Below are 71,655 nucleotides of genomic sequence, written 5' to 3'. Positions count from 1 at the left end.
ACTGCATTGGAACACATGAAGGAAAGACTTGTTTCAAAGGAATATATGATTCAAAATTATTTGTATAGCAGAGTGAACTGGGGGAGGGGTGGGTGGGAAAGGAAGGAAATTATGCAACAAAAAATAAATGAAATGAAACAAAGAGTGAATTATTTTTTAAAATTTATTTTATTTTAAAGTAAACTGGGGAGGGTAGGGAGGAAAATGTGTAACAGTGAATGAAGGAAAATCCAACTTTTCTGTAAACTTTTATTAAAAACACAATTTTTTAAAATGCCATACTGTTTTCTGTGTTCATAGCACTATAAATATCCCCATTCCACAGACGAAGAAAGCAAGGCTGAGAGAAACTGCATAGTTTACCCAAGGTCTCAGAGCTGCAAAGGCACAGAGCAAGTCGAAGCCTCATGGAGCCACAGAGCCACAGTTTAGGGCTGGGATATGATTTGAATGTTCCAACCTCTCCGCAGGACAAAACCCACTGGAGGGTCAGCTATGATGAGTTTGTTCTGAAACCACGCCAACGAGTTTGAGAATTTAGTCATAGAAGGAGGATTTTGTCCCTTCTTCTTCAAGAAATTACTTTATTGACATATAATTGGCATACAACAGAATTCTAATAGCTGTATACATCCCTGGAACCACTAGAACCATTAAAGATAATGAATATGTCCATCACTCCCTAAAAATTGCCTTGTGCTGCTTTGCAATCCACTCCTCACCCTCCCACACCCTGTTCCTAGGCAACTGAGTATCTCCTTTCTTTCTGTTGCTATAAATTTATTTGCATTTTCTGGCATTTTATATATGGAATCAGACAGTATGTGATACCCCTCCCCCAGCCCCTGGCTTCTTTCATTCAGTTTCATTATTCTAAAATTCGTCCATGTTGTATATCTCAGTTTATTGAGGCTGCTGTTTCATTAGGGAGCTCTGGTGGCGAAGTGGGCAAGGAGTGGCACTGTCAGCCCAAAGGCAGACAGTTCAAATTCACCAGCTCCTCCTTGAAGAAAGATGGGCAGCCTCTTCCTGTGTGATTTACATCTTCTGAAAACCCACTGGATGATCAGCTATGAGTCGATTTCCACTTGACGGCAATCATTCTGAGTATTTATTAAGGAGCTCTGGTGGCATAGTGCGTAAAGTGTTGGCCTTCTAACAAAAAAGGTCCTGTGATTATCTGACTTTAGTGGTTTGAATCTACCAGAGGCGCTGCGGGAGAAAGATGGGCAGTCACTTTCTGTGTCGATAGAGGTCTCTAGGCATTGTAACCTAACGTGAATGCGTATCTCGCCATCCATTCACCTTTGATGGTGGTGGTTATGTGCCGTCGTGTCGCCTGTGACTCATAGCAACCCTGTGCACATTGACTCTGAATCTTGTCCTAGCCTGAGCCAACCTCACTGTCTCTGACACACCTTGTACCATTACCCCCAGCTATGGTGTCAATTCATCTCCTCCAGGGTCTTCTTCTCCTGTGCCGTCCCTCCACCCTTCCAAGCATGATGTCCTCCAAGGAATGGTCCCTCCTGACATGCCCAAAGTATGTGAGAAAGAGCTTCAGAATTCTTGCCTCCAAGGAGCAATTAGGTTTCACTCTCTCCAGGACAGACCTGTTTGTTCTCTTGGTAGATGGACATTTGAAGTCTTTCTGGTTTTTGTCAGTTACAAAAAAAAATCCACAATAATTATTCAAGGACAAGTGTTTCTTTTCCCCAAAGTGAGTAAAGAGCGAAAGGACCAGGTAGTTGTTGTGTATCGTCGAACTGGAACCGACCCATAGCTGATCCTCTAGTGTATTCAGAGACAGTAAATAGCACAAGAGGAGATTGCCCGCCTTTCTCCCACAGAAGAGTTGATGGACATGAACCACAAGGCTTAGGTTTTGTAATCAGGTATTTGTTTCCTTTGGGTCATTCTGGAAGGTATGTTAAGGAGCTTTGATAGTACTGTAGGTAAGCATTGGACAGCTAACCAAAAGATCAATGGTTCAAATCCACCAGCCACTCCTCAAGAGAAAGATGAGATCGTCTACGCCCATAAAGGTTTATAGCTTCGGAAACCCTACAGAGAAACCCTCCAGGGCAGTTCTCCTCAGTCCCATGGGGTCACCGTGAGTCAGAATGGACGCATGGTGGTGAGTTAGCTTTGGGGGTTTAGTAGGTCTTAGACGTTTCTCATTGTGCCTTAATTTGGATTTTCCTTATGACTAATTTCCCGAAGACTTCTCGTGTGTTTATTTGCAATTTACCTATCCTCTCCAGTAAAATGTCTGCTCAGACATTTTCCTTTTTAAAATTTGCTTGTATTTTTATTATTGCATCATAAGAGCAACGGTGTCTCTCTGGAGACTAAGGTGCACCTGATACAGGCCATGGTCTTTGCAATCACTTGTTATGCATCAGAGAGTTGGACAATGACCAGGGAGGATAGAAGGAGAATTGATGCCTTTGAGCTGTGGTGCTGGAGAAGAGTATTGAATGTACCATGGACTGCCAAGAAAACAAACAGATTCATCCTAGAGAGGGTTAAACCAGGCTACTACTTGGAGGCAAGGATTCTGGGGCTTCGTCTGACATACTTTGGACATGTTGTAAGGAGAGACAGGTCTTTGGAGAGGGACATCATGCTGGGTAGAGTAGAGGGACAGCGCAGGAGGGGAAGACCCTCTATGAGGTGCATTGATTCAGTGACTGGGGTAATTGGGATGGGTGTGTCAGAGGCAATGAGATTGTCACAGGATAGAGCAGGGTTTAGGGCTGTTGTACATAGGGTCGCTATGAGTCGCAAACAACTCGACGGCACATAACAACAAAGAGTTAGTTACTCTAGAACAAGTCTTTTATCAGATACCGGTTTTGAAATGGTTGTGTTTTGTCTTTTAATTTTTTTATGCCTTTTTATGTTTTGATGAAAAGAAGCTTCAAAATGTTGGTGAATGTTAACACTTCACCTCACATGCTTTGAGTGTGTTGTCAGGAGGAGAAAAAAAAAAGACATCCTACTGGGAAAGGTAGAGGGTCAGAGAAAGAGAGGAAGACCCTGGACAAGGTGGAGTGAGTGGCACAATAACTGCGACACTGGACTTGAACATGCGAGGATGGTGAGGATGAAGCAGGGCCAGGTATAGGTCTGTTGTTCTGAGGGTCGCTATGAGCGGTAGTTGATTAGACAGCAGCACCTCAGAACAAGTAAAGAGCCTATAGGAATTCTCTGTATTAAATTTGTAATTCATGTGTGTTCTGGAATTATTTCAAAATTTAAAAAAAATCTGTTGAAGTGATACATGCTTGTAGAGAAAGAATAAAACTGAGAAGGGGATTATAAAATGGAAGGAAGGCATTGAAATTGAGGACCAGATGCCTTGAGAAGGCCTCACTTGGAAAAAACGAAAGGCCAACCCCTCCCTGGGGGTGCAGCATGGACAAAGCCCTGACACGGGAGCTCGCCTGGCATTTGGAAGGGACATCAAGCACATCTGCGTGGACAGAGCAGGACAGAAGGTCAGAGCTGTAATAGGACCAGACCACATGGGCAAAGAGGGGCATGGTCACTGGGTGACGTGGGCTAACCCCCATCATAACAGAGTCCCCCTGTCTCCTCTGCCAAGAATCAGCTTCAGAGAATGTCGGAAAATGTAGGTGGTCCCACAATGAGGAGGCTACTGCACTGGTCTGGGCCACAGCCAAGGTCAGGATGGGAGAGTGGGGGCGATGAGACATGCTGCTTGAAGTTTGGGTGCATTTTGAAGGTCACACTCCTAGCTCTGCTGATAGTTGGAATGTGGGAAGCTAACATTCCTGACGTGGTGTGACTGCTTTCATTTAACGGCCAATACTGGTCTTCCAGGGTGCTATATTTTTGTTTATTCTTTGTTTTTGAATAGTAACCATCAAGCCTTGCTTTTGCGTGGGAAATGGAGATTTTTCTGGAAAGATGTGACCTACATCACAGACCAGCAGGAAACACTGTAGGGTGGGTCTGGGGACTTAGTGTCAGAACCTATTCTTCAGAGAAGGCTCTACTTCCTGGAACTAAAAGTAAATTCTGGAAGTTTTGGCCCAGGATTCAAATTCTGTCCAAAGAGCAGTGAACAGTGAACCAGCCTAACCGAGAACAAATGATCACCAGTGGGCGAAGCCACTCAGGTGGATGGATTATGGGGGAAGACGCTTCACCAAAGTCACATTGAATGCGTAGGTCTAATAGAGAGAGGACATATGGGTGCTGGGCAAGTAAGACCCACTGATGCTACTTTCAGACTCTCTTCAGGTATGGAATTTCTGAGATGAGAGAAATCGAGGCTCAGATTTGGACAGACCCGGAAGTAGCAGAGAAGGACATGAGCCAGTTTTCTGAAGCACTCTGACTTTTTGTGGAGGTAAGTGTTCTGGCCTGGGGCCTCGCCTGGTCTCAGTTCTTTCACTCACAGGCTGAGTTATCTCAGTCCAGCTGCTTCACCTCTCTGACCTCAGGCTCATCTCAGCTACAGCAAATGCTTCTCACCTTCTCTTTACCAAGCACCTTATTTCTCTTTACCACACTTGGTCCCCTACTCAACTCCTGGTAAGAAAACCCACATGGCCTTATTTTTGTGGGAGCAGACGGTGTGCATTCAGTTTTGAGAAATGTGGAAACCGGCTGAAAGAGAGTGTGGGGGTCATGCCTAAGGAGAGCCAGCACTGGGGCGTGACAGAGACAGTCAAGGATAAGGAGGGACAGTCGAAATCACAGAGCACCAGGCGAACACACAGATACGTCCTGGAGAAGGTGCAACAAAGTGCCCTTTGGAGACAAAAATGATAAAGCTTCATCTCACATACTTGGGGCATGTTGCTAGAAGAAGCTGTTACTTGGAAGGGTCGTCATGCTTGGAAAGGGGAGGGTCAGCAAAAGAGAGGAAGACCCTCAACCGGGTGGATTGATACAGTGACCGCAGCAGAGGGCTCACGTGTGCCGGAGACAGTGGGGATGGCACAGGACAGGATAGGGGTCAGATCTGTTGTTCACTATGAGTTGTACTCAACTCGACAGCACCTGACAACAACAGCAAGTCTTCTGAAGACAAGATCAGAAGATTCTTCATATTATCTGCCACTGTTCACTCTCCACCTTTACTGAGACCAAAGAAGACAGCAAGCTCCAGGAGGCTTGACGTGGTGTTGGAGGCTGCAGTATGCCTTTTGCTATGCTGTCACCTTGAATTCCCCCTGGGCATGTCACCCAGGCTGCAGATGAGATATCACCGCGCGGCAAAGTGCACTCCACTTCTCCCCAGTCCCAGCCGGGCACCCCATCCTCCAACCCCACCCCACCCCTGACACCGGTGCCCACTTACATTTCAGCCTGTCCTATTTAGAAGTCGATTACATATTGCTCTGAATTGTTCTTCAGCCCCCTCTGATCGGAACCTCCCACCCCCCAGCTCGCCCACTCCTAACTCCCAGGATGCCGGCTTTCCTGCCTCCTCAGAACCCACGGTCTCTTTCTCCTGCCATTTTCTGTCATTGCATCAGAATCCACTCCCCCTTCTTCATTTCCTTCCCTATTTAGCCTAGACTTCAAGGGCATCTTGCCACCCCTCCTTTGCCTAAGTCCTTGGCTCCTCTCCACCCTCGCCAACCGCAGCTCCTGTTGGCCAGACCCCGGGCTGCAGCAAGCAAGTTTGTCCCCAACCCCAGCCTCTGAGACCCAGGGCTCCCAAGTCCTGCGGGAGAAAATCACATCCCACGCACATTGGCGCCAACACCAAGTTCTCATCTACAGCCTCATCTGAGCAGCCTGGAAGCCCTTACTGGAGTCAACCCCACCCCACCCCCCACCCCACCCCCATCAGCAAACGTCCTTTCCCAGCTCTGGCTCCGCTGTGCATTCCCCACCCCCAGAGTTCTGCTAGGAAAACAACCATCAGACAGGAATTCCCTCTCCTTGTGCGCCTGCTGCACCCCTCCATCCGCCCTGCCTCCCCTCCAAAGGCTGCAGCCTCAGCACCTTCTCTGCCTCGCCACTGCTTCTCCATCTCTGTGTTATCTCCCCCCTGAGCATGTGAGCGTGGTCCACCAGGCTGGGAAATTGCCCAGACACATTTCACAGTAAAGTGTCCTTGGTCATGGCGCACCATGACCCCAGAAATGCACAGAGGGCACGAATGAATGAGCCTCTCCCTGCCAAGTCTAGGGCCACTTTACTCTTCAACATTATCCATCCTGTGCTCTCCCGTCCCTTCTTATCCTCTCGCCCCCATTCTAATCCCCTCTCCTTCCCTCCCTTCCCCCCCCTCCTTTCCTCTTCCCTCTCCTCCCTTCACCTGCCCTCTCAAAGACATATATGATTAGACATTATATGTATGGCAACAATTTGGAACAAGGGCTGTATTTTGTGGTGTTCTGGGTTGAGGGAAGATGGGAAAGAAAATGTGAATGAATTAAAAAAAAGGATAATTTAAAAATTTTTAAAGCTCTTTACTTCATTACCATCAAGAAGGGAGCACCTCATAGCTGACCCTCCAGTGCATTTACAGAGGTGGTAAATTGCCTGTAGAGAGTGCTCCTCTTTCTCCTATGGAGCACATGTTGGGTTTTTGTTTTTTGTTTTTTGATTTTTTTTTTAAAATTTATTTTTATTTCATTATTTTGTGTGTGTACCGTCAAATCAGATCTGACTGGTACAGGAGGAGATTGTCCCTCCTTCTCCGGCAGAGCATCTGGTAGATTTGAACCGTGCACCTCTGAGACTGTAGTTGCAGCTTCTTGCCACTAGGCCACCAGAGCTCACCCACATGTTGGGTTTGAACTGCCAGAGAAGATCCCAACTGGACGCGCCACCAGAGCGCCTTTGAGATCATGGCAACAGAGCTCCATCTCCACTGCAGATGAGCCATGGCTGTGCTCGAGGTGCAGTGGCCGAGGTGCAGTGGCCGGGAGTCAAGTTTGGCTTCCGATTATGGAGGGTGAGATGCCCCAGGGATGAGATGCTGGCCTCGTTCTCTACCCCCTGTCACCCCATGTTCTGTTCTTCTTAACCTCTGTTGGTGTTGCCTGCAGAGAGTTGTTCAGGCCTTGGCTGAGGCTTTGGGATGGATGAAATCCAGATTCCTTTGTACTAGGTACTTCCGCACCCCTCACTTTGACCCTAACTTTCCCTCTTTCTCCCTTATCCAGCCGATGTACCACCTTCCTGCCCTCGCAATATTCTCGTTCTTCTCCATGGCTTTGAGCTTTTCTTTCCCTCCCCACCAACTCAAGGGAGAACTCAGGTTCATCTTTGAGAAGTCACCTCAGATGTCGCCTCATCTTGTCAGTCAGCCATTCATGTTCGCACTTCTAACTGGTTTCCCGAAACATCCTGAGTATGTTCTCTTAGCACATACAGCTTTCCATTGCAGTCGGCTATTACACGTGTCTCTCCTAATCTACCAGCCCCGTCAAGCTGGGAACTGGGCCGCGTGGCTCAGGCTTCCGTGTAACGCTGGTACAGTTTGGTAGCAAATGCCCAACTCGGGTGTGTTGAAGGAATGAACGAGTCACTGCATCGGTTATTAGGCCCAACACGATCCTGCCACCTGGACAAGGAATGGATTCCCTTCTCTAAGTGTTTGCATTTTAGAGAAAGGAGAAAGAGAGCCAGGGGAGAAAAATCAAGCTAGTACCTATGTCCAAAATGTGCGATGGGGAACCAGGAGTGCCTCTCTTTAACCACCAATTCCCCTATCCCCCCCCAAGGACAGGGTAGCAAAGGGAACACCCCCAAAATAAACACCAATATTCTGAGAAAAACAGAAATAAAATTGCAGAGGATCCATGGCTTCTGAGTTTCTGGTAGTTTACAGATCCCCAGTTCTCGTCTTTCCTTTGAGAACTTTGAATGCCCGGTGAGTGGGTAGAGAGCTGTACGGCTAGCTTCAAAGGTGATGCCTCTCTGGGGATTCAAATCCGTCAGTGGGAGAAAGAGGGCCAGTCTCCTCCTGTGAGATTTACAGCCTCTGAAAACCCACTGGAGGGTCAGCTGTGTTGCAGCTCAATGACGGGGGTTCTGAAGCCCTTCCTGAAACTTAGCTGCATTCCTGCCGGTAGGCCGTACCAGTTCTTCTTACAGTGGTTAAACCTACAGTGGTTTCTCTTTCTTAGAAGTAATAGAATTCAGGACAGCAACTCATCACCGCTCTCACAATCTGTGTGACTTCAGAGGGCCCCTCGAGCTGTAGGTGTAAGGATACTTGCACTCTTTTCCCTCTTAAGGAAATATTTCTTGTGACTTGACTCCACCTTGCCTCTGCCCACCGACCCAATGTCAGTTTGAAGGCAAATTCCGTGTCTTGTCTTCGTTGAGTATTCATGAGGCATCCTCCAGGGCAAGGAGTCCAGCACTTGCCTCTCACCTTGATGCGTCTCTTGGCATCTGTTCTGGATTCCCCACCCTCCACCCCTGTCAATAGCAGAACGCTCTCATTCAGCTCACCAAGCTGTTTTCTTGGTGATCACTGTAACTTTCCCCACTGTCGCCGCCGCACTCTTCAAGGGCAGAAAGGCAAGCCGGGGTGGGAGGCAGCTAGGATTCCTCAAGACGCAGCTCTAATCTCGGCCTGCTCCTAGCTGTGCTGTGCAACGCCGAGCAAGTCATGAGACTCTCTGCCTGTTATCCCATCTGTGGAAAGTGGGAGAGAAAAAGAATACTTTCTCCTGCCTACTTCCCAGAGATGCAAGTTAAAATTAGGTCATGGATATGAACATCCTATGAAGGGGCGGGGGGGGGTGTGTGTGTGAAGATTTAAATCAGTACATCCACAATGGTAGTGAATTCCCTTCTTCTCTACCTCACTGTCCCCTTCACTCCACACCACCAAGTTCAAGGTCCCCAGGCAGTAATTACTCACTGAACTTAGCTCGGTTTTGCTTTTGTTTTTTAGTGTAACACGTGCCTTTGCACCCATCTCGCCTGAACACTAAAAAGCATTTTTAAAATAAGGATGAAAACCAGAGAGTACATCCTGTTCTGTTTTAAGGGCCATCATGCTCAGGAAAGGAGAGAATCGGGAGAAGAGAGGAAGACCCTCAATGAGAGCGGTTGACACAGTGACTGCCTCAGTGGGGTTACACACAGCAGACAGTGTGAGGATCACAAGACCAGGCAGGTCTCGTTTGCCATCAGCAGCACTGACAACAACAGTAGCATTAGTGTACTTTCAGTCGGCCTCTGTCATCTATATTGCCCATTAAACAGTGGATCCTAGACATTGAAATCAATGGGGAGCTTCAACGCTGCCTCTCACGCTTAGTTAGAGATTGTGATGTCATTGATCTTGGATACGGTTTGTGCCTTGGAAGTTTTAAAAGCTCTCTAATGTGCAGACAGGTTCAGGAGCTGCTGCCTTTGCCCAGGAGAAAGGTGAGGCAGTCTGCTTCTGTAAAGATCTGTAGCCTTGGGAACCCTATGAGATAGAGTCAGCTCTGTTGGCAAAGGTAGCTGTAGGTTTTGAGTTGACAGCTTCAAGGGAGAAAGATGGGCAGTCTCCTCCTTCGTGATTTACAGCTCCCGAAATCCAACTCAGGGTCAGCTATGAGGTGGTTCTGACTGAATGACAGCGAACTTTCTTTTTATTTTAATGGAGATTATAGAGACTTTAGATTTCCATGCATTCATTGTTGCACATCTCCCTCCCTGCCCCCCCAGTTCACTTTTCTCTTTGAAAAGAAAAAAAAATTCTTTCATTGTTATACAATCTCCCCACCCACCCCAGTTCACTTTACTATGCAGCTCTTATTCTGGACTCTTGTCATGAAAATAATACCTAATCATATATTCCTTTTAAACAGTTCTCTCCCTCAGCTGTTTCAATGCAGTGTACATTATTTATTCCCTTTTCTTAGTTTCCACCCCAACCCCAACGTCAGTCCTGTTTTACAACATTGGCATTATGCAGTATTTTGTCATTTTGTGACTGAGATAATTCACTCAGCGTAATGTCCTCCAGGGTCACTAATTTTGTATAATATTTCATCAATTTATTGTTTTTCAGTGCTGCATGATATTCCATTGTGTGAATATACTATGGCTTCTCTATCCATTTGTTTGTTGATGGGCACTTGGGTTGTTTTCAAGTCTTTGCTATTGTGAACAAAGCAGCAACCAACATAAGTGTGCATATATCTGCTTGGGTGGCTGTTGCTTTAGGGTATATTCCCAGTAGTGGAATTGTTGGGTTAAATGGTATTTCTGTTCCCAACTTTTTGAGAAGACAATGAACCTTCTTGTCTTTTTAAATCCATTTTAGTCATCTGATCCTAATTGTCAGCTAGGCTTTGACCTGAAGCATTTCTCTTTTAAGTTGCTGTCAGAAACACTAGAAGATAAATCGAAAGCCATCCCCTCACCTACTGTGATTGCCTTGTTCTTCATCAGATTAATTGAAATTTTAAAGAAGACTTCACTTATCTGTGCTCACATTTCCTGTTTGGCCTAATCTTCCCTCTAATAATTTAGTTATCATTTGCATAATACCTTCCCCACCCCCACTCCAATTCAAATGGCCTCTTGTAGGACCTGACCTGTGGCCAGCTGGCTTCCATTCACTTCTGAATGGGCAAAATTTCCCTGTCTACTTACATAATTTGGAAGGAGGAGTGGCATCCACTTCCATAATAGCTTGCCTCCGGAAACCCTATGAACCTGGAGAGAGGATGAAAGGCACCCAAGTGTCCAGGACTCTCCTTCATAGGGTCGCTATGAGTTGCCTGTGACTCAACTGCACTTGACAACAACAACAACTTACATCATCTCCATCTTCCAGAGCCAGTTAGCTGGCCCAGCAAGCTTGTTCCCTGGGTTACTTGGTCTCTTTCTCAGACTTGGAAATCCCACGGTTTGGAGCTTGACTTGGTAAAGCAATTCTAAACTTCTGTGTTTATCCATTCAGGCTTGACTGGGGCCGGATGGAATCGGCTAATGACTCAGCAATATGTCAACCTTTTAGGTCAGGAGTCGTTGTTGTTGTTAGAAGCCATCTGGTTCTGAGCCCTCCCCCATCCTACACCATCCTCAAGACTTCAGATATGCTTGTACCCATTGGTACAGTCACTGTGACAGTCCATCTCATTGAGTGTCTTCTTCCCTTTCTCTGTCTGACCCTCCACTTTTTCCAGCACGATGTCTTTTTCCAAGGACTGGTTTTGTCCTGACAACATTCCCAGAGTATGTGACACCAATTTTCACCATCCTCGCCTCTTAGGAGCACCCTGGCTGCACTTTCTCCAGGACAGATGTGTTTGCTGTTTTGGCAGTTCATGGAAGATTCAGTTCTCTTCCCCAGTGCAACACCACAGTTCAAAGGCATTGATTATTCTTCTTTCATCCTTGTTCGTTGTCTGTCAAACCTCAACATAGATTCTCTCTTGTTTGTTGTCCAACTGTCAAACCTCAGCATAGATTCTCTTGGGGTATTTTTGAGCTACTGTCTTCCCAAGGGAGAATGTGAACATCCTCTCACAGCATGAATCTGAACACGTAAAGCCTGCTGTTAGCAGGGGCATCTCCCCATTCAGGATGGTCATGGCCTTCCATCTCCCTTGGCCTTCTTGATGACCAGGACAGGAACGTGGTATTAAGTGGTAGCAAGCTAAGCACTCCACTGCTTACCCAACAGAAGGTTAGTGGTTTGAAACTACTGGCTACTCTACAGGAGAAAGAGGAGGCTGTCCACATTGTTAAAGATCACGGACTTGGAGCAGTTCTGTCCTCTAACACATTGTGTCTGCACAAGTTGGAATCCACTTACTGGTAAGGGGATTAGTTTTGGCTTATCTTATTATCATCTCCATTTTAGATAATGAGGATATGAAAACTCCTAACTGAAGGCTTACCCAGCTGGTAAATGCCAGCATGGGAACCAATTTTGGATTACTCCAACATCTATGCTCTTAATCTCTGTAGGGCTCTAAGATTAATTCTTTTTTGTGAAAATGTCATCCTTACAATTTTAAATCCTTAAAATTCCATTTTCCTGATTTTTAAAAACTAAGGTCTGTACGATCAGGGATTAAAAATATACATTACCAGTAATTTTATGTACCTACAACTATTGAAAAATAGTTATTGATGGGTTGATTTGAAAATGTCTTGTTCACGCAGGTATTGGATAGGCTTCTGGGCGTTGGGGGAGGATGGATGGGGAGATGATTTGGCTTCTGAGGGGTGAGGAAAGACTCTTTCTCATCCTGCCTGTCCCCTGGCACCGCTGGTGTTCTCAGCCTGCTCTCAAAGGAGACCTTATTTCAGTGAGATCTAATACAAAAGCGATGGGCTTGACTGACAAGCTTAAGGCCTGCTGAGGCTTTGGAGGAAAAAGCAGCAATTTCAGAAAAGGAATGCTGTCATTTAGAAAGAAGTTGGCTGAATTTATCATTTCAGGCCCACTTTTTGCCCCTAAATATTCTTTTGTTTGTTGGTCTTCTTGTTAAAAATATACCCAGCAAGATGCATACCCCCATGCACCATTTAAAGGGCTTGATTACATTCTTGCAACTCTTCTCACCCTCTTTTTCTGAGTTGCTTCTCCCTCATTAACATAAACCCCTACCCCCTAATGTTCCTATGTGATCTTTAGAGTTGTTATTGTTACTTAGATCCCATATGGATGGTTCTTAAAATAGCATAATGCTCAAGGCAGACCTTTTCCACTAAGCCAAACTGCTGTTTAATACTTTCATTATTCAGAATTACCTAAGTTTCAACAATTTCATTTTACTTGGATCCAGAATCAATGCCCATGGTAGCAGCAGCCAAGAAACCAAAAAGATGTGTTATAATGGAGAAATCTGCCTGCGAAAGATCTCTTTAACGTGCTAAACAGCAAGGTTGTCAGTGTAAGGACTAAGGTGCACTTGATCCAAGTCACTTTTCAATTGCTTCATGTGCCTCTGAAAATTGGATCATGAATAACGAAGACAGGAGAAGAATCGATGCTTTTCAATTGTGGTGTTGGAGAAGAATACCAAATATCTCCCACACTGACAAAAGAACAGACAAATCTGTCTTGAAGGGAGTGCAAACAGAGTGCTCCTTAGAAGAAAGAAGGATGGCATTTCATGTCACATACATTGAGGGTGTTATGAGCCAGTTCTTGGGAAAAGACATCATGCTGGGAAACGTGGAGGGTCAGAAAAAGAGATGAAGATCTTTAAAGAGCTAGAAAGACACAGCAACTATACAGTGGGCTCATTCATGAGATTGCTGCAAGATAGGGCAAAGTTCAGATCAGTTATTACTCACTGGGTCAACCTTATAGCACCTAACAACATAATGCTGTTTTGTTGAGGGTTTTGGTTGTTTAGTGTTTTGGTGTTTTTTGTGGTTTGGGTTTTTTTTAAATCTTTTAAAAATTATTTGTGTGTGTGTGTACTGTCAAATGGGATCTGACTGGTACAGGAGGAGATTGTCCCTCCTTCTCCAGTAGAACATGTCCCTTTAGTTTTAAGATAACTTCAGGGCATATTTTTTATTGAAGATGTAAAGATTATTTCAGGGGTTTCAATAGTTTATGTACCCTCTATGGCTTCAGAAACTCCAGAGTCCAGGAGAATTTGAAATTCTGTTCTCTCTTTCTCCCCTTTTGATCAGCATTCTTCTGATGTCAGCTCACTTTATCCTATTTTATTTAAAAAGAAACTGAAATCCCTGGTTATGGGCAGAGAGATACCTGATTGGTGGTAATGCTTTTACATCAATCAGGGGCAAAGCAGCCTGATTCTTTTGTTCATCCTCGCTTGATGCTTGGGTTGTGACCAAAGCTGTTTCATGCCTAGGATGCATAAATCTTAAAATAAAATAAAATAAAAGATATATTCCCACTGAACTCCACAGGCAGAGTGTAGGTGGGCATTATATGTCCCATATAAATAAACACTATGGCTTTTGGTAGCATTTGTCTGACACTTGCCTAGCAGATGTCCACCTGGCCTCATTGAAACTAAAAATATAGAAAATATTGAACACAGAAAGGAAACAAAGAAAGAGGGAAAAATTACTTTCATCTTGAAGAAGAGATTTTCCTTAGATCTAGAAAATTGCAGCTCGTCTATGAAGCATCCGACTTTCTACGATAACTAAAGTCTTAGCCTCAAAGAGCCCTTTTTAAAGATAGGTTTTAAAAAAAAAAATAAAGATAGGTTTTTAATTTGAGCCCTGATTTCACAGAATGGAAACAGATTCCAGAGAGTCTGAGGCCATATAGCTACCACAGGGAGTGGAAGCTGACTCCTACATGACTTATCTTTTCTATCCCACTTTTCTTGATACTTTTTTGCTTTCTGAATGACATGGTGTTCGTAGGTGACTGGGAGGAAAAAACAGGAAAGATCAGGAAGAGCTCCACAACTTTCAGAAATAGGAGAGCCAAATTATTTCATTTCACGAGCGGCCTTGATCTTGTTAGCTGAAGGACTGAAGAAGGAGGCAGAAGGCCCTCCCAAAGCAAGATTTATTACTGCTTTCCATGAAAGCAGAGAGAGATGAATATTGGCTTAATGGGGATTTAGGCCTATAATTTAATTCTTCATCTCGGCTTAGAGAAACAACCCAGGGACAAAAGGTTAATGGATCCGAGTTATGATCTAGTGCTAGGCTGAGCCAGTGGGCGGGCGAGGGGGTGTCACTTGCCATTTCTCTAGCAACTCTTAGGATCAGAAGTCATCTCTGCCATCTGAAAGCCTGGAGGAAGCAGAAGAAATTCATTGGCATCTCATTGGCCCTGAAATATGTATTGAAAGTCTTATAGGCACATCAGACCAGATAACCAATTTTGAGGAAAATCCCTAAGAAGACATGTTCCCAGTGATGCTAATACCAGTTCCTAGTGGCAGAATTTGGAGGTAAAAATGAAAAATAGGAAGAAAGGATTGTGCCATCTTCAATTCAGTAATACTTTTCTTGAGTGCCATTTATGTCGTCACCAAATCCATGGCCGTTGAACTGCAACTGGTAGCAGCCCTGCAGGACAATGGAACTGCTTGATGGGACCCCGAGGCTGTGATCCTTGTGGAAGTAGATCATCACAGCTTTCTTCCATGGAACAGTTCTTGGGTTCAAACCACTAATCTTTTTGGTTAGAAGCCAAGATCTTTAACCACAGTACCACCAAGGTTGCTACCATGTATTACACCAAGACCATTGCCGTCGAGTTGATTCAGACCTACAGGACAGAGTATACAAGGCTATGAATATTGATGGGTTGTATATTATCTCATCTTCTAAGGACTGGCTAGTCGTTAGGGAAAACACATCATGCTGGGAAAGAGTGAAGATGCGTCAACGAGAGGAAGGCCCTCAACAAGATGAATTGACAGAGTGACTGACAACAACAGACAGGCGGTGAGGCTGCCACGGCATCGGGCAGGGTTCAGATCTGTTGTTCATAGAGTTGCTGTGAGTCATAGCTCAGCGGCTAACAACAGCACACTCATCATTCTCCCGTGGAGTGGCTGTTGTTGCTGCTCAGTGCTGTCAGGGTAACTATGACGCATGGCGATCCTGTGAACAACAGATCTGAACCTTGCCCTGTCCTGCTCTGTCCTCACTGTCTCTGCTGTGCTCGAGTCCATTGTTGCAGTCACTGTGTCAGTCTGTCTTGTTGAGGGTCTTTTCTTTCTCTGGCCATTGGAGTCCAACTGTTGACTTCTGGGTTCATTTAATCGCATGTACCACCAGAGCTCCTTTTAGCTGTCAGTTAGACCTCAGGTGACAAAGTCTGCTTCTGCCCTGGAAGTGCTTGATGATGGCAGGAACGAGCAACCGCAGAGAAACTTGCTCCCAGGACTCGGACAGCACGATGCAAATCGGCCCAGCATCCCCGCAGCACACGTCTGTCATGACACTCGTGCTGTCTTAACGTTCACTAGGCAGCCTGGCTCACCTCTGTGGGCTGCAAAACTCCCCACCTCATTAGCCGCTCACAGATGGTGACCTAGCTGCTGGCTCCTGGCTGAGTTGCACACATCTAGTCAAAATCTGGGGGCTGTTTAGAAGAAGAAATTCGGACTCAATCCACGTGCCCACTGCTTTTCCCCAGGGGTCATGAGTGCAGACGGGCAGCTGGCCCTGTCCTGGCCAGGTTCAGGAGGTCAGCTCTCCAAGGCCACCACAGTCTGTCAAGAGTTCAGTTTTTGAAGAAAGTGATTGTTTCTTTGTATTAAAAAACCAAAACCAAATTACCATATCCATCCAGGCCAGTGCCAGTTGGATCAATTGACCTTTTAAAACTCTCATTAGGATAGACGTCCAGCGACTATCATGAATTAAAGATGTTGAGAAGGAGAAAAACAGCACATATTTAACAAAACCAAAGTGTGACACTGCATTAATCTTCTTGTTAAAGCCGAAGGATTGAGTGGGAATTTGCTGGAACCATTTCTGCCCTAATAAACAAGATAGGTACTTGAGTTCTGGGGATGTAAGAAAGAAAATGGCTTGTGAGGAAAGCAGGATTTTTCACCAGTGCTCCGTATCAGATTGCCAAATACTAAATGTCCGTTTGCCAGATTAGCTCATTCCCCAACATGTATTTCTGAGTCCCTGTCTAACATACAAAGGAGTCCTGGTAGTGCAGCAATTAAGCACTGGGCTCCTCCATTGTACGTGAGTCAAGATTCTGCCTCTCATATTGACCCTGTATGGAAACAGACTGTCACATCTACAGTGGGGCCGGTGTTGGGTTTGAATGATTGGCCTTTCATTTAGCAGCCAAGCACTTAACCACTGTACCACCGGGGCTCCTTCGCATAAAGCTTGTAGTCTTGGAAACCCTATTTACAGTTCCCCTGTGTCCCAAAAGGTCACTGTGAAACGGAATCAGAGAGCAATGGATGTACACACAGGATGGTAGGTGGTATAAGTGGTGTCCATTCAGTGTGGTTTTGGTGAAGATTTTACACAGCCCTGTAGGCTCCCATTCAGCAATTTCTTTGCATATTGTTCAGTGATGTGAACATCTTTTTATCGGTGACAATATTCTTCACAATATGTGAACGTTCTCATTCTTTCTTTTCTGGTTGTTCCATTTCCATTAATCTAGCTTCCCTACCCTTGTACCTTTGCATCTTTGATTTGAAGCAGTTGTTGACAGTTCTCCTTAGTGATTTTTTTTTTAAGGAGTACAGTGATGTTTATTAGGTCGTCAGTCTGTTATTTCGCTTCAGGTGACCTCAGGGGCTAGTTTTACTACCTCATTTAATGAGTATCTCAGGACAGTAGCCTGGGGGAGTTCTCCAGTCTCAACCTGTCCCATAAGTCTGGTTCGCTTTCTTTTTTTAGTAGTTACTGAAATCTGAGATTTCTGTTTCATATTTTTCTACCAGTCTATCAGTGTCCATCACTTGTGGTCCTGATTGGAACTGCTGGTGGAAGTGAGCAGGCATCACCTAGTTTTTCTGGTCTCAGGGTGGATGAGCTTGTGGTTCATGTAGACTATTTGCCCTGTAGACTAGTTTCTTCTCTGAGTCTTTGGTTTTATTTTCTTCCTCTTTAATTCTGAACAAGCAGACATAATAGTTGTACCTTAGATGACTGTTCCAAAGCTCTTAAGAACCCAGACACTTTTCCAAGCCAGGATGTAGACCAAAAATTTGTGAATTATGTTATGCCAGTTGATCAAGATGTTTCAAGAAGGAATGACTCTACTCCTTCAACCTCAGAAGAGCAATCTCAAGAGGAGCTATGTGTAATACCTAATGTCTTGGACTACAAACTAAAAGGTCATTGGTTCAAATCCACCAGCCAATCCATAGGGAGAAGATAGGTACTATGCTGTCATAGAGATTTACAGCCCAGAACTGACCAATGACAGTGGGCTGGTTGGTTTGCTTTTAATAATAAGGAAGTATGGCCAGGAACTAAGACCTATGATAGATTTCTACTCTAACAATGTCATCCATTAAGATTGAGTGTGTTTTGCCAAAGAATCGCTGTTGTGGTGAGTGTCCAGTGTGGGAAGAAGCAAGCAACTCTCTACTCTTTGTAGATGTTCCAGCAAAAATGGTTTGCCGATGGGATTCGCTTAGCCCTCTTTCCTGACCACCATGTGGAAAAGTACTTTGACCAGGTGGACATCTCCAATGGTTTGGACTGGTCCCTAGACCACAAAATATTATATTACATTGACAGCCTATCCTACTCTGTGGATGCCTTTGATTATGACCTGCAGACAGGACAGATATCCAACCGCCGCAATGTTTATAAATTGGAGAAAGAAGAGCAAATCCTAGATGGAATGTGTATTGACGTTGAGGGGAAGCTTTGGGTGGCCTGCTACAACGGAGGAAGAGTGATTCGTTTAGATCCTCAGACAGGGAAAAGACTCCAAACTGTGAAGTTGCCTGTTGATAAGACAACTTCATGCTGCTTCGGAGGAAGGGATTATTCTGAAATGTATGTGACCTCTGCTCGGGATGGAATGAATCCTGAGAGTCTTTTGAAACAGCCTGAAGCGGGTGGGATTTTCAAAATAACTGGCCTGGGGGTCAAAGGAATTTGCCCTTGTCGTTATGCAGGATAAGTAATGGGATTTCTTTCCTGCTGAAGGAAACTTTGAAGTCAGCTAGAATCCTGGGGGTGAGATCTCAAAAAAACGAAGCAATGCTATTATTGTTTAAAAGCATTATTACTATTTAAAAGGTAGAATTTTTTTTTTTTTTTTGCAATATCCAGAAGCACTTTATTACACATCTGGGAGCAAGCAGTGAGATCTTTTACAAAGATTGCCTCCCTGTCTGCAAGTGGTCATTAGCTTTTTTGTTTTGTTTTTTTTTTTGTTTGTTTTTATTTATTTATTTGTTTGTTTGTTTTAATGAAAGTTTACAGAGACTTAGGGTTTCCAGTCATTCATTGTTGCACTTTTCTCCCTGCCCACTCTCCCCCCCCCCAATTCACTCTTCTCCTTGAAAAGAAAAAGAAAAACTCTTTCATTGTTATGCAATCCTCAAATCCACTCCACAATGCAGCCTTCACTCTGGACTTCCCATTCTTACATCCCTTTTAAACATATCTCTCCCTCTTCTGTTTCAATGCAGTATAGCTCATTCTTCCCCTCTTTTTCTGTCTCCTCTCAACCCTGATGTCAGTCCTGTTTTACAGCAGTGGCCCTATGCAATATTTGTCTTATTGTGACTGAGATAGTTCACTCAGCATAATGTCCTCCAGGGTCACCCATCTTGCATAATATTTCATGAGTTCTTTGATTTTCAATGCAGCGTAGTATTCCACTGTGCGGATATGCCTGAGCTTCTCTATCCATTCGTTTGGTGATGGGCACATAGGTGGTTTCCAGCTCTTTGCTATTGTGAACAAAGCCACAATAAACATGGGTGTGCATAAAAGGTAGAATATTTTAAACAAGAGATGATGAGTGAATTTGAGGACACATTGTAATGTTTTCTGAAAAAGAAATGCAAGTAATTATTCAACTGTAATTCAGCCACTTGACCACTTGAATCTGAAAATTGCTTAGAGGAAAAGACTGTTCTTTAATCTGAATTTCATATATGATATACCTACCCACAGCTTAAAAAAAATACCAATAAACTATAAGCTGTTAAAAAAAAGAAGTATCTGAAACTGCCTCTCATATCCTTTATTATTTATAGGAATATGTTGTTGTTGTTGTTGTTGTTGTTGTTGTTGTTGTTGCAGTTATGTGCTGTTGAGTTTCCTGTGACCCATAGTAAGCCTATGTACAACATCTCTGAAACCTGCCCCGTCCTGCCTGAGCCAGTCTCACTGACTCCAACATCCCTACCCCCGTTGCCCCAGTTACTGAATCAATACATCTCATCCAGGGTCTTCTTTTCATGAGCTGTCCCTCCACCCTTCCAAGCATGATGTCCTTCTCCAAGGACCTCCGTGCCACTTGCCCAAAGTATGTGAGACAGAGCTTCAAAATCCTAGCCTCCAAGGATAAACTGTTTCACCCTCTCCAAGACAGACCTGTTTGTTTTCTTGGCTGTCCATAGTATGTCCAAAACTCTTCTCCAGCATCACAACTCAAGGGCATCAATAATTCTTCTGTATCCTTAGTCATTGTCCGGTTCTCTGATGCATAGCAAGTAATTGTGAGGACTGTGGCTTGGATCAGGTGCACCTTAGTCTCTAGACTGACATCATTGCTTCTCAGTACTCTTCAGAGGTCCTTGATAGCAGGTTTTCCCAGTGCAGTTTGTCTTTTGTTTTCCTAATGGCTGGCACCAAGAGTATTGATTGTGGAGTCGAGCAAGCTGTAATTGTTAACAGCCTCAATCTTTTCTTCTCCATCTATCATGGTGCTGTCAATGTGCACATTTATGCACTTGTTACCTGCTATCAAGTTGGAATAGACTCATAGCTGGCCCTCCAGTAGCTTTTCAGAGACTAAATCACAAGGGAAAAGATTGTTCATCTTTTTTTCGTGGACCAGCTGGGAGATTCGAATTGCATGCCTTTGGGTTGGCAGCATAACTTCTTACTTCTAGGCTCCCAGAGCTCCTACACACACACACACACACACACACACACACACACACACACACACACACACACACACACACACAGAGTCTCCAGCATAAAACATTTTCAAGTTACAGTGAACTGAATTTAGGACTTTTCACTTTTTTGTACATCATAAGTAGTTTGTGCCATAAACAGTACTGCAATGTGTAATTTGCTAATGATATAATTCTCAGATGTTCACTCACAGATGTTCAGTGTTATAATGTAGTGTTGAAAACACTCCGATTTCTGAAAGAATTATAAAATACTCCTCTATGTATCAGGGATATTGTATCTTTCTGGGAGGAAGTTACCGGAAAATGCATGCAAAAGATTTGGGGGAAACTGCGAAGTCATGTGAACATGCTCCAAGCGTTTGATCAAGATAACATAATGGAAGAGATCGTTGGAAAAATTGTCCATATGGCAAGAGCACTAAATTTAGAACATGATATCCCTGTTGTGGAGAACTCATAGATCATGAGGAGGAGGAATAGACAGATCAGGACTTAATGAATTGTGAGGAGGAAAGAAATGCTGAAGAAGACAGAAATGCTGAGGAAGAAGCTGTCAGAAATTTCTAGAATGGAAAGATGAACTGGTTTTTTTCTAAACTAAATCAGGGTCTTTAAAACAAACCAACCAGCCACCCAAGCCTATGACTTTTTTAGGTCATTTTCTATAGATCAGAGAAACGCCTTGTGGGGTTTCCAGGACGGTCTCTCTCTCATTAAATCCCTGACCTTTCAGTCAGCAGCCAAGGCATTAACCACTCACTCTGGGGCTCTGGTAGACTGGCAGGTGGTTTAAATCCACCAACTGCTTGAGAAAGATGGACCATCTCCTCCCATGCAGTTTAAAACCTTTGAAAATGCCTCGGACGGTTAGCTAGGAGTTGGTTCTGATTTGATTGCATTGAGCTTTTGTTCCCAACATTGAGTTTTGTTCCCAGCATTGAGTTTTGTAACCGTTTTCAAGGGTTTCAGTTGTTTGAAAACATGTATCCGTATACTGATCTCTGCTCAAGCCCATAGGCAGATTCAGGAAGCAGTGAAATGTTACCAGGAAGTATATGAAGAAGAATGGGGGAAAAAGGACCATCGAGTTGTTACCCCAGCTGACAAAATTGTCAATATCATCTAATTTTCCTCATTGGGCAGATTTCATATTTATGTCGTGTGTGTTTTTAAGCGTCTTTCTCCTCCCCTTTCCCTGTCATTGCTATGGAGTCGGGACTAGCTCCTGGCTGGCCCTCCTGTTTGCAAAGGTTGTAAATCACATGGGAGGACATTGTCTGTCATTCTCCTAAAGAGCAGCTGGTGGATTTGAACCACCTGCCTTTGGGTTGGCAGTGCAACTCCTTCCCCATTAGGCTACCAGAGCTCCCTAATGTATGAAAATACTTATTACAATGTCTATAAGCTTATGTGAAATGTTTTAACCCCCAAAGACAAATCAAAATAATATTTATAAATTACTGATAGTAATCAGATGGGAACCCTGCCACTGTTGGGAGGGAATCCAGTTTGCCTCGTTGTAAAAAGCAGCACTGCAATCCCAAAGGCACACAGATCAAATCCACCAGCTGCTTCACAGAAGAACGATGAGAAATCTCCTCCTGTACAAATAACTGCCTCTGAAAACCCACTGGAGGGTCAGCAGTGGGTCAGTTCCAACTTGATGGCACACAGCAACCACCATCTGTGTATAGTCACATAGACAGACCTACATATGTACTTATATGACTCATATATTTTGAGGTTGTTATTCTTCCAAAATTATGTGGGTCGTAGCCATCACCACCAGGCCTCTTGTTCTGGTGTACATTTTAGTGACATTATTACCTTCATCCTGGAGAGAGTTAAGCCAGGCTACTCCTTGGAGGCAAGGATTCTGGGGCTTCATCCAACATACTTTGGACATGTTGTAAGGAGGGACCGACCGGTCCTTGGAGAGGGACATCATGCTTGGGAGGGTGGAGGGACAGCACAGGAGGGGAAGATCCTCTATGAGGTGGATTGATTCAGTGACTGGGGTAATCGGGATGGGTGTGTCAGAGACAGTGCGATTGGCACAGGATAGAGCAGGGTTTAGGGCTGTTGTACATAGGGTCGCTATGAGTCACAAATGACTCGATGGCACATAACAACAACAACAACATTACCATCCACAAACTGAATTTCCACCGCATCCAGTGTTAGTATGTCTCTTGCCTGAAATAACAAGTATCTCTCTATTACCTGGGCAGTGAAGCTCCCTTCCTTCAGCATGCCTCAAATTCCTAGTAATTTTATCTTGGATTTTGTGTGAGCCTTGCTCCGTAGTCCTCCGTGTGTGAGCCCATTATGACAGTGACTGTGTCAGTCCATCTTCCTGCAGGTCCAGCCCTCCTCCTTTCCCAGCGTGATGTCTTTTGTCCAACGACTGGCCCTTCCTGACAACGTGTCCAAGGTCTGTGAGATGAAGTTTCTCTAAGCCTACCCCTACAGAGCGCCCTCGTTACACTTCCTCCAGGACAGATTTCTTTGTTCTTTTCATATAGGCGATATCCAATATTCTTTGCCAACACCGCAATTCAAAGGCATCGGCTCTTCTTCGATCATCCTTATTCATTGTCCAACTTTGAATGGGATCAATTTTAAAAACTAAGGAGGAAAAGCTTACTTTTACTATTTTGTGTGTGTCAAATTGGATCTGACAGGTACAGGAGGAGATTGCCCCTCCTTCTCCAGCAGAGCATCTGGTGGATTTGAACCATGCACCTCTGGGATTGCAGTGCAACTTCTTGCCACTAAGCCACCAGAGCGCCAAAAAAGCTTACTTTTAAACACAATTTTTAGACCACGCTTAGCTTGATATAAAAGGTGTTGCTCAATCCATTAGAAGAGAAAATAAGCTTGTGCCCTCAAGTTTATAATTTTGTTGGAAATAAACTAACTTGAAATGGGTTTTAAAAAACAAAAGCACAGTGAGAGGATTTCCGTACGGAGCTGGAATTGAGAGGGGTCCTGAAGGTAAGCTTGAAGTATGGATGGGCGAGAGGAGGAAGGCATCTGGTAAATGAACGAGTTCCGCATGTGGAGGGCTGGAGATGGAGGTGGCTGCAGCATTGCCGAGCAGCGGTCAGCGTTCCCTTCCAGCCTGCACTGGCCGATCCTCTTGTGGTCTGTCACAGCCACTCAGAGCACCCAGAGAGTGATCCTGGTGAGAGGCGTGCGATTGATCATGACCGCTCGCCGCAGTGGCTTCTTAGAACCTTGGACATGGAGGTCAAAATGGGAGATAGACAGTGTGGAACTGACTTATAGGAGACAGGGAAAAAAGAGTGGCGTTAGGATCTCTGGGGGGGGACAGCTTGTGGCCACTGTCTAACACGACAGCCCACGTGTGGGTTCTTTCCCTCTGAGCAATGAAGAGAGAACGAAGGCAGCTGACCTTGTACTTGAGCAAACCACAGAGCCAAGCGAGGTTTCACAGCAAGCTCCGTGATGAGGGGGAGCAAAAGCAAATATTCTCTTGTGAAGGTTGACTTAATTAGCCATTTTAATAATTCATGAGTCTTTAAAATGTTTGCCAGAAGATTCAGGGCTCAGATTCCACTTCTGGCATTGGGCTTTAGGCTTTCTCCACCGCTCACTGTGCTGTGGCCGGGGCAGGCCAGCTGATGCACAGTTCTTAACCCTTCGGAGGTTAGTGAGCCTCCTTGAGAACTGGGAGAAAGTGCCAGCAACTTGCCCTGGGAAAATACTTGTATGTACAAAGTCGATGGCTTCTCAGATTCCCCCAAGTCCACACGTGAACCTCAGTTTAAGAATTCCAAATTGAGATGATCGCTAAGGCTTCAGCACCATTCTTGTTGTTATTGTTGTTGTTAGGGGCCGTCGAGTTGGCTATAACACGCAGCGACCCTATGAACAGTAGATCTGAGCCTTGTCCTGTTCTGCACTGTCCTCATGATCTCTGTCATTCAAGTTCAAGCCCATTGTGATTGTCACCGTGTAAGTACATCTTAATGTGCTTCTTCTCCTTCTCTGGCCCTCCACCTTTCCCAGCATTGTGTCTCTCTTCAAGGGCTGGTTCCTCCTGGCAACATACCTGAAGTGAGATCAATTTTCACCATCTTTGCCCCTAAGGAGTGGCCTGGTTTCACTTCCTGTGAGACAGATTTGTTTGTTCTTTTGGTAGTCCATGTTGTTAAGTGCCGTGGAGTGGCAGGCGACTCATAGCGACCCTATGAAGGAGAGTCCTCAACGCTTGGGTGTCTCTCATCCTCTCTAGTCCATAGCGTAGTCAGTCCTCTTCACCAACACCACAGTACGAAGGCATCGATTTGTCTTTGGTCTTTCTTATTCATTGTCCATCTTTCAGATGCAGACAAAGGAATTGAAAATTCTAAAGCTTTAATGAGTTTCACCTTAGTCTTGAAACTGATATCCTTGCTCTTTAGAACTTTGGAGATGTCCTTGAAAGCACATTTCTCCCATGTCATCTGTAACTGTCAGTGTGTCCCTGAAAATATTAAGATGCTTTGGGATTACAGGCAGGTAGCCTCATAGGCACATTTGCCTTCTTAGTTACTTGGTGCTGCTGTCATGAAGACTCCCTCTGCCCACCCAAAGGCCGTGCCTCTCTGCCGGTTCGAATCCACCAAGGGAGGAAGATGCCAATCTCTCATGACTTTAGAGCCTCAGAAACCTGCCAGAATGTCAGCTGTGAATTGATGCTCATTCAGTGGCAATGAGCTTTGAGTGGGTTACAAAGATACCACAAGTGGTTTTAACAAACTGTTTTCTCACACAGGAGGCTGGCAGTCCAAATTCAGGACAGTGGCTCTAGGGAAAGAATCGTTTTCATCTATTTCAGCTTCTAGGCTTGGTACCTGCGTGAGCTTCATGTGGCGTTCCATTTAACGTGCTCCTGACTGTGCCTCCTCATTTCCTGGCTTAATCTGACCCTTTTGTCTCTCAAAAGAGACTTTCTCAGGACACACCCAGCCCTAAAAAGGTCTTTGCCTCAAGGGACCATAACCACAGGTACAAAGGTTAGGATTTGCCACACCTGGGTTTGTGGTAGGGTTTTTTTTTTTGTGGGGGGAGACAGGGAGGGAGATTGAAAGGTACAAAATTCCATCTGTCACATTTGCAAGATGAGATCTTGTGACGCAACGTGTGTTCATTAGGCTGAAGCCGTACTAATGCAGGAAGGAGAACGGAATGAATCAAAAGCCTTGAGTCAGCGCCCGCCATGGCTGCCACCTGCTCAGAAGGCAGCTTGCTGGAACTGTGGGGGTGGGCGCTGGAGGCAGACAGCCCGTCCCCATCCCCCTGGCCCCCCACCCTGGCTCCCAGCGGCATATCCCAGTCCTGACTTTCTGGCTGATTGATTGGGGCGGGGTGGGGAAGTGTTTCACCTCCCTTCACCTTGATCTCCTCATTGCCAAGAGGGATGCGTCTACCAATCTGAGTACAAAGTGAGGCAGTCTCTGAACATCATCCCGCATGGTGCTTCTTGTTGTTAGGTGCCATCCCATAGCAACGCTGTGAACAACACAGCCGAACCTTGTCCTACCCTGCGCCCTCCTCACCGTCTCTGATACGCCTGGGGCTTCTTGTTATATGCACAGCTGACCCCTCAGCAGGTTTTCAGAGGCTGTAAATCACCGGGAAGGAGTCTGTTCATCTTTCTCCCACAGAGTGGGTGAAGGATTTGAATGGTGTGCCTTCATCACAAAGAGCATTGGAAGATCCCATCCTGAAGGACAATGCTGTCTGTCAGCTGGTAGACTTGATCCAAAAGCCTTTGGATCGCCGGTGGAACTCCTTACCACTAAGCCATCAGAGCTTCAGTGCAGAGAATGCATGCTTCTGAACTTACCTCCCCCACCCCAAGGGGTGCTGGGGACTCGGGGACAGAATCTTGATTCAATACTGAGAAGATAGACTCATTTATGGCCAGGGTCTGGGTTCCCCTGACCACCTGAGTACACTGTCCCGCTCGCCCACCACGTGCCTCCCCTGCAGGAATGCAGGCTGGTCAGGGAAGCAGTGGACAGGCCCCTGGGGTGCTGCAGCCTGGTCTGGCGCCCTGCCTTCTCCCCTCCCCTGCTGCTCTGGAGTGTGGAGGCTGCAGGGAACAATGGGGGGGGGAGCGTCTGGGCTGTTCCTGGCTGCAGGCCTGACTGCAGCAGAGAAGTCAACAGAGAGAGAGAGGGAGAGAGAGAGAGACTCGCTTCTCAGCTTCCTGAGCCAGCAGTCAGAATGGCTCAGGAGCAGGGCCTGAGGAAGCGCAGGGCTGGGGAAGACGGGGCTCTGCCTCTCCAAGGACCTTGAAGCTCCTGGGGGACATAGGACCAGCCCAGAGGAGGAGGAGAAGTGAAGGGCTGCCCTGCCTCAGGATGCCTCTTCAATAAGGCTGTGAGAGGAGGGGACGCTCGCATGAGGCCATGTCCTTGAGACGACTCTATCCTCACAGTGACATTGCAGGGTGGACACAGGGACCCTTCATGGCAGAGACCCAGCAGGTGGGGGTCCCAGTTGATGGTTCAAACTAACCCAGAAATGCCTTAGAACACGAAAGACCACAGCCTTGAAAACACCGTGGTGCCCCTCCGCCTGGCACACGTGGGTCACGGTGAATGGAATCCACTCACAGCAGCTATCAGTACAGGAGCGTCCTTCAGGGAGAAGGCCAGGCACTGGGAGCTCGAGTGACTCACGGAAAGGCAGCAGCTGTAAGGCAGCGCCTGAGAATGCACACCAGGGCTATCTGGCTCTGAAGCCCTTTCTTCCCCATTCAGCACCCTGCTAGGTAAAGAGGGGGTGTCTCCAGCACCCAGTACCCACCTGCCTACAATGCACATAATCCCAACTTGGTAAATACTTGCCTCTTGAGTGGGAGGGAGAGAATGCTCCCCTCCTGGCTCCAAGCAGCTCTGGACAGTTCACGTGCACTGTTTCCCTTTCCTCCCACATTCCCCACTGAGGAATCATCCTTCTTCCTCCACCAGCAGAGACTGTGGACTGAAGAGAAAGGCCTGGCTTAGAGGGACTGGGCCAGACCAGCCCTCACTGTCAATAGGACGTCTTCAGAAGTCTTCAGAAAGAGCTAGAACACACAGCATTTAAATAAGGCCATCTTCAAAGGAATCAATGTCTGCAGGCCTTCACAGCCCCAGTGCAGGGAAGGACAGCCCGTGTTGGGCTCTTGTGGGCGGTGGGGGGAAGGTCTCCTGGATTTTCTGCAGAAGCCAGCGTCCTGGAGATTGACAGCCAGCCTTGAAAAATAGGTCTGCAGCAGACAGCGGCAGGAAAGCTTCACCCGCCTGGGCCTTTGCCCAGGAGGAGCCCTGCTGTTTCCTGAGCAGTCTCCTGACCTGAGCGGTAATGCATCACCCAGAGAGCTGGGTGCCCCTGAGCAGAGAGAGACACCCCCCACCCCCATTCATTTTCCAGCCACTGGTTCAGTGATGCTGATGAACTGTGATTTTTAAATGGAAAGGGCTTTGTCATTCTGAGTTTTCCATACAGTTCAAGCACAGCCTTTTCTTTTCTGACCAAGGCCTTGGGGCAGCCTTCTTAGCATCCTGGGTGTGACATGCTCCCCAGGGTCAGGTTTTGTTTCCTTGTCATTTTCAGGGTATCCGAGCACATGGCAGGAATTTACATCTGAATCACAGCTTTCTGGAAGGCAAAAAAGCCCGTGTCATTACTTAGACTTGGTAAAATCCCTTTGGATAGGAAGAGCCAGCGCCGTATTAATTTTTCTTGCTGTCACTTGACAATATGAATTGCTTTTATGTAAGAACTGGGAGCTCGTTGGATTGAATTTAGGAATGGTTAAAACAAATGTGACTTCAGTGAGTTTGAATGATTGCAGCGCAATGAAAGGCGAGAGGGCTGATTTATCATCGCTTTCAGTTTTATTTATTCAAAACTCTTCCATCGGTGGTATAAACAAGCTTTATTAAAGATTATGAATTCAATTTTACAATGAGCTGTAAATGGCTTTCTATAGAGAGATTACTTGATTTGTGTGTTTTTTTTTCCCTCAATAAAATATGGTTTTGCCCAGTGGAGTTACATAGTCTGTATGTTAATATTGGAAGATTATTCCACGGTACATGGCATCCATGATGGTCTACATTTGATTTGTTCTCTGATCTATTTGTCTTCACTTCCTTTAATAAACACTGAGACCAAATGTATAACCTCTTAAGGCCCGCACGCCGATGAATAAAGGAATGTCTGTCCACCACTTGAGTGATAATTCTGGTTCCCTATAAAAATGTGATAATGTTGGCGCTTCAAAACAGACCGGTATAAAAGACACGAGGGATGCGGTGGGTCAGTGATGGGGAGTCCTGATTGACCTTCAGTTTTGTCACATGGTAACAGGCTCTCAGGGTCCACCAATAAGTATACTGGCCTCAGAGTCAAGGAGAAAGACCTCACTCAACAACAGATTCCTTGGGAGATGAACACTTGACTAACATCAAGCCAAAGACAGCCTCCTCCAAGAGCCCACCATATTGGGAAGTATGTTTTGTTTTTATCCTTCCACAGAGGATTGTGATTTTCACAGCACAGTGCCGACCAAAGTAAGGCACAGATGAAAACGTGGAGAAGGGAGTTCATGCTTATGTGAAGAATCTCAGAATGCGGGGGACTGGAGAGGGACCTCGAGAGACCATTTATTTTCATTCCCTTAAGACCAGTCAGTCTATTTGTACTTCTAGAAAGGTAATCGTCTCTAGAGAGATGATTCTGTCTCCTCAGTTTATAATAGTTGTTATTTTCCTTCATCGTAAAACCCCAGATTGAAGGATCCAAAGGTCAGTTTGGGAAGAAATAATTTCACACTTGTCAGTGACAATAACGTTAATTCAGCAGGGTGAAGTTACTGCACACTGAAAATTCAACAGCTTCAATGCAGTATCCAACGAAGAGACTTGGAAATCTCAAGTCAAGTGAAATTTGGGCCACAGACCACGTTGTTTTAAATTTATTTCATATTTCCAGTTGAATTAACCAGTCCAAGAATTTTAGCAAAGAAATACAGTGAAACCCTTCATTCACAGACGTTCAGCAACTTTAGGAGTGAGTCAGTTCAACCAGACCAGTGAAAGCGAATCTAAGGCCGGTGTTACAGGCACCTCTGCCCCTTGGTGGGGAAGGTGATGAGAACGTTGGAGAACAGCCAAGCCTGCTTTCTGAGTCCACACCTTAATTCCAAACTTCCTCTCCTCTTCTTTAACACCCACAGTGCCCCAGTTGGTCGTTTTCTACCTCCAAATGGAAGATAAATGGCCTGTCCCGAAATGCTTCAGCTAATCCCAAGGCTAGCCTGTTCTGGCCACATCAGTGGTATAGCTTTCTGGGCTTGACCTCTGATAATTCGAAGTGTTCTCCTGATCTTCCTTGTCTTTGTGTCTTCTAGGAGCTCATCACTGCACCTACCTAACATATAGCAGCCACTCTACTTTCCTCTATTTGCTCAGTTGGCCTGGTGGCAAGAATCTGTACTTCAATCCTGAAGGCATGCAGTTCAAGGCCACCATGGAAGAAGAATGGGCAGTCTCCTCTCATGTGATTAACTGCCTCTGAAAACCCACTGGAGGGTCACCTATGGGTCGATTCCAACTCATCAGTACACAACAACAACAGCAGTGGCCTACTGAGGAAGGAGCTGCATTGCCAACTCAAAGGAAAGCAATTAGAACGCTCTAGATTCTCTGAGGGAGAAAGGTAGGCCACCTACTCTCATGTGATTTATGTAGCCTCTGAAAGCCTGCTAGAGGGTCAGCTCTGAGTTGGTCCCAGCTTGGTGGCCATAAACAACAGCGGTCTAGTCAATTCAGAATTGCTCAGTTAACCCAAAGACCAAGTCTCAGTGGTAGTTCGAACCCACCAGCCGCTTCTCAGCGAAGAGATGAACAAACTCTCCCCAGGAAATTTATAGCCTCAGAATTGCACTGGACCAGCCAAGTGCTGGTTCCAAGTTGATGGCAATTAGTTGAATTTTATGACTTGTTTATTACTAAAAGACACAGTGAGTGCAGGCAGGGTATATTCAAACAAAGAAAGCTAAACATGAACACGAGAGAGAAAAAAAATCAACCTAGAAATTCCTTATACAAATAGTGAACATGATGGTCTTATAAGTTGAGATGAATACTTGGATAGTCTTGGATGGTATAGAACAATAAACAGTTTCCTTTTTTCTCCTGCCTTCAGGGTTTCCCTATCCTAAGCATTAAGCTCTTAAACTAAAGCTAACCTCTTTCCAGAGTCCTTTATGTCTTGCAAGAAGGCAGCACAAAGCCCAGCAGGTGTGAGGGGAAAGTGGGAGTGGCTGGAAAATGTGGCCTTGTGAAAACACCGGGGGCAGTTCTGGCTGCATTCTGGTTGAAGATGCGCTTTTACCTTGTCTCTCTACATCTTTCATCTGCAGCTTCCCAAAGAGCCTCGTGATACCACCCACTTTCCAGTCTGACCCAGGGCTCACTTTTGGCATCTTACCTATACAACGTCGTGAGAACGACTGAAGGGGATCCCAAGAACGGCACAGAGACAGCACAGAGAGTCAAGCACTGAGAACAAGGACCCAGGATAAAGGCTACATTTAGAAGAAAACGTCCAAGAACCCAGGAAAAATCCTTGCCGTGTAATGGGCGTGCTGAGTACACAAATACAGAAGGATGGCTTTTTAGAAGATTGGAGATGGGGGGGCGGAGGGAGAAGAATGCATTTGAAATCTCTGAGGATCTTTGAATAAAATGGCTGATTTCAAGCCAAGGAAGGGAAAATACAAAGTGAATCTGGAACATTTTGTGTCAAACCCTAAAAATGTCCCAAATACTTGAATAGACAGGTCCTAAGGATACAGAAGGTAGACTGGAAAAACTCATATTGGCTAAATTTGAGATAACTGGGGCACTAAAAGGTAAAATGACTACATAATATATTGTTGTTATTGTTATGTGCCATCGAGTCACTTGCGACTCATAGCGACCCTATGTACAACAGCCCTAAACTCTGCTCTGTCCTGTGCCAATCACACTGTCTCTGACACTCCCATCCCGATTATCCCAGTCACTGAATCAATCCACCTCATAGAGGGCCTTCCCCTCCTGCGCTGTCCCTCCACCCTCCCAAGTATGATGTCCTTCTCCAAGGACCGGTCTCTCCTCACAGCATGTCCAGAGTATGTTAGATGGAGCCTCAGAATCCTTGCCTCCAAGGAGCCACCCGGTTTAACCCTTTCCAGGACGAAGCCGTTTGTTTTCCTAGCAGTCCATGGTATTCTCAATACTCTTCTCCAACACCACAGCTCAAAGGCATCAATTCTCCTTCTATCCTCCTTGGTCATTGTCCAACTCTCTGATGAATAACAAGTGATTGTGAAGACCATGACCTGTATCAAACGCACCTTAGTCTCCAGGGAAACACCATTGCTCTTCAGTACTTTGGAGAAGTCCCTAACAGCAGACTTTCCCAAGGCAATGCGCATTTAATTTCCTGGCTGCTGGTGCCAAGAGTGTTGACTGTGAAGCCAATAGGATTGAATAAAAAAAATATCAGCAAACCAACAGTCAGTAGTAATACAGAAAGAGAGGCGGAGGAAGGCAAATTCTTTACAAAAGGATGCCAGCGGATAGAAAGAATTTGAGAGTAAGGAAAATTATCATTTTATAACTTCCAATGTAATTGTTGGTCTAGGCAGACTCATCAATGGATGCAGAACTCACTTGACAAAGAGTTTCTGGGAAATAAGAGAGTTATATGGTGACGCAGCCCGCCCCACTGAGAATGGATTCTTTGAAGGTGAGGAACATACCTTTGCAATGGTAGATCTGATGGCTGCCCCGTTCCCTAAGTCTTCAGATCTCTAACAGTGCAGAAATTGCTATCATGAGCTGATACGTGAAATAGACAATATCAACTACAACGTGTTCTTACTAAAAGATTTACAATTGCATCTTACCAACCTAAGTTCTACCTTACAGGAAATAAAGATGACTGAGGAAGATTGGACAAATATAGAATGTGGATGTTGTGGAAGAAAATTGTCGTGGATTCTTTAAAAGGTCTGTGCTGTGAAACAGAGCCAAGATAGGGGGATCAGATCTAGATTTTAAAAATGGAAAGAATCTAAAGAGACTTGCAGTCTACATCGCTGGATGGGTCTTACTTTGAAGCATTTCAAGAGAAATTAGGGGAAGTTTAATTCCTGTTGTTAGTTTTAAAAAGTATGGAGATAGTATTATGGTTTTATAGGAGGATATTCTTATTCATAGGAGGTACAGGCCGTATACTAAGGGGTGAAGTATAATGCCTGCAACAACTCTAAAACGGCTCAGAAAAATCTTGCATTCCTGTGTGTGCATTGTTGTTACTGTTAGGTGCCATTGAATGGAGTATGACCCATAGCGACTCTGAACAACAGATCGGAACCCTGTCCTATCCTGTGCCATCCTCACATTTCCTGACCACTAGAGCCCATTGCAGCACTCACCATGTCAATCCACCGGGCCAAGGGTCTTTCTGTCTTTCACCGACCCTCTACCCTTCTAATCAACATGTTCCTCTCTAAGGAATAGCCCCTCCTATTACATGTGTATATTATATATGGAGAGAAAGAGACTGTCAGAAGCTGAAGTCAACACAGCAATAGAAAAAGCCAGTATGATAAAAATGGTAACCACCTTTGGATCCAAGTGGGCATTATATGAGTGGTTCATTGTGCTGGTCTGTCAACTTTTCTGTATATTTGAAATTTTTAGAAAGACATTGAAAAATTGATTTCTGAGGAACATGTTTGGCAGTTAAAAAACAAACCAACCAAACATCCTTGCATCTGGGAAGGCAGAAGGTTCTTTGATTTCTAGTCAGTTTCTGCTATTGTGACAGGAACTAATCCGTCTCTCCCTGCACCCACACACACAGCAGGGGCAGTGACTTCTCTCCGAGGTTCAGTCACTCTGGTCCCAGTGAAGAAAATCAAGATTCTTGTCTAACCTACTCTTATTTTCTCATGTCCAGAAGAACCTCTCGGGAAAGCCCTCTGCAGATTTTCCAGAGCTACAGGGGGCAACGACTTCCCAGTAAATTTACTTTCTTTTATTGCTAAGATTTCAGAGCACCAGAAATAAAAACAAATAACTTGAAGGATGTAGTCAGTCCAGATACTGACCTGTGCTTTTCCAATATAACTTTGACCTTGTGCTCATTTCACTCCCGGCCTCCTCAGCCTTCTTTCTCGGGCTGGGTCTTGCCCCTCTTGCCGATTTCCCTGCAGGCGTGAGGCCACTGCATTTCAAACAGAGGAAAGTGCCATGTGAGCTTCCAAGCTGACACTGTTATCAAAAGTTTTATGGAAGACACAGTAGACAAGGTGGTTCTCAGCATAGAACAGAGGAAATGAGAGCACAGAAAGTCAATGATCAGAGGGAGGAAGGTGGGCTAGTTTAGAACGTTATAAAATCTGCTGGAGCAGACGGAGAGCAGAGTCCAGGAACATTGACTGGACCTTCTGAGGAAGATGGCGTGTCAGCAAAAGAGAGCCGAACTGGCAACAAGATGACACAGTGGCTGAAACAGGCTTGAGCAAGTCAGAGATCTTGAAGATGGTGCAGAAGGGGACAGGGTTCAGACCTGTTGTCCACAGGGTCAGTATGAGTCATAACGTAGTCAGCTTGATGCCACCTAACAGCAACAACAAAACAACAATTAGACGGAGAGTGAAAAAACAATGAAAAGGGAGACAGGATGCCATCAGTATTGACTTCCCATCTTAAGACTGTATGTACATCCTCATTTACTCCTGTCAAACCAGCCAGAAGAGATTTTTAAAAATCCAACTTCTGTGGGGTGAGGGAATAGAGTTTAGGGTCACACTTCCATGCATTCCACCCCGACTCCCCTCACCCCACCACATCTGCTAACACTGTGACAACAACATCAATCACGTCTTTCTGGGAAACCAGTTAGAGTGTTGAAAGCACATATTCTTTTTCTTCTTTTCAGTTTAATCATCTCATGGTTAATTGCTTTAATTCTTAATTTCATGAAGGTAGTATCATCTGAATCATAAATTAGATGAGAAAAAATGAAAATTGTATAAATTAATGCACAATGACACAGAAAACAATGAAGATGAAAGTAATATTTAATGAATTGCGTAGTTAACATTTTCAAAATTGTTTAAATAATTACTTGGGAAGATCAGAATTCTCCTGCTGGCTATTTTCTCTGATTATATATTTTTTAGAAAATCTTATTATTTATAGGACAACATGTACTTTGTAAAAATATTCTGAATATTTATTAAATGCCACGTGAAAAGGAGGTGTACAGAATTCCAATCTCCTGGTCCATTCATCTGCTCATTCATTCAGTGACATTTATTAAGCATCAGCTGTGTCTCAGCATCACTTGAGGGGTGACGGTATCAACATATGAAAGTCCCTTAAGGAACTCAGTCTACCTGGAGCATCCAATCTGCAATCAACTCAATTCAGCTTCACGCATTGCTGTTGTATCTGAACATAACTGACCCTCCAGTGAATCTCCGGTGACTTTAAATCAGGAGAATGACCATTTTTTCCCTGTGGAGCAGTGGGTAGATTCGAACCACCTGCCTTTGGGTTAGCAGCACAACTCCTTACCCACTAGGCCACCAGAGCTCCCTTAACCTATAGTAGTAACATGAAGTAGTTTAAGGATGTTACGAGACGTGGTGATTACTCTTTCCTGGGCTCAGGGAGAGGGATTGGTAGAGTGAGGGAGACATCACAGAGGGTGTGAGGCTTGGGGGAAGGGTGTTACATGTTTAGCTGGCAGTGGGTGAGCGAGGAAGCACACAGCCTAGGCCGAGGGAGCAGCGTGAACAAAGGCAGGAAGGGGCATAATGCATCTGGATGCCTGCAGGTTGTTCATTGTGGTTTGAGAGAGTGGAAAGAGACACTTGCTGTGAGACTGGAGTTGGAGAGAACAGGTCTGGATGAAGAGATGCTGCATTAGATTTGGGGTGTGCTGGTTGTGGACCTACAGGCCTCCAGGAGGAGCTGACAGTAGGCATTTACAGTGTGGCTCATAGACCTGGACAAGAGGCCCTTCCTTCTGGCCCTCCTCTAGATACACCCCATCATCCGTATGTTAAGTCCCACAATTTGTTTTTCCATCCGCCTGTTGAGCACTTGACATCTCAGGTTGTTTTTCTTTTTTTTACTGGGCGAATGAAAGGCAACATGTGACTATTAAAGCTGATGGCTTTCAGTTTTCCCTATGTGCATCTGCTTATAAACCCACTTAGTATGTCTGATTCAGTCCATTCTCCATACTCTTTACCCTTCATTGAGCTGTGGATAAAACATGCCCTGGCTGGATTCCGGGACCAGCTCTGATTTACACTACAACTCTGGAAAAAGAAAGCTTACCTTTCTCAACCAGGGTTCCTTATTTGAATCACAGGACAAGAAAATTATAGGGCTGGTATATTTTCAATTCTCTCAGCATAGCCCATACCTAGTATATTCTACTCTCCCCCAACGCCCCCGTGTGACTTACAGCTTCAGAAAGTCCACTAGAGGGTCAGCTGTGAGTTGGTTCTGACTCATGGCAATGAGTTGAGTTGATTTTTGAGTACCGTTCTAAATGCATAGGGAACAAGCTGATTCATCACATGCTGAGGATGCCTTAGGACCTCTAGGGCTTAAATTTTCCACCAGCTGAGCAACACACAGGCCCTGAAATCAAGAATGCTACCACGGCAGTTGCTCTGTTTTGCTGGGTAGGACAGTTGGTTGGAGGAGTGGAGGTATGGGAGGGAAGTATCAAAAGACGAGGCTTATGTTATCTCTGTTCTGTAAATTGCGGAACTGAGGCCTAGAAGAGAAATGCACTCTCATTTTCCCAAAATGGGCAAAGGTAGAAAGATGTCTGATCTTCTCACTGGTCAGAAGGGGGAAACAGCCAGCCAGCCTCCTCCTAGGCCTGAAGATAATGGGTTTTATCAACTTTTCTTCTCAGCTAACAGTTACCCATTGGGCAGCTGTGTATGTCATGCTGTGACAGGCAAATGCTCTGGACTTAAGTTAACTTGAAGCAGTCTCAGATACACAGAAACCACATGGCTTTAAATGTTAAATCTTGGCTTGATTTTTTTTTTCTCTTTCTCTCTCAGACAGGTCAACAAGGAAAACTGTGTACAAAAGGCCATAATGGAATAGGACTTAAGGAATCAGGAAGACACTTTCTGTGGTGCTCCGTAGAGGCAAGAATGATGAGAGTTCAGCTCACATATTTTGTGCATGTTGTCAGAAGGCACCAGTCCTTGGAAAGAGACTTGCTTGGAAAGGTGGAGGGACAGAGAAAGAGAGGAAGACCTTCAAAGAGATGGACTGACACAGTGAGTGGGACAATGGGCTGGAGCCTAGCACAGATTGTGAGGATGGTGCAGGACAGGACAGGGCTCACACTGCCATTGACAGTGTGGCTGTGAGTCGTGGTGGACTCGATGGCACCAGCACTTTAGCAGGCACTGTTCATTCCCACACCCATGCTGAGTGGGTCCTCCACTCCGTACATACATCTCTGCGCACACGTCCATATAGTACTCTTCAGCTCCACTTGCTGGGCATCAACCCCCTGGAAAATGCACTTTCTATAGGTGATTATTCATTTTGTCATCCAACTTCCTGTCGTTTAAAGTTTGATAGGTAGGGAGCTCTGGTGGCCTAGTGGCAAGAAACTGCGCTGCAATCCCGAAGGTGCATGGTTCGAATCCACCAGATGCTCCGCTGGAACAAAGAGGGGCAATCTCCTCCTGTGCCATTTGGATGTGATTCAGTGGTACACAACAAAGAAAAAAGAAAAGTTTGCTATGTAAAATCACTGTCTCACCGTTGAGGAACTATGTATAGAGGATCCTTTTAGTGATGATGCTGAAGGGAAAGATCGCTGATGGCACTTTTATCTGGGAGAGCTATCAGAGAGGCAAATTTCAAAGATGTCTCAGGCAAGAGCTTGGGAGCAATCTGAATGCTGAATAAGGGAATGGTGACCTTTGATACCAGTAGCATAGTCTGTAGGGAGTTGTACTGCTCACCCAAGAGCAGCAATTCTGGAAGACGGGCAATCTTCTGTACTATTTACAGCCTCCAAAAACCTGCGAGAGGGTCAGATCTGTTGTTGGCAATGAGTGAGCGAGTGAGTGGCTTTTAAAGCAAGCATCCTGTCTCAGCAGCATTCCATCTGTGGATGGGAAGTCAGGTCTCTCATCCCATCACCACATTAGCAAGGACCACATTAGTCTTGAGTTTCCATTTACCGGTCATCGGCTTTAAGGAAGGTCACAGGGTTGCCAGTGGTAATTGAAAGAGCATTTACTTAATGCCTAGTTTGCATGACTGAAAGAAAGAGGGCGTCTCCAGCAGAGGAAAGACATTTGATGAGAACATAGTCTGACTTGGTCAGAGGAGGTGACACTGCAGTGTAGCCTTCCAAGAAGGTGCAGACAGTCATTGGAGAGTATCTGGAACTGGCCTTGCTGGACACCCACATGTCCTGGGAGGTGGGATTTCACTTTGGCTTGTTAAAAATGGTGTTCCCTGGATCTCAAGCGTCCACATGCCTTACCTTTATCTTGGGGAACTCTGAAGACCCCAGCATGACCTAAGGGGATTCCTTTGGGGCTGCAGGAGGGTTAACTTACAGACCACCTTCCTGGGGAACTGTAGTTTGAGCATTAAACCCTCGGTCCTTCCTCTTCTTCCCTCAGGTAGCTTTCTGATTTGTGTTGAGTCTCTGGTTGGCCCACACGGTTAAGCACTCCATTCTGGTAGAAAAGGGGGTTGGTTCAAGCTCACCAGAGAGACCTTGGAAGTTAGGGCTGGGGGTCACTGCCAATAGGTCATGACCTGGAAAACCCTGAGTAGTTCCAGTTTGCACATGAAAGGTGGGAAGGGACTTGACAGCAACTGACAATTCCCACGCCCTCTGCATTGTGCTGTGCAATCAGATAGTCTCTGATTTTACCTACAACTTGCGTCCCTCTCCTTCACCTCTTTTTACTAGCCCGTTTATAATTTCAAGGCCTTTTTTTTCTCTCTCTTTTAAAGCAACCTTCTTAAATTGTTATGGTGAGCTAAGGGCCTCTCTTCCTTGCCCTGTCTATAACTCTGTTAAACTTGGGCTCTGGTGGCAGAGCGCTATAAGATGTTGCTTTGGCAACCCAAAGGCCGGCAGTTCAAATACACCAGCTGCTCTGCAGGAGAAAGATGGGCAATCTTCTCCAGTCAGTACCCGCAGGAGTCAGTTCTGACTGGATGGCACATAACAACACCTGTAAATTAACATTTAGCCAGACTGCAGCCCTCGGTGATCCATGTGGTAGATCAGAGTAGAATTGCACTCCATAGGTTTTCAGTGGCTGATTTTTTTGCAAGTAGCTTGCCAGGCCTTTGTTCTGAAGTGTCTTTGAATAAAGTAAGGACTAGCATCTCAGCATGTTAATCTCTGCACTACTGTTTATACCATATTTAAATTGATGTCACACAGTAGGTGTTCACCACACACTTCATAGAAGATTATGAACCACTTTTCCTTTTTTTTTTATGAACCACTTTTCTTGATTGGCATGACTCATGAGCCAATCTTTTAAAATGCAATTTTAAAAAGACTCATTACAATCTGAGAATTTATACTCAAAAGGGCATATTAGGTACATTGGAGCCATCAATTGTTGAGTGTCTACAATTGGTTCAGCAGTTGGTCTCTGTGGTAGTGGTTAAATGCCCCCGCCCCCCAATGCTCACTAAAAGGTAAGGGGAAGGTGTGTGGGTTTCGAAGAAATCATCCCAACTGGCAAGGGACTTCAGTAAAGGTTCTGAAACCCATTGTTGTATACTTGTGTACTTGTATCAACTCAGAAAACCTATATGATAGAGAAGGACTGCCCATTGAGTTTCCAACGCTATAAATCTTTACAGAAGCCATCTATCTGCCACATCTTGTTCCAAGGAGTGAATTGTAGTTTTGAGCCATCAACTTTTTGGTTATCAACCCAGAACTTTAATCACTGCACCAGCAGGGTCCCTTTAGTAAAGATTATTCTGTCAGGTACTTTTTTCTTTTTTTTATAGGGAGAGTCAAGTTACTTTATTAAATCATGCATAATGGGAGCTCTGGTGGCCTAGTGGCAAGAAGCTGCACTGCAGTTCCAGAGCTACGCAGTTCAAATCCACCAGATGCTCTGCTGGAGAAGGAGGGGCAATCTCCTCCTATACCAGTCAGATCTGATTTGAGGGTACACACAAATAAAATAAAATCTTAATGAAAAAAATCATGCATATCACATGTGTTATTGCAAATAGTTTAATCTGTACTCTAGAAAGTCTGTTGTACTTTTATAACTTTACAAAATACATCTACAACAGTTATTTACTTTAAAAAGTGTAATTCTGGACTTAGGCATTTCAGAATATATCACTTTTGACGTCTTCTGTTAAGTCTAACTTCTGTGGTTGATTGCCATTGAGTCCTGCACGACTCACAGTGACCCTATGAACCTTTCAATAACTATCGTTTCTCCAAGTTCACAGAGTTTCCAGAGGCATGTTGTTTAGGAAGTGGATGCTACTCCTGCTTCCGTAATTCTAATGCTAGAAAGTAAGGATGTCCGTTTAAAAGACTAAGGTGTGCTTGATCCAAGCGAAAGCATTTTTCAGTTGCTTCCTATGTATCTGAAAGTTGGATATTGCATAAAGAAGACTAAAGAATTATTGATGCTTTTATTTTAAACTGTGTTGCATAAGAGTATTGACTATCACATGGACTGCCAAAAGAATGAGTCTGGTTTGGAGGAAGAGCGACTGGGGTGTTCATTAAAGGCAAGGACGGTGAAACTTGGTCACTTACTTTGGTGAAGAGGGGTTAGTCCTTGGAAAAAAAGACATTGTGCTGGGAAAGGTGGAAAATCAGAGGAAGAGAGGAAGACTTTCAACAAGATCTAATGATACACATACCAGAGGTGAAGATGGTGCAGGAGAGAGCAAAGTTCAGATCTATTATTCACAGGATTGCTACAAATCCGACTTGACGGGACCTAAAGGCGCGCGCGTGTGTGTGTGTGTGTGTGTGTGTGTGTGTGTGTGTGTGTGTGACTTGATGGGACCTAAGGGCGCTTATCTAGTGTGTGTGTGTGTGTGTGTGTGTGTGTGTGTGCGCGCGCGCGCGTGCCATCAAATAAGATCTGACTGGTACAGGAGGAGATTGTCCCTCCTTCCCCGGTAGAGCATCTGTTGGATTCAAACCATGCACCTCTGGGATTGCAGTGCATTATTTATCTTTTGAGACATTTTTTGTGGTCTCCATTTTACAAATGAGACCTAAAGATCAAATGGACTCACCTAAAGCCACACATTTAAGGGCGGGCCACCACCCAGACCAACCCCGATCCTGCTCCAAGCCAGAACCCTATTCCATAACACCAAGGGACTATTTGGAGTAATCCCACCCATCTCGTAATTTCCACCCCCACCCCCCCTTTTTCCTCTAGTAAATTATTCGTGGTCAAGAAAGGTAGAAGACACTTTGAGCTTAGTGGGTTAAGCTTTGTGGGTTCGACCATACACACAAGCTGATGGGTGTTGGTGAACGTGCAAAATGGAAAATGTCTGGTCTCCGTGGGGGCCAGAGTAGGAGAGTGAAGAGAAACTAAGCGCAGAGTGTTTACTGGGATTTCTCAGCTTCGTTCTTTATAAAGTCTTTAACGCGGGCTCCTGATAAGCGGGAAATGTTTGCGTGCGTGTGAAAAGGCAAGGCGAGCAGAGGAGAAAAGGCGAGCGGGCAGCGCGCAGCGCGCAGCGCACTAGTCCTGGCGCAACGGCCCGCCTGCACCGCCCGGGCGCCAACGGCCCCGCCGCACCACGTCCCGGCCGCGCTGCGAAGCCGAGTGACGCATTGCAGGTACGAACCGTCCAATCAGAGGCCGGCTCGGCGTGCATGCGTCCACGCGGCGTCCTCCCGGTGTCCCTCCGCACCGCAAAGTAGCGCCCGCCAGGCCCGACTCCGCCGGCCTCTCCATACCCCCTTGGGGAATGAGACTCGCTTAGACCCCTTGTTAGCCTGTACACTTTTCCCGTTCGTCTCCCCAACCAGCTAACTGTGGACAGGGAGCCCCGAGGAGGACTGGAGGGGAGACAGTGGGCCGGGACTCGTTTGCGATGTTCCGTTATCTGGCGCGCGGCGGAGGGATCTCGCGGAGGGAGGTGTTTATGAGACGCTGGGGGCGGAGGAGGAGAATTAGTCCGAGTGGAGCGAGCGAGCTGAGTGGTTGTGCGGTCGCGTCTCGGAGAGCAGGAGCGCTTGCAGCATGGTGAGTGCGTGAGCCGCCAGCGCTTGGCCTGAGCGGGCACAGGAGGCTGAAGTGAATTGAAAGAAAGGGAAGCCCCCTTCGTGACCCCCTCAAGGGAGGGTTATCGCCCGCGGTCAGGCGCGAACGAGGTTCGGGGCGCCCGCGGCGGTTATGTCGCAGGTGTTCCCCACCCCCATTCTCCTCTGCGAGCTTTCCTCCAGGGACTTGGGGGCGACGTGTCGAGACCCCGCGATGGGGAATCTCCTGCGGGGCTCGGGGGAAGGCCGTGGGGGGGAAAGGGGGACCCCACTCTGGGGGCGCGAGTGCAGACAGCCCACGGCCGGCCTCCTGGAAAGGTCCAGCCCCGGGGGCCGGATTCAAAAGCCCAACGGACGTTGGTGCGGGCGCCAGGAAGCGCCTTTGTCCGCTCGCGCCCGCCATGCGTGGAGGGGGCGGAGGGCGCGCGGGCCCGGGGCGGGCGCCGCCGTTAGCGCAGCCCCCGCGCGCCGGGGGTTCGAGGCCGCGCCCCGGCTGCTGCGCCGCCACCTGCAGGGCGGCCCCGGCGGGGGACGAGGAGGTGGCGCGAGCGCCGGGGGCCCGTGTCCTCCCGGCGTCCACCCCACCCCAGCCCGGCGGGCCCGCTCGGACATCGTGGCCGGACTCGGGGTCCCCGCGCGGCGGCCGCTGCGTCTGCGCTCGGGGCGGACATGCTGCAGTGGGGGCGGGGCGCCGCCGCCGCGCTGCGCTTTTTAAAAAGAATTTTCTCCAAAAGACCGCGTTTCTGCCCTCGGGGACCGGAACTCCTGACCTTTCTCTCCTTTAAGGAGGAAAAAAAAAGCAGAGACTCGCCTACGGAGGGCGGTGACTCGCGATCCGCGTGTTGTGCCTCCTCCGGCGTGGAGGGCGATGGGTGTGTCCGGGCGGCCAGGTGACAGCTCGCTGGACGTGGGGACTGTCGCCAACTGAAACCGGCCGCCCGTGGGCGCGGGGCGACGGCTGCGCCCCCGCCAGCCCTTCGCGCCCTGATGTTTTCAAATCTTCGGCATTTGAGTATGTTGTGTTTCCCTTTTTGAAATCTTTGGATCTTTTTTTTAATTGAGCCCACCTCCACGAGTCCTTGGCTGGGCTTTTTGCAGGCCCGCCTTAAAACACCGTGCAATCCTGGCGCTGATGAGCTTTTTTGCAGTTAACTTTTGCAAAGTGCATCATGTTCCATTAACAGCTTTCGGTCATACACTGATGTGGAAATTGCCCTCTAATGATTTCACAAAGCTATGAAGACTTGACGAGAGTCTCGATTGAGACTAAAGAAATAGAAAGGTATTTGAAGTGGAAGAAGATGGCTCATGAGTTTTATAACGTGTCAAGTTCAGTGGGTTGACGACAGATTGGCAAAAACGTGAAGCCAAGATTATTACATATAGTGAAAGATGTGGAAAATTTTGTCGGCCTAGTACAGTTCCATGGAGCTGCAGGGACATAGGTTTCTGGTCAGCTTGGAAAAAAAATCAAAGCGTCCACTGTAATTGCATTCAAATACAGACATTTTGGCTTTAGCAAGCATAATCAAATTAGGCCTTCAATAAAGGCTGTAATTTTTTATGAGGTCATCTTATTCCAGTGGTTTCTTTTCTTTAAAGGAAAGAAAAAAAAATCCAAGACATCATAAATGCTGTTCTTTCGGAATTAAGGTTACCTATTGAAATAGGTTAGATTGCTTACAATCTAAGTAAACCACACTTAAGTCTTGAAATTACAGAAAAGCTTTTCCTCACTGCATATAAATTGCACTTGGAGGAATAAACATGTAGAAATGTGTGAAGAATGGCAGTCAAGGTTACTGACTCATGATTTTATTTATTAAGAACTTAACATTAACTTTCACTGGAGTTCAGTAGTCCCTACTTTTGGATACCGGTTTAGGGCGTGTTTAGCAGCTTCCTGGTCACTTTAAGTATTGTGTGGACTGTACAATGCTTACAGATAACCTGTGCTTCTCTAAAATTATTCTGTTCTTTGGACTAGGGTGGAACCTAAGAATATGCTAATACCTGGAGTGGGAAGTAAATTATGTATCAGTAGTTGGAGAAGAGCTAAGGCAGCAAGAACTAGTCATCTCTCCTGTGGATTAGTCTTTACTGCGTGAGATAAACAGTGTTAATGAGCTTCTTTTCCCAAAAGGGTAATTCTGGTTTGCCAAAGAAAATGGCACTTTCCATAGACAAATAATAATGAAATGTACGTTGTTGACCAAGAAATTATTACTTGTGCTGTGGTGCAAGTTTTCAGTTCCGGGTGAAAGGTAAACTGTTTGAATCCACCAGTCACTGAGGGAGAACGGATGCTGTGGTCGACTTGCATCAAGATTGCATCCTAGGAATGATGGGGCACTTCTGTCCTTCTGAGTCAACTTTGAAACCCGATTGACTCAATGACAGCATTGGAATGTAAGGAAAAGCTTGCAAAGTGCAGTTTTTCTTTTAGTTGGCTTTAGTCCAAATGATGCTGATAATTTTTCTTTCAGCACTATAAACTCTAGTAAAATCACAAAACTTATTCTAAAAATTACTTTAATGGCACTATTTGATTTACATACTACTTTTTAAGTGTTAGGTTATATCAGTAACTTAGAGTCCCCTGTGTGCTACTTGCTCTCTTAAAGCGCTTTGCGAGCTGTTAAAAGTCTGTTTACTTTTTCCTGGAGTCATGGAGCTTGACAAAACAAGTCTCAAGTTTTGATTGAGCAAAAGGGAATAATTTTGAAGTTTACAGTAACATGTTTAGCCTAACAGATAACACACATTTTTAATCTTAAACTATTTTTACCTGCATTGTCTGGCTTTAGGTTGCTATTGTGTTTTTAGTGTGTGCAGACAAACTTTCTCAGGTAAAACAAGTAAGTTTGCAGGAAAAGCAATCTGGGCCTTAGTAATATCACACATGTCCCCCGTCCGTGGGAAAATTAAGCTCATCAGGTCGATCTTTGACTAGTTTATAGAAAACAATAACAACTGTTGTACTTTTCCGTAGTAACCCTTTACAGAGATTCTCAACTTAATCTGTGCAGTAACACTGGCTGCAGATTTGTTCTTCCAATTTACAGATGAAGTTGATTCTTGAGAGGTTGATTAACATATCCAAGGTCACACAGCTACAAAAGTCACAGTGAATGAATGACCAGCCCTGCAATGTCTCCAGAGACTCCCACCTCCCCACTGTGCTCTTCACTCAGGTGGTCGAACTCTTCTATCCAGTAAAAGCCTTTGTTCAACTCTACTCAGAGCTGTGCTCGCTAGCATATTTTAATGACTGATATATTGGAAGAAGCTTATTGAGCCCTTCTCCCCAGATGTCCCTGGGTGGATTTGAACTTGCAACCTTTCTGTTAGTAGCCTAGCATGTTAACTATTTTAACCACCCAGCATCTCCCCACACATCATTTATCTCCTCTCTTATAACAAAGGGAGCTCTGGTGGCCAGTGTTAAGGAACTTGGCTGCCATCCCAAAGACATTGCAGTTCAAATCTGCAAGCCGTGCCACAGGAGAAAGATGAGCAGTGATCTCTGGTGCAGTTTACTACCTCTGAAAATCCGCTGGGTGGTCATCTATGAGTTGAGTTTCAACTCAGTTGTACATAACAGCGTTAAAGTAAGCAACTCAGTAGATTTAATGTATTAGAAAAAAATACTTAGGACTAACTTTATACCAAATATTTGTTGGTGGAATTGGTTATAGGAATAAAAGTAAGATGGCTTATTTTGTTATTATATGCTTATATATTAGCATTTCATTATTGGCTTTTCATATTTAATTTACTATTCTTATTTTGTGTTTTAAAGAAACTCTTTGCACTCAGGTTGGATCCAAATTACCCGGCTTCTTCCCAGAACTGCTGCATTTTGAGCTTCTCAAATTTTCTCAGGTTGAGAGAAAACAGTGTGATGCTGTTTACATTAAGGTGTTACACGTCACAGGGATGCATTATTTTAAAAGGGGAAAAAACCAACCAACCAGGGAGTTTGTGTTTTCCTTTGCTTACAGAGAAATGTCTAAATTAATCACAGTACTCCATGTGGGTAGACATTTCAGGTAAGAGGCTGTTTCTTGCCAGTGAAACTGATAGTAACCACATGAACAGTTGCTTCAAGGGCATGTATTCTCTTAATAGTGAAGTGGCCAAAGGGCAAAGCTACCAGAACAGCAGCCTTCCAGGTATTGGGATGTCTGACACTTGGGGGGGACTTACTCATGGCTTTAAGCTGAAGCCGTTTCCATTGAGGTGATTCCATCTCATAACCTTCCATTGTGGCTTAAGAGGCTGCAAATCTTTGCGAGAGGAGACTGAGTATCTTCTGTTGTAGAGCTACTGATTTGAATTGCTGACTTTCAGTTAGCCCATTATGCTTCTACTAGTTACTGACCTGGGAGTTCTGGTGGCCTAGTGGCAAAAAGCTGTGCTGCAATCCCAAAGGCATGCAGTCCCAGTCCACCAGCTGCTTTGCTGGAGAAGAATGAGCAGTCTTCTCATATGAGATTAACTGTGTTTCAAAACCCACCGGAGGGTAAACAACAACAAAAGGGTAAATGAGTTTTTCCAATTGTAATACTGGGAAGAATAATAATGCTATGATGGAGTTGTGAAGACTGATAAAAAGACACAAACTGGGTTTTGGCAAATGTCAGAAAATCGTTGTAAGGGGTGATAATTGTGATTTTTTTTTTTTGTTTTTTTGTTGGTTGGTTTGTTTTTTTAAAAAACACCACCACCAAATGTCTTTTAAAACAAAACTAGTTTGCTTTTCTAAATGCATCACAGTTAGGTTTGCTCTGGGATTTCAACAACATAGAAAACAGACAACTTCCCTTAACAGCTTGATGTGGCTTTTTAAAAAATAGATGTTAGATTTGTCCTTTACTTGTGGCAAGGGAGTGTTGAGAACTACAATTAAAGTAAAAAAGATACATTTAACCATTTAGGAAATAATTATTAATTTCTGGCCCCTAAGCATTAATTTTATTTTAGTTGACATTTCTAGAAATAATGGCTTGTGTCTGCCACTGTCTTTACTTAGAAGAAGAAAATTACTTCAACTGGATTCTTTCCCTGCTTTAATCAAAAGAGTAACAATCCAATTAAACTTTCTATTATACTGTATATATATTTTAAATGTGTATCAAATGTTGAGTATCATAGTTTGGACATAACTTTGCATATCTTGGAGGTGAAAGTCATTTATAGCTTTTGAAGATAAAATAGATATGTGCATATTCAGCCAAATTGTGGTGTTACTAAGAATCATTAAACTAAGTGAAACCCATGATACACGGTGTATCTTGAAAGTTTAAAAAACATTTTTCCTGCACCTCCTAGTGCATCTCACTATCTTTTTTTATCTCTTTGTAGGCTGACCAACTGACTGAAGAGCAGATTGCAGGTGAGTGAAATACTTTGCTAAGGTATAGCCATCACTTTTTATTAAACATTGTATCGCCAGCCTGTAAACATGCTTGTATGAAATTAATTAGCTTTGATCTATTTCATAGATAGTAAAAGGGCACAATTTAGTAATGGAATCTACCTTGACAAGTTAGAAGGTAAACGTGACGAGCACGCCTATGAGGCAACTGTTGTTAAAGACATAATGCTGTAAGCTTTGTAGATAAAAACCTGGAACCTAGTGGTGGCTTTTTTAACTTTTTATCCTCTTTTTAAAAATGCTGAGAAGAGTGTTGAATATTACCATGGACTGCCAGGAGAGCAAACTGGTTCATTCTAGAGAGGGTGAAGCCAGGCTGATCCTTGGAGGCAAGAATTCTGAGGCTTCTTCTGGGCATGTTGCAAGGAGGGACCAGTCCCTGGAGAAGGAACATCATGCTTGGAAGAATGGAGGGACAGAGAAAGAGAGGGCAAACATTGATGAGATGAATTGATGCGGTGACTGAGGCTATGAGGTTAGGTGTGTCAGAGACAGTCAAGTTGGCACAGGCTAGATCAGGTTTCAGGACTCTTGTACATAGGATTGCTCTGAGTCATAAGCAACTTGACAGCACATAACAACAACAAAGTTATTACTGTGCAACTATCAATCTCAAGAAAATGCAAGGATTAACACTTGAAATGTAAAATCAGGTGGCGAATATTGACTTACCCAGTTTTTAATCCTCTCCGAGAGCTCAGGTGGCCTTTAGTGTAGGACATTGCACTGCCAACCCAAAGGCTCTCACTTCAAATCCACTAGTGTTTCTGAGGGAGAAAGATGGACATGTCTTGGGTGGGATTTAGAGAATCTGAAAACATGCTGGAGAGGAAACTGAGTTTGTTCCACCTCTACAACAATGAGTTATGTAAGTGCATGGATAATTTTAAATTGGCTAATACCTTAGGATTGCATATCTAGTCAATCAGGAAATAACCATTCTTCATGAAGCTTTAGATCTTTGTTGAGCTATAGATTAGAAAGTATTCCATTTTACAAATGGCTCTGTGACATAATTTGAATTTGGTCTTAAAAAGACTGTGAAAGCTGTTGAAATAAGAAGCTTCTTAATTTTTTCTCTTTTGGATTGCTAGTAATAGTGTGAAATTATTAGTAAAACTTGATACAGTGCTACCTTTATGCCAGTACCAGTAAATAGTGACTTTTTATTTTATTGTGATAGTTTCATATGGTTAGTTAACATAGACTGTGTAAAGGCTGTGGTTTTAATTGTGGTGTTGGAAAACTTGCCAACTTTTTTCTTGTTTTCCCTTAAGTTTTATTGATAAAGCATCCCAAGCTGCCACGGTTTTCCCAGTAGGAAAGGAGCTTGACAAATGCTAAAATGTACTCAAGCTTTTCCTCATGTTTGAGAAAATGAAGGAGGCCAGTTGGAACTTCACTGTGGAGCCACTTTAAAGCAAGCCGTCTTCTTGCTCTGTCACACCCTCCCCGTAGAAATAGAAGGTTTAGAAGAGCCAGAAATCATGAATCTTGTCAAATAAATGCATTACAAATATATGACTGTATAATGTACAAAGCTTGGTATTTATTAGGAACTTTAAGCAGCTTTCCTTTTCACTTGTGTAAAGTTGACCTGAGGGGGAAGGATGAGCAGTCTCCTCCCGTGCAATTAACTGCCTCTGAAAGCCGGCCAGAGGGTCAGCTGTGGGTCAGTTCCAACTCTGATACACAGCAACAACAACAAAGGTGCTATAAACCTGGGATTTGCTTTATAGTGTTGGCACACTACATATAAACAATGCAGTGAAGCAGATTCTTTGGAGAATTATTTATGTTTATATTAATGAAATGTTAAATTGTTTTTTTCAAATGTCTTCTTAGGAAACTTTCCTGGGCTGGCTATTTGACATACCTTGTCTTAAATTCTAACCGTGTACACTAGAACTACCAGTATCTTGATATTTCCCAGTTAGGTAGTTGTCCTTACTATGCAGTGTGCCCAATTTCAGGTAGAAAATTTATTTTTGAAGGTGCTTATCACATAGTTGTTTATTCCTGTCTTCTAAACATGTGTTTGTTGTGTTTCTGTTCTAATGGTTAATCTTACGAGCCTGATAGCATTTTTATATAGAATTCTTAATAGCTTATTAGAATATTAACTGTTAAAAAAAAAAAAAGAATATTAACTGTTGTCTTCTGTTGTAAACTTAGGTTTCTTGTAGGATAGGGAGAAAAATCTGTTTTGTCTTTCTTCCTTACCTGCCTTTTCCTAGACAGAGAATGTGTTTAGAGTTCCTCAGTTGAGTGAGCCCAGGTTTCTGTGAACCTGTAGGCATACTGTGTTAAGAGGAAGAAGAACCAAAGCTTCTGTGCTGCCAAAATACTATATCTGAAAGGTCATAGAACCTTCTGTACCCAGTTAACGCCTTTGTGCATTTGATCACATAATAAGTACTGAATAAGTGTATTTAATTACTACATTTCATTTGCATAAAGGTACTTTTATAAAAATTTAAATGTCCTATAACTTTGAGATGAAGGCAAATTTTTTTCCTTATTAACATGGTTGTCATTGTTGGTGACCATCTACCATATGGAGTTTAAAACTCTTCTGAATTGTTAAAGGAAGTAAGCTCTATTGAATATATAAAGGTGGCTGTAAAACTTTCTTTCTCACCAATGAAGAAGTTTATCTTGCTTTTCAAAGAGAGGAGCAAACTGGGGCGGAGGGGTAAAGAGAAAAAGTGCAACAATGAATGAAAATCCAAAATTTCTGTAAATGTTCATTAAAATTAATAAAATAATTTTTTTAAAAAAACACTTTTTTCTCTTACTGCAATAACACTTAAGTTTAAAAATTTGAAGAGTAAATGACTTAGTCTGGGGACAAAGGATCCTAAGTTACTCTTACCCACTAATGAGTTATTTATAGTAATTAATTTTAAGGAACACTGAAAAATATGTCAATAATAAATTAGTGCTTCTATAGTGATGTCATTAGTTACTAGATTTGACATTTCAGAGCTGATAGGAAAAGTATGGAAGAACTTTTCTTTTTTGTCTTTATTTTTCAGGGTCTTTTACAGAGGTAAAACTTGATAGTGAAAAGTAGTGACCTTACTTTAGTTTATAGCAACAATTGCATAGTGCCAACAAAGGTCTTGATACATGACTGTGCTCATACTCCTTGCCCCCTGAACTGAAACCTAAACATAGCCAGTCCTTTGATGGGCTTTAGAAATAATAAATGAACAGGAAGTAGTTGTCTGTCACTTCCCTCAGAGCCACTGGTGGTATGAAACACTAGAGAGGCACGGCTTTGGGTTAGCAGTACAACTGCCTGTGGACTAGGCCGCCAGAGCTCCCTGATACGTGTCTAGTAAGGACGAAAGAATTTGAAAATTTTCTAAGTAACTAAAAGTTCTTTTTTCTTTTGTTATATGTTCATGATAACCAACTTTCATAAAATGAATTTGTGTGAAGTACTTGGGTAAGCCAATAACAAAGTCTTGGGTAATTGTTTTTCAGTTTGGGGTGTTAGTGGTTTGTTTTTTAACTTTTCAATAAATTCAAGTAGACTGGGTCTTAGGGGGCCACTTGTTTTTGTATAAATTATTTGGAAGCTAGCTTCCTATGACTTTTTTTTGTTGTTATATACTGTTAAATTGGAACCGACTCCTAACTCCATGAATTTTCAGAGGCAGTAAATTGCAAGAAAGGAAAGCCGTTTTTATCCCACAGAGCAGCTTGTGGATTCAAACCCCTCAGGAAGCTCCGGTGGTAAGGGTATGTACTGCCAACCTGAATGCACATGGTTCAAATCTACCAGCTGCTCTATTGGGGAAAAATAAGCCTCTTCCTCCTGTGTGACTTACTGTCTCTAAAAGCCTACTGGAGAGTTAGCTATGAGTCAGTTCTGACTTGATGGTATATACAACATACAGATTGCACAGCAGGATATTAGCCACCTTTCTTCCTCAGAAGTCTGTGGATTCAAGCCACTTGTTTTGGGATTGACAGTATAGTGTACTTGAGACTTTGATGATTGAGTTCATGTTGCAAGTCATTTATGTATTTCAAGAAAATAGTTCTACATCTTGTTTAAAACAAAAATGGGGACAGGTCTTCCTCAAATTCTTTCGTTTATGAGAACTCTTATTTTTGTCATTAAGGTGATCAAAATTACACTTGATTGAGTGTTTTATTAAGTTCAGTCATTAGTTTGATAGTAAATTTCACAAACAGGTGAGTTTTTGGAATCTTAATGAACTAAAATTATTATTTACTAGTGACTGTAATATACTGCCGGGATCTCTGCTGGCCTCATGGGTAGAGAGTTGTACTGCCAACCCAAAAGTAGGTGGTTTGAATCCACCAACTTCTTAAGATAGACCGTCTCCTCCCATGTGATTTATAGCCTTCAGAAATTCCCTGGAGGGTTAGCTGTCAGTTGAGACTTGATGGAAGTGTGTAATAGCAAGTAAAACTCAGCAAAGCCAATGTAATGAATAGTCCAGGCTAAAGATGATCAGGTCTTCTTTGAACCAGATGATTGGTAGAGATGGAAATCGTTGGTACTATTTAAACGGCAGAGATCAGCCAAACTTGTTGATTGACAAGCGTTTAGAGGGGAAAAGTTTAGGTGGATCCTTTGTGTTTGCTTGATTGCTTAAGAGTACAGAATCCATTTTCACATGTTTAGTTCTTGAGCTCAACCACGGCAAGCTATCTTGGACAGTCAGAAATAAAGGTATTAGGTTAACTATGTAGGAACCAGCCATCTTTTAGCAATAAAGGGAAAGAAAAGCTTTAGTTAAATTTTTGTTAATATTTTAAGAAAGACAAAACCAGTGTTAGCAACAGTTAAATACACTCAAATAGGAACTTGTATGTGAACAGCCTAAGGAAAGAAAGGGCAAGAGAATTGTGTATGAAAGAAAAGTCTAAGAACTTCTAAGATGTTCCACTTAGTAAGATTTACCTTTTTGGAAACTCCTATCAGACAGTTTGTTCTTAAGGGTCAGTAGCTGAATCAAAAGCTACTCCATGACCATTTAATTTTGACATTTGAGGAGGGGAAGTATTTTAGGCTAAGAAACATGAAATAAATACTAAGAATTAAAATTAGCCAAGTCCAAAAAGAAAACATTTTAATTGGAACAGTGGGTATACCTCTGACAGAATAAATAGCTTTAAGAAATGCTTTACTTGGAACATACTAGCAATTATTTAAGAACTCATTAGTGTGTACTTAGACTTTCAAATTGAATCTCTTAATTTCTCTGTTAAATAAATGGTGACACCAGGTAGTTGTAAGCTCTAGCATTTTTTAATTGCCAAGACTTTGTTTTTTCTGCTACTAGTTTGTTTTGAATGGAAATTGAACTTTGCCAACTAGTCATATCGTGTTTGTCCTTTATGTTAAACCCAATGGAGAACCAGAAATACCATTTCATAAGATCTTAAATAGTACTGTTTTATTTCACTCTTTTTTTACAAGCATGGGATTTTGCTCTTTTAAACAGAGGTGTTAAATATCTTTTTAATGTATTTAACTAAAACATCCTCTCTTGATCAGCTTAGTGTTAAAAACTAAATTAATTTGAGCATAGTCTCTTCTCCAATCTAGAAACATAAACTAAGCTATTGCATACTTTTCTGAAATTTTAAAAGCTTCAGTGATGGATTTAGAGCATCATTTTAACCTTCTGTGGTTATACCAAACATAACACATAACAAAAAAACATAGTTATAGGATTATAATTAGTACCAGTCTTTTCTGTGGTGAGTTAGATCTGTATGTTAGATAACATAATTTTGAATTCTATTTTTCAAAGGGCAAATTTAACGGAAAATAGAAAAACCAATCATTTGAGGCTTCAGTTCTTTCTCTCTTTAAACCTAAACTAGTTAGACCTTTTCTTGCTGTAAATAATGACAAATTGTGAGTAAAAATTGAGATGGAAAACTATTTAACAGTTTAGCATATATATTGGCATGATCAGCAAAAAGGTTATCATGGAGCTTTCCAGCTTAATCTTTAAGAAATTAAAGTCCTATTTATGCTGCTATTTCCATGTATATGAGTTAATTGTTGATAGTTGAATAATTTTATTGTTAACCTATAAACTTAAATTGTGATTTGTCTCCCTTCCTCGCCTTCCCCCACCCCCAAAAAATTTAAAAACACCAACAGAATTCAAAGAAGCCTTTTCACTGTTTGACAAGGATGGTGATGGAACTATAACAACAAAGGAATTGGGTACTGTAATGAGGTCTCTTGGGCAGAATCCCACAGAAGCAGAATTACAGGACATGATTAATGAAGTAGATGCTGATGGTAAGTGTTTAATTTTGAGAGAAGAAGAACTGTTGAGAAAAGGCATTTAAATTCTACTTTAATGTTTCAAATTAATCATTTCAGGTAATGGCACAATTGACTTCCCGGAATTTCTGACAATGATGGCAAGAAAAATGAAGGATACAGATAGTGAAGAAGAGATTAGAGAAGCATTCCGTGTGTTTGATAAAGTAAGTGTTAAAGGACTGGTTATGTAAACTTTGAGGGTAACATTACAGTGTCAGGGCCTCCAGAGGATTCCTCGAAGACCTGCCTTTCTGATCCTTCTAAATTGCAAATTAAGCTTTTAAGAAATAACTGTAGACTTGGATTTCCTAGGAATGTATGTACTGGTATTAATAGTGTATTAAAGGGGCTATCCTTTCAGTAGTTAAGTATATAAGGTATATTTGAACTTAGAACATACTTATAGATTACTTTAAATTTATGTTTCCCAAATGATCTTTTTCTCCCTTTCAAATGATAATTTTTCTGAGACATCTTGCTGAACTTTTCTTAGGATGGCAATGGCTATATTAGTGCAGCAGAACTTCGTCACGTGATGACAAACCTTGGAGAGAAGTTAACAGATGAAGAGGTTGATGAAATGATCAGGGAAGCAGATATTGATGGTGATGGGCAAGTAAACTATGAAGGTAAATTTTTTTTCCATTTTTTTTGCACTCTGCGCTGTGACTTTGAGTTTAGAAATACTTGTAGTGTCTGAGTAAAATTAGTTCCTCCCAATACGTGAAATGCTAAGTTTTTAATATAATTTGTTTACAGACTAAGCAAATATTGCTGCTGTCCCCTAAGAACCTCCTAGAAATGTTTCCTATCAGGTCCTACCTCTCAATAGAGAATCTAAATTTTTAACAAGATTCTCTTAAGTGATTTATGTAAACAGTAAAGTTTAAAAAGCATAGTACTCTAAACTATGTAGAAGTATATGTTTTTCTCATATTGACTTTAGTTTGAAACTTTTTACATGTCCGTAAATTAAGAATTAACATTTGTTACTATAAACTTTGGCTGTGGGTGGTTTCAGCGTGAATGTGAGACATTTGCAAAACAAATTTCAATGAAATTTTCCCTTAAAAGTTTCCTGTAACATTTTCATGATACAACTTCTTTTCCAAAACTGCTTGAAAGAGTCTCTTCCCCCCGCCCCAAAGAAGTTTTTTAATTTTAGTGAAAGTTTACTGAGACTTTGGACTTCGATTCATTCATTGTTAACATCAAACAATTTTAACATGCCAAAAAAATTATTAGTACTAAAGGGCTGACCAGTGGACTTAAAATTCGAGTTTAAGAGTCAAGAATATGTCTTTTGTTTATAGCAGCTGATCTAGGTTATTAAAACTTAGTTTATGTGTTAATAACCACAACTTTCAGGCTTATGAAATTGCCATCTTGGCAGTTTCTGCCCTTTTAATAATTGGGAGAAAAGCGAAATTTATGTGGGGAGCTTTCAGTGATTGAGTAAATGTGGTTAATCTTACCAGTCTTTTGTCATTGACTTGACTTTTCTTGTACTTCTTTTTCAGAGTTTGTACAAATGATGACAGCAAAGTGAAGAAATTGTACAGAATGTGTTAAATTTCTTGTACAAAATTGTTTATTTGCCTTTTCTTTGTTTGTAACTTATCTGTAAAAGGTTTTCCCCTACTGTCAAAGAATATGCATGTATAGTAATTAGGACTTCATTCCTCCATGTTTTCTTCTCTTATCTTACTGTCATTGTCCTGAAACCTTATTTTAGAAAATTGATGAAGTAACATGTTGCATGTGGCTTACTCTGGATATATCTAAGCCCTTCTGCACATCTAAACTTAGATGGAGTTGGTCAAATGAGGGAACATCTGGCTTATGCCTTTTTTTTTAAGTAGATTTCTTTAGGAACTGTCAGCATGTTATTGTTGAAGTGTGGAGTTGTAACTCTGCGTGGACTATGGATAGTCAACAATACGTACTTAAAGTTGCACTATTGCAAAACGGGTGTATTATCCAGGTACTCGTACACTATTTTTTTGTACTGCTGGTCCTGTACCAGAAACATTTTCTTTTATTGTTACTTGCTTTTTAAACTTTGTTTAGCCACTTAAAAGAAAATTCTGCTTATGGCACAATTTGCCTCAAATCCATTCCAAGTTGTATATTTGTTTTCCAATAAAAAAATTACAATTTACCCAACTGTTGCTCTGCATCTGAGTTATTAATACTGTTGAAGGCTGGTAATTCTAAGAAGAAAATGTAGAGCTGACGTCGTCATCCTGGTATAATTTAGCAATTGTTGTTGTTAGGTGCCGTCGAGTTGTAGATGACTCATAGTGACCCTCTGAACAAAAGGCCTGAGCGCTGTTCATAGAGTTTCTAGAGGCAAGCCATTTTGAAAGTGGATGCCACTCCTGCTTCCAGACTTGTTTTAATAAGGAAGCTCCTCCAATCACTGTCCTCCGAGGGTCACCATTTTAAAAAACTGTGATTGTGTATTTAGTTTTTAAATTAACATTATACTTTAATGAATTTTAAATCCTTTTGTGAGTATATTTGGCATGGAAATTGGCATAAGTTATGTAGAGTTTGCAACTTTATTGTTTACTGATAGTCACATTTCATTTTTCCATATGATTTTAGAGGCACAGTACTTTTTCAGTGTTTGAGTATAACAACACAGCAACCCAAAACTAGTAGTGGAGCCACAGGGGTTCATAATTTCTAACCTTTTTAATGTTACTGTAAGATGGGTATTTTCAGTTGTGCTTGCTTAACTCTCCAAGTATTAGAGATCTTTTAAGAACAAGAACAACAACTAGATTAGCAGCAACTAAACCTTGTTTCATTTTACTTGGATCTATGGTAAAAGTCCATGAAAGCAGCAGTCAAGAGGTTTACATCAGGGAAATCTGCCATTAAAGACATTCCAGATGTTGTTAGAAAGCAAAAGATGTCCCTTACGGAGGACTAACAGTGCCCCCTCCAAGCACTGTTAAAATCCAAGAATGGGTTTATTTCAGTCACTTCATAATCCATATGGAGTGGAGAAGTGACTGAGGAAGTTCAAAGAATGGAGGCCTTTGAATTGCAGCATTGGTGAAAAATACGAATATACCTTGGACTGTCAGAACAAAAAATGTTTTTGAAGAGATGTAGCCAGGACTTTTTACATACTTTGGATATATTATCTGGAGAAAAGGCATCATAATTGGTAAAGAGAAACAGGGAGGACTGATGTAATGTTACCACAGCAGACACGAACGGCCACAATTGCAAGGAGGCACAGGACACTGGGCAGTGTTCCCTTTCTCTTACACACAGGGTTGCTGTGAGTCGGCCGACTTGAGCGCACCTAACAACAAATTTTGGCTAAGTTTTGCTTGGCTTCTCTAATTGCCCTCTTTCTAATTTAAGCTTCTCAAAAAGTAGTTAATAGGGTTTTGGTTTTTAAGTACTTAATGTAAGATTCTGTAGTAAACTAGTGCCAAGATGAAAACATTTATGAATAATTATTGCCTAGATTTTATAGCCATGGGGCTTTCTAATTTTCCAGACTGTAATTTCATCCTTTGGCCTTTCTTCAACTGTTATAATTTGAATTTGTTCTATCAGAAACTAAAAACTGCGTAGTCACGGAAGGAAAATACACAGCACGGAACATGATAGGCATTGATAACCCTAAAGGGACTATTGCATAAAGGCAGGAAAAGAGTTTACCCTTTCAGGTGTGCCCTCAGGAGGCCCTTGTGTTGGTTAAAGGGACGGTATTTGTGAGGTTTGTATTCCTGAGCTGTGGAGGCATCTCTACAGTGTTAGAATATGAACTGCATTTATAAACAAATCAGTCTTATCTAAGCCCTAGTTGGCAATCTGTAGGATGTGCCCAGCTGGACCAGCTGAGAATTGGACAAAGTCAATCTTTGTGTTTTTTTCAATTTCAGCAGTGACGTTTAAAGCCAGAAAGTAAGGATAACAAGTTGTAAGAGGAAATATGGGCTATGTTTGTCATATTAATGAACTATTTGATATTCTTGTACTGGTCACAAAATAGAGATCTTGATAATGCAGAAAATTAGAGGGTAGTTAAGGTAGTGATTTGGCTCAGAATTTTCAGCTCCACTAATTTATACAACATGCTTTGAACATTGCTGAATGAGAACACATTAAGGTACTGAGATGTTTCAGGCTGTAATTTTCTTTCTTTTTTTAAACTTGGCACGTTTCATCTGTTATGGCTGGCTAAGTCCTTGAATTCACTGACCTATGCTGTTTCTATTTTTGAGATACTAAAGCTATTTTCTCATCTAGATGTTCCCTTCTATTTCACATCTTGTATAGGTTTCTGGACTTCTTTGTTCCTATCATACTCTTTGTCATCTCTAGGGTACAAGTCCCTAGTCTACTGAGCCAGTTTTACAGGCTCTACAAAATGAAATGAGGCACAATGATGAACTTGATTAATATATTTATATAAAAATTCTGCTTTTACTTCCCTCCAGCCCTTGAGATTTCAGTTCTCAATTTCAAATCTTGTGTCTCAGTGCTCTTTATTTTGCAATATTGTGGTTTGAAGGTTTACAGAACTAAATAATTTTCCATTAAACAATCGATAACGTGTTTCACAGCGTTAGTTGCAGTTCCTTCCATGTAACAGTCCTGCCACTTCCTTCTTGGATTCCCCATTTTCATCTGCTCTTTCCTGTCCCTTACTACCCTTCAGACTTTATTTTTGAGCAAATGCTGCCTTTGGTTTTGTATGGTTGATTGTTAATGAGCTCATTACCCTTATGTCTTCGTTAACTTTTTCTGGGCCTCTATGGCTAAATGTGATCTCTAGGACAGGTTTAGTTCCAAGTTTGAAGGGTGTCTCTCTGAGGGCTGTAATCTCCCAACAAGTTGTTTTGTTTGGTTTTTTGTGATTGTTTAATCATGCTTCATGTTTTCTGTTTTGAACCTTTGTTGTGATCTCGGTAGTGACAGTACCTGGGCAACATCTAGTTCTCTGTCCAGGGCAAGTGGAATCTGTGGTTCATGTGGTCCCATTAACCCTTGAATCTAATGGCTTCCCTGAGTCTTTAATTTTCTTCACGTTCTTTACTCTGAAGAGATCACATTGTATTTTGACCACTTGCCAGATTTTAAGATCCTAGGCACCACTCAGCAAATTGAGATGTAAAATACTGTCTATATGGACTATTTAACTTTTTTTCATTGTTGCACATTTTTCTCCCCTCCCTTGAGCTTCCTTGCAGTAAACCCCTTGTTTCAGATTGTTCATACATATAATGCCCAATTGTATATTCCTTTTGGACAGTTCTTCCCCCCTCCTCTTCATTGCAGTGTTCATTATTTATCCACTCTTCCCATTGTCTCCCCAAATCCTCCCCCATGAATGTCCTATCTTATAGCAGCCGTCTCAGTGGTCTCTCTCCTTTTGTGACTGAGGTATTACATTCAGCATAACGTCCTCCAGGCTCCCCTGTATTCTGGGATGTTTTGCTATTTTTGAATGCTGTCTAGTATTCCATTGTGTGAATGCCAGTTTTTTGTTGTTTTTTTGTTTTATTTTAATAATATTTTTTTTTCTCTGGTGCATGTACTGTCAAATCAGATCTGACTGGTACAGGAGGAAATTATCCCTTCTCTGGCAGAGCATCTGGTGGGTTTGAACCAGGTACCTTTGGGATTGCAGTACAGCTTCTTGCCACTAGGCCACCAGAGCTTCCCTGAATGCCAGTTTTTATATCCATTCTTTTGTTGAAAGGCACTTGGGTTGCTTCCATTTATTTCCTGTTGTGAATAATGCAGCAATAAAAGTGTGTGTACATGCATCTGTTTTGAGGTTCTGTTTGTTTAGTATATGGACTGTTAGGTCATTCGACCTAGATGGCCCCCCGGGACTGTTCCTCCTTGTTTGGCATGGCTAATACAATTCCATTTCCTGGCTTTGCCTCTGTATGCTCTAGTTTAATATCTTCTGTTAGACCTGTATGTATACTTTGGGGTGTACTGTCTATATGCCATCCCACACCTGTTCCATTTAAGTACGCATAACCATCTAAGTACGCAGACTTAATGCGTGTTACTACTGTTCTTGTCAGATTGTCTTCTTTACTGTTGTTCCTTTCACTCATGTATAATCCCAGTGTCTTTCTTTGGTCATGTGCTGACTTCATTTAATTGTGTAGTTCCTTCACCCAGATTGTTAACTCATGACTTTGCTTCAAAAGAATGTTTCTATGCATAAATCTAAAAATCACAAGCTCATGTATTATTTGTCCTTTGATGACTTAATATTAGCATAATGTCCTGTAGTTTCTCAGAATGTCGTGTGAAAGGTTTTGCGGGTTTTGTAGTCTGTCCATTGATGGACACTTAGATTATTTCCATCTTTCTGCTATTGTGGATAATGTCAGCATGATGGTGTGCATAACTGCTGTAACTCTGAATTAATAGTAGGATTGCTGTGTGTGATGGCTCTATTTCTGACTTGAAAAGCACTGTATTTCAGCTTTGGGTGTACCATTTTTTAATTCTAGCGGTGTGTGTTTGTGAGAGAGAGACTGTTGATGTTATTACCTGGATTTTTATTTGCATTTCTAGAGGCTAATGATCACTAGCATCTCTTCATATGTTGACCACCTGAATGTCTTTCACTCACAGAATTTTACACTGGTTTTTGTATGTTATGTATCCTTCATGTACATGGCATATTGCACATTTCCTGTATTCATATAGTGTTTCAAGCAATCACTTATAAACAGTGCGTTTGAAATTAATCACCATTGAGCTATGCCAACTGTCACACTGTCTTTTCAGGTCCCCATTGGATCTTTCCTTCACATTAACCCTCCCTCTTTAATCAAATTGTTATCCTAGACATTTCCTTCCCTCCTTTCCCTCTGGCCCCTCCCCTTCTTTTGGACTTCCCCCCCCCCTTTTGGACTTTTGTCCACATCTTAATTTTCCTCTTTTTACAATTACGGTCTTACGCAGAATTTGTCCTTGTGAAGCTGAGTATAATGTTCTCTAGATTCAACCATGTATTTTACAAAATTGCTGCTCCTTAGTGTTGCATATTAATATTCCATTATATGAAAGTACCATAATTTCTCAGTCCATTCGTTTGTTGTTGGACCTAAGGGCTGTTGCTTGTGAGTAACACTGCTGTGAACATGTGTACAAATTTCCATTTTGTGTCTTAGTTCTAATTTACTTGGAATATATTCCTAGCAGTGCAATAGCTGGGTCATAGGAGATTTTTATGTTCAGCTTTTTTTTAGGAAACTCCATACGGTCTTCCGGAGTGGTGGTGCCATTTGACAGTCCTAAAGTGCAGGAGGGTTCCAATCTCTCCATATTCTCGCCAACATTTATTGCTTCCTGTCCTGTTAAACTTTCCCACTCCTACTGGATTGAGATGGTGTCTCATTGTTCTGATTTGCTTCTCTCATATTACCAGTGATTGTGAGCATTTCTTCAGGTCTGTTGGCCTTCCGAATGTCTTCCTTTAGGAAAAGTCTTTCCATGTCTTTGCCCCATTTTGTGAGTTCTGAATTATTTGACAAAAAGATTCCCCTCGTGAACAGACTCGGTCCTTTGGGTCTTGAGAGGTTAAGATTAGGAGGGCTTCCCAGAGGAGTTGACTCCTTGAGTTTACCAGCTAGCCAAGGAGAAGAGCATTTCAAGCAAGGGCTAGCAGATGAGAGGACAATAGATGTGTGATGGTGGCTTTTTAAGAGGCTTGCCAGTATAAAAATAAGGTTTTAATGAAGAGGGAGATGTGGAAGAGGATTTCAGATGTTTCACTCTTCTTAAAGGAAATAGTGATGGCCTTTATTAATTTATTTAATTTATTAATTTTTCCAATGAAGTTAATCTTCACAATATCCCATACAGACCAACTTAACTTGGTTGCCATTGAACCAACCAACTCATATAGCTGACCCTCCAGTGGTTTTTCAGAATTGCACAGAAGATTGACCATCTTCCTCCCAAGGACCACCAGCTAGTGGATTTGAACCACTTAACTTTCCTTTGGGCTGGCAGTGTGTAACTCTATTGATTCTGCCAATGTAGGCACGGTCCAAGTCCTGATAGTAAAGGGAGGGAGAGAAATTCACAAATGAGGAAAGTGGAATAAAATAGTGCAATGACAAATAGGGGCAAGTTTGAGAGCTGAGAATCTGCATTGGGTTTGGCAGTTGGATCACAGATGGTTTAACAAGTACAATTTTCATTGATAGATGTGTACACACACATTAAGATGTTAGTAAGAAGATGTGTTGGTTAAGTGCCATCAGGTCAAATGTGACAGGGTTAGCCTGCAAACGACATAGCAGAAACTTGTCCTGCACTGTGCTGTCCTCTCAGTACTGGGAGTCACCTGAAATTGAACTCTGGCTGTGCCACTTCTGTGTTAATGCTGGGTGCTAAACAAACCAAGAACGCCCTTGTTTTCCTGCCAAAGTGCCTGTTCCACAAAGGTGCTGTGAGGAGTGAGGTCAATGTGTAATGTTGGGGACAGGGTAGCTAAGATAGTCTATAAATGGAGGGGCTTTTCGTTCACTTGATTTTTTTTTTAAACTATTTGTGGTGACATGGGTGAATGTTTACAGGGCAAATTGATTTTCCATCAGTTCACACTCCGTGAAGAATAATCCAACCTCTCATTTAACAGCACTCGTAAGACACTCCTTGTGTCTGGTCTGTTCCAGCCCTACTCCTTTCTGAGCTTTGTCTCTGGGCAGATGCTGCTTTTGTTGTAAGAGGAAGTGTGAACTTCCCTGTCACTTGAGCTATGGAGCTAATTGTTTCAGGTTTTAGAAAGTACCTAAGGCTTGTACAGAGCTGCGGTAACTCAATGGTAATGATTTCCACTGCCAACCCAAAGGCACATGGTTCAAATTCACCAGCAGCTCCGTGGGAGAGGATGGGTAATCTCCTGTGTAATGAAATTGCTTCTGAAACCCCACTGGAGGGAGGCTCAGCTATGAGTTGGTTCTGGCTTTATAGTACACAACAGAAAGGGCAGTAGGGAGCACTGGTGCCTAGTGGTTAAGGAGTTGCACTGCCAGCACAAAGGCTGAATTAATTGCCTCTGAGCTGTAGGTTGGTTCCAACTGGCTGGTACATTACAACCTCGTGGGTTCTACCAGTCACTATTAGACCACTTGTCAGGTGTCATTGAGTCAACTATGAACCACAGGCCTGAACTTTGCCCTGTTCTGCACAATCCTGCCTAGTTCATTATGTAGAAGCCAGTTGTCACTTATGTCAATCCATCTTGTAGGGTTTTTTTTTAAAAGTGGTTTTTGTACAATCATACACGTTGTGCTTTATACAATCATATAACTTGTGTTTTATGTAATTACTACTTTTCTCCTCCCTCCCCTTCCTTTCTAACCTTTATACCCCTTCTACCCTTCTTATGAATAGTTCTATATAGTTATATATGAATAGTTATATCCTGTTCCTCTCGTCGGCTCCACATTCAACAGTTGGCACCAGCAGTCAGGAAATCAAAAGACACGTTTCACTGGGAATGTCTGCTGTCAGGGACCTCTCCAGAGTGGTGAGGAGCAATAATGTCAGTCTGGAGACGAAGGTGCACCGGATCCAGGCCATGATCTTCGCGTTTACATGCTATGTAACAGAAAGCTGGATAATGACAAAGGATGACAGAGGAAGAATTGATGCCTTTGAGTGGTGGTGCTGGGAAAGAGTATAGAACAAATAGGTCTGTCTTGGAGAGGGTGAAACCCAAGTTTCATTTTGGAGGCAAGCATTTTGCAGCTCCATTTACATCCTTAGGGCACATGGCCAGGAGGGACTGTCCTTGGAGGAGAAGGATATCATGCTTGGAAGGGTGGAGGGACAGCACAGGAGAGGAAGATCCCAGATGAGATGGATTGACACAGTAAATGGGACAATGGGATTAGGTGTGTTAAGAGTCAACAAGACTGGCTCACCGTGAGTCGCAGGCAACTTGATGGCACATAACAAGACTTCCTAATAGCCAAACTGTCTTCTAGTCAATTCTTGGAATAGCCATACTCTCTACTAGTCAATTCTTCCCAGGTGTGATCCTCTTGACTTTCTGAATCTTTAGTGTTCATTGACTATAAAGTCTCTATCTACACTCTGGTCCCCCCTATTTTCACAGTAATCTTGGATTATTAATCTATCTTTTACAGGGTCTTTCCCTGTTTCTCTGATCCTCTCCCATTTCCAGCATGTTATCTTTATCCAAGGACTGGTCCCTCCTGATAATCAGTTTCATTCAGCAAAGAGCCAGACAGCTCATCCACTTTTGAAATGACAGGACTTCAAAAACCCTATCAATCAGTAAACTTGGCCTTTTTTTTTTTTTAAATTATTTTGAATTCCACATTTTCCTCCCACTTATTCCAGGACCCTGAATTGTAGATCCCTTCAGAGTGGTAGGCACTATCTATTAGATCTCAGTTGGAGGCCTGGAAGGCTGACGGCCACTGGTCCATTCATTCTTTGGTTTCCTTTTTCCTCCCACCAACCCCCGAACTGGGGAGTAGAGACCAATGGTTAGACCTTAAATGGCCATCTCAACATTTCCAAGACCCCAGTTGCTACTCCCCACAGTGGTCCTCTTTGTAGACTAGGTTATGCTAATTGGCTTTTATGACTCCCCCCCACCATCCAAACCCTCCCCCAAATAAAGTTTGATGCCCCAGGAAGAGTCATACGGGAAGGGTTTGTTTTTGTGTTGTGTTTTTTTTCATTCCAACTTTTATTAAAAATAAATTGGCTCTAATCAACTCAGGCCTCATTTTTGCAAAGCTATCTGATCATGTTTCCAAAGAATCTTATCCAAACCTTGGACGTTTATTTTTGCTATGGTTGAAACGAAGGGTTTGTTTTTACAGTGTTAGTTGGCTGAAAAGAGGTTCCTGCTTTAAACAGTTCATGCCACTCCTTAAAATGAGAGACAAGAAAAATGACATTTCAAAATTTCCATTTACATGGCTCTTAAATACAGTCTTGGAAAGTGGATGCTACTTAGATTTTTTTTCTTTACCCTTAAAAGTCTATTATTATGCTCTGAGCACAATGACCAGAGGTGGGGTATGATGCGAGCAGTACCTGGATGCCCAGGCGTCCTGTTGAGTCGCAAGCCCCGCCCCGCCCTCTGTCCCATCCAATCCCCTCTAAGCTTATCCCGCAGATGCAAGATTGTCTCGCGCGATTTCCAAGGATTGTCTCGCGCGACTTACTGTGCGTGAAGGTCCTCATCCCCTCGTGCGTACAGCGTCTCTTGCGCTGTCCTCGGTCTCCTAGCAACCAGCCAGCTCCTCCGCCCAGGATATGAGGGGCTGTGATGGACCAGTTAGCCGCTGCTGTAAGGGACAATCTGGGTCACAGCCTCCCCTCGCCCCTGCCCGGCCCTTCCCCCACTCCCTGCAGCCCTAACCCTGCGCTGCTTCTGCCTTTTCCCTCCCCTTCTCTGCGGGCCTCTTTTCCTGGCCTTTATTTTAATCTCTCTTCCCGATGTATTTTCTCTTCCATCATCTGTCCCTTTCTGGGTCACTCTGATGCTTTACTCCATAGCGAGTTGCGCTCCTGACCCAAAGGTGGTGCCTCTCTGGAGTTCGAATCCACCAGCTGCTCGCAGGAGAAAGACGGGCAGTCTCCTCCCGTGTGATTTACAGCCTCTGAAAACCCATTAGAGGGTCAGCTGGACTTGATGGCGATGAGTCGAAGTTGCCTTAGTGTTTGAGACGCATTTAATAGTAATTTTAAAAGCATTCTAAAGGATAGAATGTGATATCATAATGATTTTATCTGCCTACACAAAGGCACGAAGTTCAAATCCACCAGGAGCGCATGGGCAATCTCCTGTGCGATTTACAACCTCTAAAGACCCACTAGAGGGTCAGCAATGGGTCAGTTCCAGTTAGATGGTACATAATAACAGCATTAAGGAGGACACATTCTCACTTTTTTAAAAAAAAATTATTATTTTTTGTGCATGTACCGTCAAATTGGACCTGACTGGTACAGGAGGAGACTGCCCCTCCTTCTCCAGCACAGCATCTGGTGGACTCAAACCATGTACCTTGGGGATTGTAGTGCAGCTTCTTGCCACTAGGCCACCAGAGAGCTCCCTACATTCTCACTTTTAAGAAGTATTCAAGCTGTGCAGTTTCCTAGGCTCATTTTTCCGGCAGTCTATTTCATTTTTCACCAATACCATCAATTTTTCTTTGATTACCTTCATTTATTTTCCAACTTTCATATGCACCTGAGGCAACTGAACAGACCATAGCTTGGGTTAGGCAGGCCATAGTCTTCAAAGTGACAACTTTTCTTTAGAGAAGTCTTTTGATGTCTTCACTGCTGCTTTGATAGATGTTGATTATGGTTCCCAGTAAAATGAATTCCTTGACAATTTCAGTCTTTTCTCCATTTGTCATGATGATGCTTATTGATCTTGGGGCGAGCATTTTGCTGTTGTTGTTTTCTGTTGGGATGTACTCTATACTGAAGGCTGAAGTCAGTAAAGGTTCTGTGCTTTCGGTAAGCCAGGTTGTATCTGCATATCCCAGACTTATTAAAAATTATTGTATTATATTGTTTGCACAATTTGGCGGGTGCATATCATAGACTTTTAATGAGTCTTCCTCCAATCCTGATGCTACGTTCTTCAGATAGTCTAGCTTCTCAGATATTTGAATCTAAAACCATATGGAATGAGTGGTGACAGGATATAGCCCTGAAACTTACACATTTTAAATACAGAAATTTTCTTTATTCTGTTTGAACAACCGCCAAAATCTTGGTCTATGTACAGGTTCTGCATGAGCACAGTTAAGTACTGTAGAATTCTCATTCTTTATAGTGCTGTCTGTAACTCCTCGGGTTCCACTCTCAGTCAAATGCCTTTGAATAGCAACTAAAACACACGTAAACATCCTTCTGATGTTTTCTACCTTTAGTCAAGATCTATCTGATGTCACTGAATGATCCCTCATTCTACATCCTCTTCTGAATTCTACTTGAATTTCTGGCAATTCCCTATCTGTGTATCGCTCCAGTTGTTTTTGAGTTCTTCTAAACAAGATATTACTTGCATGTGATATTAATGATACTGTTTGATAATGTCTGTGTTCTGTTGGATCACCTTTCTTTGGAATGTAAAAACTATTAAGACTGTTGTGTACCATATAGTCAGAATGGACCCATAACTGACCCTCTGGTGGGTTTTCAGAAGCAATTAATTGCACAGGAGGAGACTGTTCATCTTCCCCGGAACAGCTGGTGCCTTCGGGATTGTAGCACAGCTTCTTGCCGCTAGGCCACCAGAGCTCCATCAGCTACCAGTTATTGAGCTCTGATTGTTAACACGGATCTTTATACATACAATGCCTTATTCTCACACCAAACTGGCAGTGGGTCTTCTTATTCTGCTGTGGTGTATGAGGCTTATAAGCTGTCTATCTGGTCTTAAGTGGTAGAGCTGAGGTTTGACCCCATGTGTGTCTGGCTCTCTGGTTTCACAGATTCTAACTGGATGGCTTAGAGAACTGGAGTCCTGTATCACAATTAGTGTTGTTATTGTTGTTGGGAGGTGACTTCAACAATAATTCATGTGGCCCTAAGTCTGCACCTTGCCCTGTCTGGCACCATCGTCACCATCTCTGCCAATGTCAAGTCCAACTCTCATTGTCATTTAGTCAGAACCGATTCATTGCTGGCCCCCATTGGGTGTTTAAGGTTATAAGTCAGATGGGAGGAGATATCCCGTCTTTCTTCTATGAAGCTGCTGGTGGGTTTGAACTGTCAGAGAAGTGTGATCTCTGAATTACATTCACAGTTCCCTATGAACGAAGCCACCAGGGGTCCCTGTCTCATTTAAAAGTATGTGAAAATCATGGGAATGTCACTTACCAACATTTGCCATTTTGCGAGTACCCCAATATCATATTGATATAACTATACTCTCACATTGAGTTGGCGGCTGTATCGACTGAGTCATGCATCTCATTTCTGATAATACTGTTTTGGATTTACACAGTGTTCCTGAGAATATCAAATTTGATCACGTCTGATAGCTTTAGAACATCTCTGTGAAATGGCAACTATTTTTTACTCTAATTTACCAAAAGAGAATTTGGATATTTGAAAGATTGTAGAATAGCAATGGAAAGAATTAGGAGAGAGAAATTTACCATTAGAGAGCTTTCCTTTTAAGATAGGCTGACCATGAATGGATGGAAATCCAAAGTCTCTGTAAACTTTCCTGAAAATCAATTTAAAATTAAAAAAAAAAGATAGGCTGACCAATTTGAGGAAGAGATTCGTTTCCTCAAGTAAATCTTACAATAATATAGTTGACTTCCAAAGATCACCTCTCAAAAGAATAAGCATATTTTTGTGTCTGTTAATAGACTCAGGACCGGAAGTCCACATCTTTGGAAAGAGAAGGATGGTGGAGAATAACATTAACAGTATGTATCTTTTCAGTCTTTCCAGTTCAGATTATTCCTGCTTCCATTAGTATTTTAATCAACCTTACCTCTTAAGTCAGTTACTCAGCTGAAAGAAAGTAGTTGTGGTTCAGATGAACATGGACTTCATTGCATATCATATATATATAGATAGATAGAGATAGATAGATGATAGACAGATAGATAGATATAGTCTCAGCATGTGAGTGAGGAATGGGTTTTAAATTTTTAATGCAGTGAAAGAAAGCTTGGAAAAGAAAGAATTCTTGCAACCCACCTGCTTTTCATAAATCTAGGTACATTCTTCCTAATTTATGATCTTGCTAAGATTACACCAGGAAGAAATGCATTCACTATGGGATATGTTTTCACTTTCATTTCTACCTTCCTTTGATGAAGTAGTACCTGTGAGAACTTGCCTGTATCATCAGTGTGTGAAAAAGCAAAATGACCCAGAGTAAAAAAATGACCAGAAGAACCCTGCCTTCGCCTAGATTTCAGAAGTGTGTTCTGGCAGCACCCTACAACACAGAGCCCCAGAGGGTCAGAGGCTTCTTGGAATTGAGCTCATTTTAAAGGCATGATGGGGCTCAGTGGAAAGTTGACCACTAATGACTCAATGTTCAGGTCTGCTCATTTAGCCGCAGTGTGAATATAGTTTGAAAGTTGTTGAGGACTGTGAAGTCGGAACCGACCCATGGCTGACCCTCCCACTCGTTTTCAGAGACAGTAAATCACACAGGTAGAGATTGTCCATCCTTCCTGCATGGACCAGCTGGTGGATTCAGACCGCGTGCCTTCAGGATTGCAGCACAGCTAATTAGACTTCATGCTTTACCATTTTATCACGACTCTCATGTTATTATCCTATAGCTTCTCTTGGCCAAGTGGTTGTTCTCCAGATTTCTTGACACAACTTCGTGAGGACGTCCAGGGCAGCATCTGTTAGCTGAAATATGTCAGTTGGTATACCATCTATTCCTGGGGCCTTATTTTTTGCTATTTCTTTCAAAGTAGCTTGAACTTCTTCCTTCATCACCATAGGCTCTTGCTCATATGTTCTTTCATTAAATTCTTCTGTGTCTGCTAATTCCTTTCGATACAATGACTCAGTATATTCTTTCCATCTTCTTTTGATACCTCCTGGATCATTAACTACTCTGCCTAAAGCATCCTTGATTATAGCAAATTGAGGTTTGAATTTGTTCTTCAGTTCCTTGAGCTTAAGAAATGCTGAGCAAGTTCGACCCTTTTGGTTTTCTGACTCCAACTCCTTGCACATTTCATTGTAATATTTTACTTTGTCATCCCGTGCTGCCTTTTGAAATCTGTTCAGCTCTTTAGTATCTTGAATTCTTCCTTGTGCTTTGGCTTCTCTGGACTCCAGTGCAATATTCAGAGTTTCTTCTGACATCCATTTTGGTCTTTTCTTCCTCTTCTGTCTTTGTAATGGGCTGCTCCTTGGAGGCAAGGATTCGGAGGCTTCGTCTGACATACTTTGGTCATGTTGTAAGGAGGGACAGGTCCTTGGAGAGGGACATCATGCTTGGGAGGGTTGAGGGCAGGCCCAGGAGGGGAAGGCCCACTGGGAGATGGATTGATTCAGTGACTGGGGTTATTGGGATGAGTGTATCGGAGACAATGAGATTGGCACAGGACGGAGCAGAGTTTAGAGCTGTTGTACATAGTGTTGCTATGAGTCGCAAGTGACTTGACGGCACATAATAACAACAACAACATAGCTTCTCACTTGGTAAGAAGGAAATACGTAAGCAGAAAATCCTTATTAGAACTCCCATGTGATGACCATGTTGTTGTTGTTGCTGTCGGGTGCTGTGGGATCAACTAAAACTCCTAACAGATCTAAACATTGCCCTGTCCTGCCCCACCCTGACCACCTCTGACGTGCTCGAGTCCATTGTTAGCCACTGTGTCGCTCTGTCATGTTGAGGGTCTTCTTCTCTCTGACTCTCCACCTTTCCAGGCATGCTGTTGCTCTCCAAGGACTGTCCCCTCCTGACAAACATAGCCAGTCTGTGAGACGAACTTTCACCCTCCTTGCCTCTAAGGAGGCCCCCGGTTCCACGTCCTCCCAGGCAGACTTCTTTGTTCTTTTGAACGTCCATCAGGTGTTTAGTACACTTCTCCAGCACTGGAATTCAAAATGTCTTGTAGAAGGAGTAGAACAGCACCGGGGGGTCATGTTCTTTTACTCTCGGCTCTAACACTTCCTCCACAGCGCTGGTGACATACAGCACAGATAGGATTACTGAAGAACAGGTGTTGATTCACTTGTATGAAAGAACTCAAATAGGAAGCTGTAGAGAGATCAGGGTTTAATAGAGGCTACCAGAGGTGGCAAGGAGAGGGGAAGGGAAGTTGCTGTTCAGGAAGTAGTGAGTTTCTGTTTATGGTGACGGAAATGTGACAGTAGATTTTGGTGATGGTCGCACAACGTGACTGATGCACTTGGTGACACTGGATTGTATATGTATAAGATGCTGAATTGCTAATGTTGTGCTCTTTATATTTTAGAAGCATGACAATTAAGAATATACTCAGTTACTTGTTTGGTTTTTTTTTTTCAGTTACTTGTTAGAGAAAATAACCAAACAAAAACACAGCTGTCCTCAGGAGCCTTAGTTGAGGCCAAAAATTGATAGTCGATATGATACTAAGCTTATGGAGATTTGATGAGAGAGATCATAATTAATTTCATGAGTCAATTTGTAATTAATGATGTAAAACAATGTATATGAATGATTGAAAAGAATTTTAAAAAATGAAGAAATATAGGCTAAGTTTAAGTATATTCTTGAAGTTTAACTTTTTCAAAAGGTTAAGTTCAACTGTGGCCATAATCCATTTGCTGATAATGGAGCAATAGCTTTAGGAGAAGAAGTAATGATTCTCTTAAAGTATCATTCGGTCAAGAATGTCAGTTACATCTGATAGAATTTAATGACATTTTAGGATGAAGCGAAATTATAATTCTCCCTTAAAACAGTTATTTAGGTGAGCTCTGGTGGCCTAGTGGCAAGAAGTTGCACTGCAATCTCAGAGGTGCACGGTTTGAATCCACCAGATGCTCTGCTGGAGAAGAGGGAAGAATCTCCTCCTGCACCAGTCAGATCTGATTTGACGGTACACACACAAAAGAATGAAATAAAATAAAATTAAAAAAACAAAAATTATTTAAAGGCTCTTACAGATCTATATAATGATTTTAACTGTGTCCCCTCTCCACAGAATACTCCTAAACCTGGCACTTACCACTTGAGAACTTTTATTGAAGAATCCCTGTTAAACCCAATACCAGCAACCTACAATTTTAAAAATGAAGGAAGGAGAAAACCACCTCTTGTGCACAGAAACAACCCAGTCATGACTGACCTTCCCCACTACATCCCTCCTAACTCCATGGATTTGCTAAAGAAGCAAATGGCCACTTATTCATTTAAAGACAAGCCACGGGCCAGTCCCAGCACACTGGTTTTCAGAGATCAGGTAAATGCCTTCCTGAGCAGATTAGTG

General features: G+C 43.1%; 3 protein-coding genes across 3 annotated transcripts in view; all 3 read left to right on the top strand.

The window, feature by feature from the left end:
- Positions 1–18,004: 18,004 nt before the first annotated feature.
- On the top strand, positions 18,005–18,538 carry LOC102849400 (regucalcin-like). The gene has a single exon (XM_006881011.1). The coding sequence runs from the start codon at positions 18,005–18,007 to the stop codon at positions 18,536–18,538; it is 534 nt and encodes a 177-aa protein (XP_006881073.1).
- A 23,263-nt stretch (positions 18,539–41,801) lies between these two features.
- On the top strand, positions 41,802–55,831 carry CALM2 (calmodulin 2 (phosphorylase kinase, delta)). The gene is made up of 6 exons (XM_006880899.1): positions 41,802–41,877; positions 47,262–47,292; positions 53,495–53,638; positions 53,723–53,829; positions 54,159–54,294; positions 55,186–55,831. Exons 1-6 carry the CDS (start codon positions 41,875–41,877, stop codon positions 55,212–55,214), a joined length of 450 nt encoding a protein of 149 aa, XP_006880961.1. The 5' UTR covers positions 41,802–41,874; the 3' UTR covers positions 55,215–55,831.
- Positions 55,832–66,142: 10,311 nt separating this feature from the next.
- LOC102848995 (chromosome unknown open reading frame, human C2orf61) overlaps positions 66,143–71,655 on the top strand; it is a 40,228-nt gene continuing 34,715 nt past the window's right edge. Inside the window, exons 1-3 of the mRNA XM_006881010.1 lie at positions 66,143–66,190; positions 68,062–68,121; positions 71,371–71,628. Coding sequence (XP_006881072.1) covers positions 66,143–66,190; positions 68,062–68,121; positions 71,371–71,628 — 366 coding nt within the window. The remainder of the gene's footprint in view (positions 66,191–68,061; positions 68,122–71,370; positions 71,629–71,655) is intronic.

Source organism: Elephantulus edwardii, unplaced genomic scaffold (genome assembly GCF_000299155.1).
Source record: "Elephantulus edwardii isolate Elephantulus edwardi_28Jun2011 unplaced genomic scaffold, EleEdw1.0 scaffold00011, whole genome shotgun sequence".
NCBI classification, from domain to species: domain Eukaryota; kingdom Metazoa; phylum Chordata; class Mammalia; order Macroscelidea; family Macroscelididae; genus Elephantulus; species Elephantulus edwardii.
This window is presented reverse-complemented; position numbering and strand designations above follow the sequence as displayed.

Excerpts from the sequence above, each read along its gene's own strand:
- CALM2 (XM_006880899.1), top strand. Across the intron at positions 53,639-53,722 it reads TAATGAAGTAGATGCTGATG|GTAATGGCACAATTGACTTC; the intron begins GTAAGTGTTTAA and ends TAATCATTTCAG. Across the intron at positions 53,830-54,158 it reads CATTCCGTGTGTTTGATAAA|GATGGCAATGGCTATATTAG; the intron begins GTAAGTGTTAAA and ends AACTTTTCTTAG.
- LOC102849400 (XM_006881011.1), top strand. The coding sequence starts at position 18,005 with ATGTTCCAGCAAAAATGGTTTGCCGATGGGATTCGCTTAGCCCTCTTT.